The 69,843-nt window shown below is 56.0% G+C and overlaps 1 protein-coding gene across 4 annotated transcripts; it reads right to left on the reverse strand.

Moving 5' to 3' along the window:
• Positions 1-27,718: 27,718 nt before the first annotated feature.
• AXIN2 (axin 2) lies at positions 27,719-57,544 on the reverse strand. Of its 4 annotated transcripts, none has more exons than XM_079903731.1 (11): positions 57,392-57,544; positions 53,921-54,856; positions 45,202-45,333; positions 37,868-37,970; positions 35,572-35,712; positions 34,959-35,485; positions 34,583-34,780; positions 34,094-34,318; positions 33,593-33,688; positions 32,244-32,411; positions 27,719-28,939 (listed from the first exon to the last, which is right to left on the reverse strand). In XM_079903731.1, the coding sequence occupies exons 2-11, from the start codon at positions 54,733-54,735 to the stop codon at positions 28,813-28,815; spliced, it is 2,532 nt and encodes an 843-aa protein (XP_079759857.1). In that variant the 5' UTR covers positions 54,736-54,856; positions 57,392-57,544; the 3' UTR covers positions 27,719-28,812. The 4 variants fall into 4 exon arrangements, with proteins under 4 accessions (XP_079759857.1, XP_079759854.1, XP_079759855.1 ...); XM_079903728.1 differs by lacking the exon at positions 57,392-57,544 and adding an exon at positions 56,758-57,195; XM_079903729.1 differs by lacking the exon at positions 57,392-57,544 and adding an exon at positions 56,005-56,333.
• Between the last annotated feature and the right edge of the window lie 12,299 nt (positions 57,545-69,843).

Genomic DNA, 69,843 nt, shown 5'->3' on the forward strand with positions numbered 1-69,843 from the left:
TTAGGTCAGCGGGCACCCCCTGGCTGCAGGAGCCCGGAGAGGAGAGGCCGGGCGCACTCCATCCCGCCAGAGGTAATTGTGTCTCTCGGCCGAGAGCCGGGCCCCTGCTCCTTGCCAACCATTCACGGGGGAGAAATGATGGAAAAGCTGGAGACACTGACTCGTGAGGAAATAAGAAAAACGCGCAACAGTCCCCAACTGTGTTTAGCTTGGCTCGCACACAAAGCGGGGGATGCGATAAGGGCTCCAAGTCAGAGGGCGGCTACATGGGAGAATCCTGAGAGTGTGGCTGGGAGGGACCCTGCGTGGGGGGCGGGAAGCGGGACGGAGGGGACCAAGCTCGGGATCTGAGCTCCAGGGGACCAGAGCCTAAGGCTCCCACACGCCCCTCCATGCTTCCTGCATGGCGGTTCTGGCCAGGGGAGTAAGCGTCCTCCCTCCAGCAAACTCTCCAGCGCCCACCCTGGACCCGGCACCCGCACCAGGCTGGAGGGGCAGCCGGTGAGGAAGCCAGGGTCTGCTCTCAGGCAGCTTCTAGTGCACCAGCAAGAAGCGGTTCCTGAGGCCTCTGTGCTGGCCCTTCCCTCTTTCTAGAATGTTCTTCCCCAGATATCCAGATGGTCAACTCACCACCGTCGTGTTGGGATGACACCGACTTTATAACCGACCCTCTTTTTAACATGGTCAACCGCACAAAGCCCCCCCGACTGCGGCCTCCCAAACCCCACTCCTCCGTTCCGCCCACGTGCTCTGCACTCCCGAGCGCTTGGCACTTTCGGACACACGTGTAGCTACTTGTTTGTTTTGTCTATTGTGTGTTTCCTGACTCGTCCCCCTGGGAAGGACCGGGGCCCTCTCACTGTCCCCTGAGGCTGGGGGTCTGCGGAGCCCTCAAGGCGACAGGACCACGTGGACCAAGGCTCTGGCTCGGGGGTCCCTCTGGGGGTCCAAACACCCCTTCGCATCTCTTCCATCCTGAGTCACCTCCTCTGAGCCTCCTTTCCTCCAGCTGCCCGTCAGGCGGGCTGGGTTGCCCACAACTGTAAAGAAAGAATTAGAAATCATCCGGCTACTGGGGAGGAGATGACTGTGGGGGCTCCCCGCCACGTGACCAGCCGCCCACACTGAGTTATCGTGGGAATGACGCAAACACCAGTCTCTCCCCTGAGCGGGAACATGTGTCCGTCGTGTAGCAGCTGCTGCAAATGCCCCATCGGGGGTTTCACACTCTACCGAGAACAGAGGGGGCCCGAGAGGCCCAGGCTTCACCCGGAGTGAGTGGTGTTTTAAAAAGGAGCAATAAGGGCTTCCCTGGTGGCGCAGTGGTTGAGAGGCCGCCTGCCGATGCGGGGGACGCGGGTTCGTGCCCCGGTCCGGGAAGATCCCACGTGCCGCAGAGCGGCTGGGCCCGTGAGCCATGGCCGCTGAGCCTGCGCGTCCGGAGCCTGTGCTCCGCAACGGGAGAGGCCACAGCAGTGAGAGGCCCGCGTACTGCAAAATAAATAAATAAAAAATGGAGCAACAAAACCAATTAAATAAGCACGAATCACCAGCAGGGGGTCAGTGTGAGTTCTAGGGGCAAAAACTCAGGAGGTCAAATCCCAACAGCCTCTCAGGTCTCTGTGACCTCAGTTGAGTTGTTTAAAGACGCTGAGCCTCCGTTTTCTCATCTGAAAATGGATTCATGACGGGACCGTCCTCACTGGCCGGCGTGAAGCTCAGAAACGAGTGTCAAGCGCTGAGCACGACGCAGGCGTCGGGAGCGCAGCTGCACGGAGCGGCACGGAGAAGAGGAGGGTGGGAACGACAGGCACTGCTACCGGGGGCTCAGTGAGTGGTTGGGAAGACGAGGCAGGGCCCAGGGGCTTCGGGGGATGCTGCCCCCCGCGTCAGGGTATCCACCTCCTGATTTGGTCTTTGAGTCAGTCAGTGGCCTTCTCCAGCCCACTGAGCAGAGTCCCCCCAGCCCCTCCCTGCTTCACCGCATCTGGACGGCCTTTCTCTTCCTCTGGGGCAGGGACCTCATCTCATTCACGTCCCCCAGATCCTGATCCAAAACCAGCACCGTGGCCAGCAAGCACCCACTGCGTGCGTGTTAACGTAAAGTGAGACCCGTGTAGACAGCTCGTACGTACCACCAACGCCGAGTGCTTCGTCACAGACGGAGGCCAGCTGAGGCCCTGCAGGTTACGGGCCCAGCCCAGGGCCGCCCACCCGTTCATCAGCAGAGCCAGCCTTGGCATGAGCCCCCTGACGCCTGGCTGCAGCCTCACCCACCAGCTTCTGAGGTCCGCACCGGAAGGGTTCTGCTGGCCATATGCCCCGGCACCCAGAAACCCAAGCATGCTGGGTTGTCAGGAGGACGGAAGGATGGGGTTTACCGTGAAGGAGACCAGAGCTCAGTGGGAAAGGATCTACTGTCCTCTGAGCAAGAGAAACAGAAGAGAGAATTCTAGAGAACCCGGAAGTTCAGAACAAGAATGAACCGTTCGAGTCCTGGTAAATGCTGCGTGTCACCATCCGGGCCGGGACTTCTGAGGCCTCAGGGGTTTTCCAGGGGCAGGTGGGGGGTGGGAGGGGGGACAGGAGTGTGTGGGAAGGAGGGGGTCCCGGTAGGGAGGCCTCCAGGCTCCCTCCAGCCCTGCGCTAGCTTTAATCTGAGGGCTCTGCCTTTATCGGTTTTATTTGTGTATATTTCTGGGTACAATTTCCTTTGAACAAAGGGATCTGTGACTCAGAGAATGTTTGAAAACCACTTACTATTTCCAGTACAAGATCAAGGCGAAGAGCAATCGGGAATGGCTGGGAGAGACGGGGCGGGGCTTCCAGGGGGGAGAGTGGGGATTCGGACGAGGAGAGGGCCTGGGTCAGGCCGATGACGGCAGGAGGGGGGCTGGGAGAGACGGGGCAGGCTTCCAGGAGGGAGAGCTGGAATTCGGACAAGGAGAGGGGCCCTGGGTCAGGCCGATGACGATAGGATGGGGCGTGGGGACCAGCCAGGTGACCGCGGGATAGCCAGGGGCCTTCTCGGATAAGAGCAAGAGGCGTGCGGATAAACGGCCAAGTGGGGAGGGTTAGAGGGGCTGGGGTGAGGGCCGCCCCCCTCTCTCTTTTGTTAGGTACCCCGAGTAGCAGGCCCAGGTTTTAAGGTCTAGGGCAGCAATTCCCGAAACCTGGTTCTAGAACGTTCTAGGCATCTCCCACCATCTTCATGAAGTCTACAGCACACGGTGTCATTGGAGAACTTCCAGCAGAGCCCAGTGCTCAGAAATGTCTCCCTCCCCTGCTGTGTCTGACCCCCTTGCTCCTGGGTTTCACGGCCTCTGGTTTCAAAGGCATCGATCCATGTTCACATACGAACGTCCAACCCAGCAGCGGTACCCTTGGGTGTTCAACCCAGAGACGTGAGACTCACGTTCACCCAAAAACCTGCACCCGGAAGTCCCTAGCAGATGTGTTTGTAACAATGCAAAACTGGAAACCACCCAAATGTCCTTCAGTGGGTGAGCTGTGGTACCTCCATTGCCTGGAATACAACTCGGTGATAAAAAGGAATGAATGACTGATGTGCAAACATCTTGGATGCATCTCTAGGGAATTATGCTGAATAGAAAACCCCCAGTTTTAATAGGTTACATACGATGATTCCGTTTACATGACACTCTTGATAGAACAAAGTTACAGAGATGGGGAACAGATCACTGGTTGACAGGAGTTAGGTATGGGGAAGAGGGTTAGCCTGGCCATAAAGGGGTCGGGGGAACACCAGAAAGCCTTGTGCTCCAACAGGAGCCGTCCTGTGTCTTGGTGGAGCTGGTGGCTATACCAGCCTACGCATGTGATACAAGTGCACAGAACTACACATGCACGAAATGAATGCATGTGAAACTGGCAAAATCTGAATAAGCTTTAAGAATTGGACCAACGTCACTTTTCTCATTTTGATATTGCGCTATAGTTATCCAAGATGCGGTCATCGGGGAAAACGGGGTGAAGGGTACGCAGGACCTCCTGTGGATTCCTTTCTTTCTTTCTCTTTCTTTTTCTTTCTTTCTTTCTTCTTTCTTTTTCTTTCTTTCTTTCTTCTTTCTTTGTTTCTTTTCTTTTTTTTTGCAAGTTCTTCTGGATCTGTAATTATTTCAAAGTAGAAAGTTAAACAAACAGAGACCCCAAATATCACTGGGAGGGGTCTCTTGCGCTTCAGTTAAGTTGTTGGAAATCGGTCAGATCTTCGACAGCAGAGGAGGTGGCCGGGAAGGGGGGGCCGCTGAACCTCAGCCTGCATCTCACCTGTTTGCCCTGGCTCCAAAGCAAATGTCAGGTTGCAAAATTAAAGCCAAACAGAACAACACCAACAGGATGTATCCTTGAAAAAGAAAGGTCCAGTGGTGTGCTGGGGCAGTCTGGTTGCACTTCTCCTCCATTTCATGTTCCTTGAGTCATGCTGTGGCTTAAAATCAGCCACGGTGGGAGTATTTACACCACAGAAATTGGCAAACACTACAAATCAGGTTTGTTTTGTTTTTAATGCAGGAGGCCAGTTGTTAAATACTCACCAGCACCCCCCTGAGAATCCCTGGCCAGAACTGTCTTAGACACGAAAGGACACGTACCAGCATCTACAGAGAGGCCCTGAGGCAGGGTGTCCAGGACTGGCTAGTGTGGTCAGCTGAATAACGGCCCTCTGAATATACTTGCATCTGTGACTGTTGTAGTCACGTGAGCTGTGTGAACTGGCACTGGACGCTTCATCCTCTGAACCCCCGTTTCCCTTTCTGGAAATAGGTATGGTGCTAATGCTGGCTGCCCTTCCTGCTGATGGCTTACTGGAATGAGATAAGAGGTGTGGAAATGAAAGGGCTCTGTGAACGGGCGGAGGCTCTGCTCCAAAACAGACCATCAGTACCCGATGCTCTACTGGTCCCACGCAGCTGGTGTGTTTACGAGTGTGTCCCTGAAGATTAAGGGCGGGGCAGATACTCCCCGCTGACGTTAAAATCCACCCTCTAGAGATCCTAGGTATAAACTCACCGAAGAGGCCATAATGCAGGTGTAACCTATTTGGTCTACGTGACGCTGGCAAATCGTCTCCTGTCTCCAGACTCAGTTTCCCCACGTGCCAAATAAAGGCGTTAGTTGGCTGACGTACCTCTGTGAGTACTGAGAGACACAAACCATGACGTCTACACTCGCAACCCCGTCTGAGCACCACTGAATTGTCCCTGCGAGCGCTGCGCTCTGCCCTTAACCTGCTTCAACTCCAGTGTCCTCACAACAACCTATTTCACAGGTGAGGCATGAGAAGCTCAGAGAAGTTAACGTTCCCGAGGCCGCAGGTCACAGACCCCTGGGCCAGGACTCGAACTTGGGCCTACTTGCTCTGACACCTATGTGACTTCCACTTTCCAAACTTGCCATGAGATATCTTCATGTTGTTTTGTAGGGAAACCAGATATATTTTCAAAACACTTGAGAGGGTCAAGACTGTGGTCATATAACAGGGTGAAGAGTGAATCCCCCCCAAACAACACCCTGTGCATGAACTGCCTCTACCATCCAGGCCTTTCCAGGGGGAGGGGGAGGGGCCTCGGGGAGGACGGACAGACACCCAGTGGCTCCTGCCAGGCCGGTGAAAGACACAGAGGTGGAAGAAGAAAGAGTAGGAGAGAGGTTTCTTCCCCGCTCAGGTTAGAAAGTGGGGAGAGACAGAGACAGAGCTCGAAACCACTGGAAGTTCCCTCCTGTCAACCTCTCCCCGTCTTAATTAAGCAGCCAGTCCACACACCCCTCCCCAAAACTGCTTTGCACTCAGCAGGAGCCGCTGCCCGGCAGGCCCCAGCTAAGCCTTCAAAGGCCAACTGCCTCAGGAAATGCCAGCAGCCCACAGGTGTGGGCAGGGGGGCCCTTCCCGCTCTCCTGCACCAGGCAGAACAGCCGCGAGGTGGCCCGAGAAGCTGCGAGAACATTCCCCAGACCCTCCCCCACGGGCTGGGACCCCCAACAGCATCCCACCGACTGTGCCCACCCCTAGGGGGAAATGCATTGACCAGGGAAGCCCGGCCTACACCTGCGAGCACCCACACGGGTAAAACTCAAACAAAACCTCCTATACTTAGCACTGGGATGTGCAACGCACACGTGTTCTCTACGCTCTTTTTTTAATGCTGGTGGCAGCCTTCGACATTCATTTTACTGCTCATGGATGGCTTTTGAGTTTCTTTTTTTTTGGCTGCATTGGGTCTTCCTTGCAGCACACGGGCTTTCTCTAGTTGAGGCGAGCGGGGGCTACTCTTCGTTGCGGTGTGCAGGCTTCTCACTGCGGTGGCTTCTCTTGTTGCAGAGCACGGGCTCTAGGCACGTGGGCTTCAGTAGTTGTGGTGCACGGGCTTAGTTGCTCCGCGGCATGTGGGATCTTCCTGGACCAGGGCTCGAACCCGTGTCCCCTGCACTGGCAGGCGGACTCTCAACCACTGTGCCACCAGGGCAGCCCCTTGAGTCTCATTTTTGAAAACCCAGCCCACTGGATGGAGGGACCAAGTCCTTTCTTTCTTTTCTTTTCTTTTCTTTTTTTTTTTTTTGTTAAATATAATTTTTATTTTTAAAAAATTCAACAGCTATATTTATTTTAAAATTGCACCTAAGTTTGATTCTAAAAAAAGTTTCAGTTATGTGTACTTCCTTTTAACAAGCCAATCTGTAACTTGTTTTTAAAACTTATGTATACATTCTTTTCCGTTATGGTTCATCCCAGGAGATTGAATCTAGTCCCCTGTGCTCTACAGTAGGACTTGCTGTTTCTCCATCCTGTATATAATAGCTTACATCTGCTGACCCCAAACTCCCACTCCATCCCTCCCCCACCCCTCCCCCTTGGCAACCACAGTCTGTTCTCTGTGTCTGTGAGTCTGTTTCTGCTTCATAGACAGGTTCACTTGTGCCATGTTTTAGGTTCCACACATAGGAGGCGCCCAGGCCTTTCGAGGAGGCCTGGCCCGGTCCCCAGACTCACCGCTCCACTCCAGGGGCCCCGTGCTCCTGCAAACCCTGGCGGTTCCTGAATGTCTCCAGTCCTTCCACACGTCCGGACCTTTGCCCACGCTCGTTGCTGAGCCTGGATGCCCGTCCTTCTGTCTGCTGATGTGTCCTACAGTTGCGACCACCTTGATGAAGCCTTTCCTGAAGTTCTCATCTGTGCCATGGGCCGTGTGCAAGCGCCTCTGTTCTCCCCTGATCACACGAGGTGTGGTCATCCTATGGGGCCCAGGCGTGAGCCCTCTGGGACCCGTTCCTCCTGCCTGGCCAGCATCCCACAGATCAAAGTTTCTCCATTAACATTTGTGAATGAGAGAGAGTGGCAGGTTGCAGAGGGAGGGCCGGAGGGGTAGGATTCGGACCTCCTCCAACGGCAGGCCCAGCTCCTAAGGAAGGAGAGCAGGATTTATGGGTTCGTCGCTGTGTCACGGACAGCGCCCACCTCTGTCTCCAGGTGGGGGCATGAGTCATCCTGCAGGTAAAATGTTTAAGAAAACCCTTAGAGATGCTTTGACAAAGCTTCTTAGAAGAGTAAAGCACAACCCCTTGACTTAATCCAGAAAGGCAGGAATGAGGTAGAGATAGGGAGATTTGGGGGCGGGGGCAGTGGGAGGGAGGAGAGAGGGGGCCCATTTCTAGAGCAGTGATGCCTGGCCTTGACTCTAAAGCCCCTCCCCCATGCCCACCCCGCCGACAGACCCAGCCTTTAGTGTCAGTGGTCCTTCAGGGGACAGAAGGGAGATGGAAGGGAGACCTTCCCCACCGGCACGTGACGATAATAATAGGACCCATCTCACAGGGTTTTGTGAGGACCCAGGGTGTCAACAGAAATAAAGCACTTAGAAAATGGCCTAGCATGGAGAAAGTGTTCCGTTCATTGTATTTCATCATCACGTCAACACTTCAAAGTGAATATTATTATTCCCAGTTTATAGAGAAGGAAACTAAAGCAGGGAAGTTCTCCAGGAGAATCAGCTCAAGGAGAAATACATCACAGAATCAACTCAGCGAAGAGGATTTCGTGGGTTCCAGGAAATAAAAGGGAGGGTTCCAGGAAACTAAAGGTCCTCCCTGCCCTGAAGGGCAGAGAAAACCCTGAGGGGAGGAAGGGGCCCGTGGCTGTCGGGGAGAGCTTGGCAGGAGCGACCACGCCTGGAAAGTTCTAATCAGGGTGTGTGATTAGGTGGAGAGAAAAAACCATCAAGAGCTCGGAGGCGGGGAGATGCTGTAGTTAGATTCACCTCCTCCACCCTCCAGCCCTGCACGAGAAGGTGCTGGTTACAGAAGATGAAATTGCTCTGCGTGAGAGCAGGTCACAGGACCCACTTATCATGAGCCTCAAAGTAGGCTTTTGATCTCCAAGTGAGGATGCTACCCCACCTCACTCCACCAGGGTGGAGAAAAGCACCCACCCTCCATCCTCACCATTAAAGGTAAAGCCCTTCAACCTTGGGGGCACATTAGAATCCCCTGGGGGAGTCCCACCTCCCAGCTCAATTAAGCCTGAATCCCCGGGGGTGGTGCCCAGGTATCAGCAGGGCTGATACCCATGGCTGCTCCAAAGCAAGTTTGCAGCTCTGTTTCTTTGGTTTATTATTATTATTAATTATTATTTTTAATGGAAGTGGCCAGAGCCTCTTTCCAGGTGAAGAACAGAAAGCAGGGAAGAACGGCTTCTCCTTGTGACCTGCGTCCAAACTTCTTTTTCTCTTGCTGAGGGACTCTTTCCAGCAACCTCCAAGCCACTGGCCGAGAGACGCTGCCCTGCGTTTTCGGTCCTCAGCTATAGAACGAAGAACGCTTAGAGGCTTAGTGAGAAGCTGCTCAGCACTCCGGCCCCTGGGCTAGTAAGATCTAGAGTGAGAATCCGGTGGCCCCTTCTAGGACAGAGCAAGCCCAGAACAGGGCTGGAGGACTGCAGAGGCGGCAGCATCTCTGCCACTACCTGCTGCCCACCTGTCCCAACCTTCAAGGGAAGCCTCAGCAAAACACGGGGCTGCAGGATACAACAGCCTCAGGCAGCGGGCCACACCCCGAACCCCATCCCTTAAATCCACTTGAATTCGACTGGTTAGTGGGAATCTCTGTCAATGGACTATCTCCCAAGGCCCCTGCTCCCCGAGCTTTGTTCCTCGGGGACGCGACTGCAAGCTCGTCTGAAGTGGTCCTGACCCACCTCGTGTTGGGGGTGGGAGGCTAGGCAGTGAGCGCTGAAAAGGACTTGGGTCACGTGAATGAGGCGAGGGGTGGAGGGGACATTGCGCCCACATTTTCACTCTCTCCAGGAGATGCTGTGTGGCAGGTGGACCTCTCTGAGCCCTAGCGTGGGACCTGCCAGTCACACCTTCTCACCCCTGCGGTTTCCACAGTTCACTCTTGCCTGGGTCCTCTGCGTTTAGCTTTGTGAACATTTGTGTCTCTCCAGGGTCATCCTGCCGGCACCCACATCTCCTCCCGCCTCCCTTGCTCTTTCGGGGTCTTCACCTTCTGCTCCCGCCCAGTCCTTCCGCTGGACTGGTCCCATCGGATGACTTCCCAGACCTAGTCCACTCCTTTTGCCCAACGTCTCACGGCCTTGGGTATTGCTGACCACACAATGTAGCTGTGGTGGTAGGGTGAAAATGACGATCTTGATAGATGGATGGACAGACAGATAGATAGATAGATAGTTGATAGATAAATAGATGGTAGATAGATAGGTAAATAGATAATAGATGGATAGACAGATGATAAATAGGCAGATAGATAATTGATAGATGAATGGATAGAGAGAGAGATGGTAGGTAGATAGATCATAGATAATCAATAGATGGTAGACAGATGATAAATAAATGATAGATAGATAATAGATGGATGGATAGATGGATGTAGGTAGATAGAAAGATAGCTAGTTAGCTAGTTAGCTAGATAGATAATAGATAGATGGTAGGTAGATGATAAGTGATTGACAGATAACAGATGGATGGATAGATAATATAGGTAGCTAGAAAGATAGATGGTAGATAGATGATAAATAAATGCTTGCTTGATAGATAATGGATGGATAGATAGGTATAGGTAGATAGATAGATGATAAATAAATGATTGGTAGAAAGATAGATAATGGATGGATAGATAGATATAGGTAGATAGAAATATAGATGATAGATAGATATAGGTAGATAGAGAGATAATAGATGGATGGGTAAATAGGTATAGGTAGATAGAAAGATAGATGGATAAGTAGGTATAGGTAGATAGATACAGATAGATAGATGATAGATAGATAGATAGAGATATCACCTAGTGCTTAAAGCACGTTTGCTCTTTTCCGCCATTTCTGCCCCCCTCTTGAGGGTTTACGGTGCTGAGTTTACCTGGGGGGCTGCTGCTCTGTGGGTCAGCAGTGGCTGGAGGGGCTACAGGGAGGAAGGTGTTCAGAGACGACAAATCACTGGTCTGAGGCCCATGGAAGTGGCCATCCCCAGCCTTCTGGGGCCGCCATCCCTGGAGTGGAGAGAGTTAGTGAGATGGTCCCTGCCTCACCTTCCCATAGAAGCAGCACGACAGGAGGTGGGACGCGCTTGCGACGGAAGCAGCTACAGCCCCGGCTTCTCCCGCGGCTGCGCTAATAAGGAGGCAATCTTTCTTTTCCTCTGTCCTTTGAAGATTTGGGTCTAATTTGCAAGGGAGCTGCTAGCCTGATTGTTCCATTTTAAGGACGTGTAGCCCTGGAGGAAAACACCAACTAAGAAAACGGATTATCTTAAAGAGGCAGACAAAGGAAAGAGAAGAAATGGAGAAATTTATAATTTTTTAAAATTTGGTAAGATAAACAGGAAAAATATTTGTGAATAGTTATGAGGTCAGGTAGGGAAGCATTTCTAAGCATACACATATTAAGAACATATAGGACTTCCCTGGTGGCACAGTGGTTAGGAATCCGTCTGCCAATGCAGGGGCACGGGTTCGAGCCCTGGTCCAGGAAGATCCCACACGCCGCAGAGCAGCTAAGCCCGTGCGCCACAACTACTAAGCCTGCACTCTAGAGCCCATGAGCCACAACTACTGAGCCCGCGTACCTAGAGCCCACGAGCCACAACCACTGAGCCCGTAAGCCACAACTACTGAAGCCTGTGTGCCTAGAGCCCGTGCTCTGCAACAAGAGAAGCCACCACAATGAGAAGCCCACACACCACAACGAAGAGTAGCCCCCAATTGCCGCTGCTAGAGAAAGCCTGTGCACAGCAATGAAGACTCGACACAGCCAAAAAGAACATAAATAAATAAATAAATATACATATTAAAAAAAAAGAACATATAATGGAAGGAGTGAAAGATTTGAATACTTTTTTTAAATGTAAAATTTCTCTATGTGAAACAGAACAATTTCTATAGGTAAAAAGAAAAATGTGTACAATTATAAATTATATAGGTTAACAAACAAAATATTAGAACATATATGAAAAAGTAAATGCCCTTCATATATAAAGAGCTCTTAAAAGTGAATAAGGAAAAAATGGAAAATTCCAGTTAAAGAAAAGTTCAGTGAACATGTAATTTACAAATGAAGACATACAAGAATACAAAGTATATCCTGTCTAGTAATAAAAAAATACAAACTAAAATAACAGTGAAATTCTATTTTTTTCACTTAAATAAATACTCAGTGTTGCTAAGAGTATGGGAAACAGGAATTCTGATTCAAAACTACCAAAAATATAAATACATTTCTGGGGGCAGTTTGCTAATATGAATTAAACTCTTCACATCCCTTCACTTAGTCACTCTCACTTTTAGGAATGTTGCTTAAGAAAATAAATATGAAGATTCGCATATGAAGATGTTAACCACAGAGTTCTTCATGATGATTTTATTTATTTTTTAAAAATTTGTATTGGAGTATAGTTGATTTACAATGTTGTGTTGGTTTCAGGTGTACAGCAAAGTGAATCAGTTATACTTATATGTCCACCTTTTTTAGATTCTTTTCCCATATAGGCCATTACAGAGTATTGAGTAGAGTTCCCTGTGCTATACAGTAGGTCCATGAAGATCTTAAAATTAAGAACAACCTAAATGTCTGAAAATAGGAAATTGATTTAATATAGTTTAGCATAAATATATTGGATAAAATACAATACAGTTAACAAAACCCTATTTTCAAAGAATATTTAGGGATACACAAAAATGCTCACAATATAGTATTAAATTTTTTAAAAGGCTACACTGACTTCCCTGGGGGTCCAGTGGTAAAGAATCCGCCTTCCAATGCAGGGGACACGTTTCCCTGGTCAGGGAACTAAGATCCCACACGCCGCAGAGCAACTAAGCCCGTGCGCCACAGCTACAGAGAAGCCCACGCACCACAACAAAGATCTCGCGTGCTGCAACTAAGACCCGACACAACAAGAAATAAATAAAATAAATAAATAATACATCTTTTTAAAAAAATTGAAAAGTAAATTAAAAAGGCAGGCTACACACTTTGTATGCATTCGAAGGCAAATATGCCTTTTTAAGAAAACAAAAAAAAACAAGCTAAAGGAGTTTGGGAAGCTCTGTGTATCCCTGAGCCAAGCACGGGGCCAGATAAACTGAGTGAGTGAGTGTTCCGCTGGGACCCCGTACCCACGTCTTTTTCAGGGGAGGAAGAGCCCTGGATCGGCAGCTCACCAGAGTCACACGGAGTCGGGCAAGGAAGATTCCCTACGGGAGGGACTTGGGGAATACAGATATAGCCATCCTGCCTACAATGACATTGACTGTGATGATGGCAGTGGCGAGAGGGGGAGGGGCTAGAGGGGCACTGAAGGGATGCCACCTGCCGTGCTGGGGTTCCCAGGGGCAGTCTAAGCATGTACTTGGTCACTGACAAAGCCGGGCACCAAAAACTAATTTTTAAATGTTTCCCAAAAGCTTTGAACTAGAGAAAGACCAGAAATGATTGATTTCTTTATATTTATTTTGTAGCTATTATATTGAATTTGCCCTTGAGTATTGTTTTTCTTTTGAATTAAATAGGGCAGGGAGAGGAGTGGGGCTCGTCTGGCCCTCATTATCACTCTGTGTCACCACCAGACTGCTGGGAGGGGTCTGATCTCCAGCCCACCCAGAGGAGGGGGGCTACTGGCTGCAGGACTGTGGCCCCTCCTGCCTGGGAAATGGAAGGCTGGAACCAGAGTCAAGGTCAGGAGAGCCTGCTGGTGGGCACCAAGGCTCCCATACCAGAACTCAGCGCAGACCCTACTCACTGCATGAGACAATTGTGCACCTAGAAGATATTCAGGAAGCTAAGAGAAATGAGCGAGTTCTGCAAGAGCACAGGATATGAGGTCCAAATTAATACTCAATTATTGAGACTTCCCTGTGGTCCAGTGGTTAAGACTTCACCTTCCAATGCAAGGCGTGAGGGTTTGATCCTCGGTTGGGGAGCTAAGATCCCACATGCCTTGCAGCCAAAACACTAAAACATAAAACAGAAGCAGTATTCTAACAAATTCAATAAAGACTTTAAAAATGGTCCACTCCAAAAAATCTTAAAAAAAAAAAACTCAGTTATTATCTATAGACTAAAGAACAATTGGAAAGTAACATTTTAAAATGCCATTTATAATAGCATTTAAAAAAAAAACCAAGAAATACCTAGGAGTATATTTAACAGAATATATCCAAAATATGAAATATGAGTGTTTTGAAAACAACAAAACATTACTGAGAAAAATTAAAGACCTTAACAAATGGTAAATTATGCTGTGTTCATGGGTTGGAAGACTCAGAGTTGTTAAGATGTTAGTTTTACCCAAACTGATCTATGGATTCAACTCAGTCCCAATCAAAATCCCAGAGTCTCCAGTCAGAAATTGACAAGCTGATTATGAAATGTGTATAGAAATGTAAAGGACCTAAACTAGTCAAGAATATTTGAAAGAAGAATCAATTGGGAAGACAAACCATCTGATTCCAAGACAGTATAAAGCTACAGTAACCAAGACACTGTGGGACTGGCATTAAAGAAAGACACATTTATCACTAGAACAGACTAGAGAATCCAAAAATACACCCACAAATCTATGGTCAGTTGATTTTTCAGTGAGTATGCTGGAAAAACGTCAACAGGGAAAGGAGAGCTTTGGAAAAGCTGGGGATCCACATGAGGAAAAAAGAAGTGAAACGTAAATCTAAACTTACACCATAGACAAAAATTAAGCCAACGTCAATCAGAGAGCTAAACTTCATAAAAGGTAAACCATAAAAATGTTTGGAGGAAAAAGTCTTTTTGACTTTGGCGTAGGCAAAGATTTTTTTTAGAAAAAACACAAAAAGCACTATCAAAAAAGGATAAATGGGGCTTCCCTGGTGGCGCAGTGGTTGAGAGTCCGCCTGCTGATGTAGGGGACGCGGGTTCGTGCCCCGGTCCGGGAAGATCCCACGTGCCGCAGAGCGGCTGGGCCCGTGAGCCATGGCCGCTGAGCCTGAGCGTCCGGAGCCTGTGCTCCACAACGTGAGGGGCCACAACAGTGAGAGGCCCGCGTACCGCAAAAAAAAAAAAAAAAAAAAGAATAAATGGATGTTTGACTTCATCAAAGTAAATACCTGGTCTTCAAAGATATTTCTTATTTTTCATTAAAGAATTGAAAACGAAAGCCACAGACTGGTAGAAAATATTTGAAATACAAACATCTGACAAAGGACTTGTATCCAGAATATATGAAGAGCTCTTTTAACTCAATAATAAGAAAACAAATGACCTAATTTTAAAAATAGATAAAAGGTGCTATCAGATATTTCCCCAAAGAAGATGCATTGATAACCAATAAGCAGACTAAAAGCTGATCGATGTCATTAGCTGTCAGAGAAATACGACGGGACATACTATACAGGCGCTAGAAGACTGAGAATTAAAAAGCCTCATCACTCCAAATGGTAGAGAGGACAGGGAACTCTCACACATTTTCATCCATTGTTAGTAGAAATATAAAATGACAAGACCACTGTGGAAAACAGTTTGGCCTTCTCTTATATGGTTAAAAACATACTTATATAAACTAACGCAACATTTTAAATCAACTATAATCCAATATAAAATAAAAATTTTTAAAAAGGACAATTTTAAAAAACATATACAACTCAATGATTTCACTCCTTACTTAAGTGAAAACATGTGTTCACACAACTTATCAACGGATATTGAAAGGAGACTTATGCATAATGTCCTCACACCGACTACAACTCAAATGTCCATCAACAAGTGAATGGACACACAAGTTGTGGTACGTCCATACAATGACTAAGACTCAGCAATAAAAAGAACGAACTAGACACGTAACAGGGATAAATCCTCAAAATTACCATGAGCAAAACAAGCGGACACAAAAGAGTACTTCCTGGGTGACTCATTTATCTGAAATTCTGGAATTGTCAACTGTGGATGATATTGTGCTCCCAGGGGACATTTAGAAAGATCTGGAAACATTTTTGGTCTGTCTCAAGTTGGTGTATGCTACTGGCATCTGGCGAGTAGAGGCTAGGGTGTGCTAAACATCTTAAAATGCAAAGAATTATCTGACCCCAAATGCCCAAAGAAACCCGGGCAAAACCAACCTATAGTGACAGAAAGTGGATTGCTGATTGCTCCTGGCTGGGCAGTGGGAGAGTGAAGACTGACTGCAAAGAGTAAAGAGAATGTTTTCTATCTTGATTGCAGTGAACGGAAGCATTTCATTTTATGCAAATTATACCTCAATAAAACTGATTTTAAAAAATGACCCTTGGGCTTCCCTGGTGGCGCAGTGGTTGAGGGTCCACCGGCCGATGCAGGGGACATGGGTTCGCGCCCCGGTCCGGGAAGATCCCACATGCCGCAGAGCGGCTGGGCCCGTGAGCCATAGGCCCCTGTACCGCAAAAAAAAAAAAAAAAAAAAATGACCCTTAACACTACCTTGAAATCCTTTTCTGTTGTTCTCATGCACCAGGTCACTAAAAATGCCTGGTTCTAAGTGGAAAGTACCCTGAGCGACCTCTTAGTTCTGAAGATACGCCTCCCATCCTACAAAACGGAACCTATGTTTCCTAACTAGAATTTGAGGAGGGTGAAACCAGGAGGAGAAGCAAGAACAAAGACGTCTGCGGTCAATCCATCGTATTATAATATTCGATTATTACACACACACATAGATGCGGATAGGGACACATCCATTTCCACAAATGCCGTTTGCATGGTGCCTGACATCAGGAAAATATATGTGTTAATAACCTTTGCTGCAACCCCACATTCTTTATGCTTTGATCTCTCCATCCATGGATGTTTTCATAAAGCCAAAAGACGCTTTAACCTTCTGGTGAGGGGCAGGCTTTGGGAATGGAGGCAGGTGAGGAGAAAGCAGTTCTACGATCATCATCTCAGAAACGTTCATCTTGGAACCCTTTTCCGTGGTGTCCTGGGACCAGCTCACAGAGGCTTGTGAAAGCTGACCTCAGGTTTCAGTCTCGAAGCAACTGTGGTGGGAGCATTTACACCACGGAAACTGGCCGATGCTACAAATCAGGGTTGACTCCCCGGAGAGCTGGTTGGTACATGTCTGCCGGCACGCCACTGCCTCTGACTCAGAAAGAAATGAAATTCATACCCAAAAGAGGATGCCCACGGGGTGTGAACATGGACATTGCGGTTTGGAATCTTTTGCCTCTTAGGTCATAAAGACAGTTGCAACCGCGCTGAAGATGCATCTTCCTGTAAGACAGAGGGTGGGAGTGGGAGGTAGGGAGGAGCTTGGACCACATTCCATGCAGAGGTTTAAGTGAAAACTGTACTTGGTAGCATGGGGGCTTCTGGTTAAGCAGAACCCCGTGTTTATTTTACAGACCTGTTCTTTGTACTGCACTGAAGCTGGACGCGGCACAGAGTCGGGTGGGATCTCGGCCGTGACCTCAACGCGAGGGCAGAGAAGCCCTCATTTAGGGAGGGTCCCACCACAGCCTCTGCTCACTGTGTTTCCCGACGGTTCATGATCCTGCAGTGAGGCCGAGGAGACGGGATTGCTCGAGGGGCCACACGGTGAGCCCCAGGCAGAGCTGAGGCGCCCTGCGGGGCTTCTGGGGCCTGACTCACTGTCTGCTTTTCCACGCGAGCAAGGCCAGGAAGGAGAGAGCATCCCCAGGGAGCAGCTTCTGGGGAGCTGTGGCTCTGCCTCTGGCTTTCTGGGTGCCAGCCTGGCCCACGCGGAGAAGTTCGTTTCTTCCTGGTGCGGGGAGCAGCGCGATGATCAGATGAGATCCCAAGTCCGCGCGGTCAGTGGCAGCCAACGGCGGCCTTGGGGGCGGCGTCCATGCAGTCCTGTGGCTTGAGGGCCCTCTTAGCATGTACTTAAATCGCCTTGAAAACAGGACCTCTATTTGTTTTTCATCAAGGAGCAGTTTGGGGTCCCAGCAAGATACTGGCCCATGTCCCTGGGCTTGGAAATCAGACCTGGAAAGCTGAAGATCTTCCTGCCCTTCTGAGGGCAGATGCCAGGGCCAGGTCCCCTCCGTCATGCTGGGACACAAGGAGGAGCGGAGGGAGGCGGAGACGCCCACCACCAGCAGCCCCGCTGGGCCACCGGAGCTGGGCACAGAGTCTAGGCTGCCCCCCTGGCCTCCTAAAGGACCCTGGGCTACTCGGGCTCCCATGGGACCTGGGATGGGGGGTGGGGAGTCTTCAGCTCCGTCCCCACCCTCCCAGCAGAACAGGATGGCAGGGCAACCTGCTCTCCTGGGCGAAACTGTGGGAGAAGACCCCCCAACCTGTCTGCCGCTCTCTGCCTCTGATAGCGGGATCTAAAAAACTTGATAAAAAGAAAAAGAAGAAGAAAGCAAGCATAAAGGATTGCAGGGGGGCAGGGGAGGCAGTTTGAGGAGTGGGGAGACCCTAGGTAGAAATCAATGAAGCCTTGAAATCTTCTGCACTGAAAAAGCCTGCCCTTCTCTGTTGTCTTTGGGAAGCCGCGGAATGGCTGGGAAACTGTTTTTAATAAACAAGAGTTCAAACGCTGGGGCTCCATCACCAACAGTCACGTCTTAAACTCTAAACTTTACATGAAACTCTCGCGGTCCCTTTGAACTGGCCTCCCCTCTCCGGCAAGCATTCCAGTGTTTATGCATTTTTCGAGATTGCTGGCAGGATCTCGGGCGCTTTGAATACTTTCTCTCTCTTTAGCAATCGCCTGCTTTCAGAACCCATTACTGCTCCACTCAGCAGCACCAAGGTATTGCTTTGAAGTCCCTTCTGGCTACAGGCCTCTCACACTCTTTGGTTACTGTGCAATCAAATAATTAAATGGATTCTCAGGGAAAAAAAAAATCATTCTTTTCCTTGGTAATTAAACACTCCGGGTTGGACAGGAGCGCCGGCTTGCCAAGGAAGCGAGGCTCTGTAAAGACGCGGAGCCCAGCAGTCTTTTCTCGTGGTCCCTGGGGAGAAAAATAATCACAAGCACTCAGCTCGGTTCTCACTTCCCTTCTGCACGAGCGGCTTCCCTGGGCTCCGGGCTCTGGTCTCAGGACTGCCCTTCCAGGGCTGGGGGCGCGGGGATCCCCGCCGGGAGGCTCCCTTTGGGGGTGGGGGATGGCTGGGGTTGTGGGAGGGGCATCTAGAGGCCACAATGGGCCTGTGAGAGATGGTAGGTGCAGGAGGGCAGGGACCGGGGCTGCTCCAACCCCCCTGTGAGTACTGGGAGGGGGAGACAGAAAGAGGAAGGGGAGAGGGGATGGGGGAGGGGAGGGAGAGGGGAGGGGGGAGGGGGGAGGGGGGAGAAGGGGGAGGGGAAGCAGGGCACGGGGGCAGAAGAAGGCTGCTGCCACCGGTTCTGTGTCTCCATCTTCTGTCTCCATCACCTGTCTTCCAGCCTCCACCAGGGTTAGCTTCTCCCAGAACCATCAACCCCCCACCTTTGATGGGGGTAGAGCCCCAACCTGGAAGACCCCAAGGTCCCCTTCATCACCTGCTCCACCTCTAGACCCTCCATTCTCACTTCTGTCCCACCTTCTGGCCTTGGCCAAAGTGGTCCCCTCTCCCATGACCACCCTCCCACTCTTTTCCTGATCAATTCCTAAGCCCCAGTAAGTCCCAGCCCCAAAGTGACCTTCCTCTGGGGAGGCCAAGCCAAGGTGCCCTCCTCTGCGCCTCCAGACAAGCTTCGTTCAGGCGACACTCACTCCGAATCACATCAGAACCAGGCCCTCCTCTAGGGCAGGGACCATGTCTTCACTGTCTGTGTTCCCCCATCCCAGTACAGGCACACAGTGGTTCTCACTAGGTGCCGGTGATGCTGGCGATGAGGAGGTCCAGCAGAAAAGAGCCAGAGTGGGCTTAGGTCCAAGAGTCACTTTAAAAAAAGGCCATTACATACCCGAAGCCTCTGGTTGCAAGCATGTAAAAGTGGCATCCTCTAGAACTTGAACTTGAGATATCTCTTCATCACTCCATCCTGTTTCTCAAAGTGGCAAGCGTCCCCCCTCCAACCTCTCTCTCCCCACTTCGGACCATGTGGTGTGTGTTCTTGGTCTTGAGAACACATCCGCCCACTCCAGGCACAGGAGCTGTACTATTAGTCAGAAGTCTTCTGGTTGAGTAAAACAAAACCCAAGTCAAATTGAGTTAAGACAGAAAAGGGATGACAGGATTTACTGGCTCCCAAGGCCAAGTTTGGGGGCCGTTGAATCTGAGGATACAAGTGATGTCATGGAAGTTGGTCAGTCTTTCTCTCTGCCCCCCATCCCTTCCTCTGTGGCTCTGAGTTCTTCTCTGTTGGTTTCAACCCTGGGGGTGGGGTTGGGTCACTCTGCACACTGTGGTCTCCAGGAGCTCGAGGATTCTGCGCCCATTGCAGAAGCCCAGCAGAAGGAGAGCGTTCTCTGAATTCCTGGCACGAGCCCGTGTCTGACTCTCACTGCATCCACGTTAGTCACGTGTCCGTCCTCGAACCCGTCATGACAGCCAGAGGGATGGAATGTATCAATTGCCCAGATCCTGTGCCGTTTGTATAGCTGAGGGGTGTTCCCCAAAGGAAAACCAAGGGACTATTATCAGGAGACAAAAACATGGACGCAGAGCCAGCTAAAATAACAGTGGGGACAAATGCAAGAAAAACATCTCACCGGTGTCATTTATGGAGATTCTCGCAAGGAAGTGGGGCCCAAAGGGTGGAAATCAGCCGGTATCAGAAACGAGACGTCATCAGATGTGGTACAAAGTGGGAGACGCAGAGCAGTGGAACCTGGCAAGCAGCGGACGAATCAAGCAGGTGTGATCCAGAAGGAGGACCTCCCAACAGGTGAGGGGCAGGGCGAGGCAGGCAGGAACCCCAAGCCATCCCTTCCCCGTCCAAAAGTGAATTCCACAACTCCTGGGGAGTCAGGAGCCTCTGCTGGGCTTAGCCTGCCGCCTGCCTCCGAGCAGGAGAGCCTGTGCGATGGGCTCTCGTTGGAAGAGGAGGTCCAGGTGGCTGGTCTTCACAGTGACGAGGCCGGTCTGCAGAATGGCCACAAAGTTTGCTTGCAGCAATACAAGCCTTCACACATGTAGGGATTTATCCTCAAAAACTGGGAGATGCTCAGAAGACTGAGCAAGAGATCATGCCATATATTGGAAATATTATCCAAATATATGCCAAAATATTATCAGTTGGTGTCTATGGGTAGTGGGATTATAGATGGATTCGGAGGGTCTTTTCTTGTCATTCTATGTATTTTTCAAAATTTCTACCATGACTATTTATTTCTGTGGTTAGCAAAAAAAAAAGAAAAAATTTAAAGGAAAAATCTCTGAGTAACTCATATCAAATGTTCTATAAGCCAGACTTTTACTATCATAATCCACTCTCCCATTTAATTCATTTTCTCCCCATCTCTCTGTCCCTTGCCCTGGGACCGGCTATCCCTCAGTCTGGATAATTGGCCTCCGGCTGACAGGGGAGCAGGTGGCCCGAGCAGCCTTACCCCCTAAAGCAAGGCTGGGAGGCGTCTCTGCTTCTCCAGGTGGCCTGGCGCTGAGGGGACAGGGCTCAGATGCACAGCAGCTGCGCCCCTCCCCCAGCTCACGCCCCTCCCCGTTCTCTCACCCGCTGGGCGTTTTCGGGCGGGAGGAATGGACAGCTAAGGCCTGCAGCCGTCTCATGTCTGCCAAGCGGTGGGTGTCATCTGGCGGCCCTTCCGCCCAAACCTTTTATGTTGATGAACCGTGTCCATCAGAGGACTAATTGCGCCTTGCTGTCTCCAGCCCGGCCAAGGGCTCCGCAATGATTCACAAACCATCTACACAACTGATGATCGCAGAAGACTTCACCTCCGTGGAAACAGATGCCCGAGCACCCAGTGCCTGGTTGAGGACGGGAGCTGAGGCTCGTTTTCCCGATGCAGGTCCCTGCCAGATCAGAAACCTTCCCCAAAAGTCAGTAAGACTCGCCCGCCACCAGCTCTACCTACCCCCATCCCTCCCAGCTGGTCCCCAGCAACCAGGGAGCCGACCGCTTCCCTTGGGAAACATACAGTCACCCAGGCCCGTGCCAAACTCAGAATCCCAGGGAGGAGGAGACGTGGAAAGCCCATCTAGTCTCGGGCGCAGCCTTCGGGCCTAAAGATGACCACGGACGTCGTCTTCTCAACCTGGCAATTTGTGGAGACAGAAATTCCGCAGTTTCTCCCAAGGGTTTTATACCCTGGTAGCCAAGAGGGTTTTTTGGAAAGATGGTGGCATCCTGCTTTTCGTCCTGTCGTGTCTTCCAGGAGAACAGAGGGAAAACGCCCAGATCCTGGCTTCATTTTCAGATGGTCAAAGATTCGGACAACCTGGAATTTCCAGCGTGACCCAGGCTGAGTGGAGATGAAAATCACAGGTGTGTGTAGTAGTCGGGATAGGGTGTGTGGACGAAAAGCCGGCAGAGTCTGCTGGGGTCTGTGACAGCAGGCAGGCTGGGAAGATGCAGTTACCAAGTTGACGGGCGGGCGGGGGGAGTGTGGAGGTCTTTCACGCGGTCAGAGGAAGTTTCTCCTTGAGACGATGCTTCAAGTTTTTCTCTTTGAAAGATGTGTGCTTTTCTTTTTCTGTTAGGACAAAATGGTTGGTGTCCCCATTCTATCGGTCGGGAGACAGCCACCACTCTAGGTATTTGTTATGGGTTCAAGTGTGTCCCCCCTCCGGGGAAGTCCTAATACTCAGTACCTCAGAATGGTACCTCATTGGGAAATAGGGTCTTTGCAAATGCAGCCAGATTAAGATGCGGTGGCGAAGGTGGGCCCTAACCTAAAATGACTGGTGTCCTGATAAAAAGGGGACATTTGGGCTTAGTCACAGACAGGTACAGAGGAAGGGCTGTGTGAAAAGACACAGGGAGATCGCCATGTGAAGACTGGGCTCGTGCAACCACCAGTCAGGAGCACCTGGGGCCACCGGAAGCTGGGAGAGGCAACGAAGCCCACTTCCCTCCAGGTTTCCAGGGGAGTCTGGTGCCGCTGCCACCTTGACTGGGGACTTCCAGCCTCCAGAACTGTGAGAGGATACATTCTGCTGTTCTCGACTACCCAGTTTGTGGTATTTTGTTACCGCACCCCAGACTAATGTAGCGTTCTAACATAAAGTAAGCCCTGATACAGGGTAGGAGACGCTCAGAAATTTGGTGAACTCAGCAACGGGCCAGGCTGAGCCTGTGGTCACGACTTCCAAAGCTCTGCAGAGCTCACCTGCCCAGGCAGCGCTCCTGGGTCCACTGCTACGATCCTACACGTCCCACACGCACCACACACCCGCGAGCTGGTGGCCGGATGCCGCCAAGGGGAGTCGGGCATCTCTCCCAGCTCCAAGCCCCTCGGGGACCAGGGAGCCGAGAACGGGCGCCCACGAGGCTGCAACAAGCCCTGTGCCTCCACCACTTGGAAGTCAGCCGACGAGCCAGAGGGAAGACACCTCTGCCTCCTACTGAGAGAAAGGAAGTGGTGGAGCCCACTTCACATCCAGACACAGAGGGGTCGGGAGAATGCGGTGCTCAGCTTTCCAGCCTCTGCCGTACAAGAGAGCGTGTCAGCAGCAAAACGGGAGGAGGACCAGGTGAGAAATTCACAGCACCCATCACAACTGGACTTGCCAGGTTAAACGCCCGCCACCCCGCCACCTTTGAATTTCAGATACGTTTTTAGTATAAGCATATCCCGACTGTGGTGTGAGATATACTTACACCAAAAACATATTCATTGTTTATCTGAGATTTAACTGGCGTCCTCTACTTTTATTTGCTAAATCTGGCAAACCCAAACACAACGCCCTAGGGAGCCGACCCCCGGCTTCCTCTTGCTGGTAAGATCACTTGGAGAGGGTAGGAGACAAAGCCAACCCTCAACTTCCCGACCACCGGACTGTCCTCTGATGCTCTCCGTGCACCACGTCTGACACGTCCGGGGCTCCCGGTGACATAATTGGCGCCAAAGCCGAGTTTGGGAAAACGGAGCGAAGTTGGATACGGGGTTCAGGAGGGTGGTGTGGTCATGGGATGTCTGGAGGAACTTGCCCTCGCACTTTCTCTATCACTCCGGGTGACCTTCTATCCGTAAAGTTCTTGCACATTGAGGGCTGAGCCACAGGCCTTGCTCTCCAAGTGGCTTATAGCTCAGGGGAGGAAAAAGAAAAAAATAGCCGACGTGAGCACAGGCTGAGCGAGTTCTGGGGTTCTGAGACGGAAGGCTGGGGAAGGGGGGAGCAACGGCAGGGGGACGGGGCTTCATTACAGGCAAGAGGAAGAAGGAAGAGGGCTGAGCAGAGTCAGGCCTGAACCCAGTCGGCAGGGGACAATAGCGGCCGACGTGTACGAGACCCTTATCGTGGGCCAGACTCTCTTCTGAAAACCGTGCACACCTCAGCAACTGTCATCAGCACGCTGAAGGACGCTCATGACTCTCGTTTTACAAAGAGGCAAAGCCAAGTAGAGGGAAATTCACTGCTCACGACTACCCAGCTCGCAAGTGGAAATCACGGCAGAGAGACCGGCTGGGCTCAGATTAGGGCAAGCCTCGACTATTCAGGCTTGAGAGGGAAATTGAAGCCACAAACCCGGCTTGAGTGTCGCCCGTGAGCCAGTCACTGGGGAGTCACAGTCAGGGATTCACAGACAGGATGTGGCCAAAGCCCTAAAAAGGACCTTCCGGGCTTCCCTGTTGGCGCAGTGGTCGAGAGTCCACCTGCCGATGCAGGGGACGCGGGCTCGTGCCCCGGTCCGGGAAGATCCCAAGTGCCGTGGAGCGGCTGGGCCCGTGAGCCATTGCCGCTGAGCCTGCGCGTCCGGAGCCTGTGCTCTGCAACGGGAGAGGCCACAACAGTGAGAGGCCTACGTACCGCAAAAAAAAAGGTAAAAAAAGAGGAACTTTTTTTTTTTCCACAAAAGAAAGAAAACAAACCAACAACCGCAAAAAACCCAGTCTTACTTGATTATTCAGATACACTGGACTACTTTCTTTGGGGTGATTTCCAATTTCCTTCCTTTTGACAATACGATTACGGTCCCTGAGGCTGGGGGAGAAGAAGACGGGATCCTTTTCCCCAAACCCCACCTCTCCACGTGAACCGTCCCCCTAGGTGAGGGTCCGCACAGATTTCCCAGGTACCGTGTAAGGTCAGACTTGATAAAGAAAAGTTTAAAGATGTGCTGGGGTCAAAGCGAGGCTCCGGCTGAAAAGTCTCAGTTTCCGACTCCAGCCGCCTGCCAGTGCCTTGCCCCCCACTTCTAGGTTCTGTGCCAGGGCAGGAGAAGCCGGACGCCCGCGTCCAGATGTTACAGGAGGAAGAGGGGCAGGGCTGGAATTTCCACGCGAGGAGCTAACTCACCCAGGGAGCAAGGATGGAGCTGTGAAAACTCCAACAAGCGCAGCCCAGTGTGGACTCAGCCCCGTGGTCCGTGCTGCCCCTCTGACGAGCTGGTCAGCAATTAACCAGGAAAATGAGGCCGGAGCGCCTAGGAAATGAAGATGAGGTTGGTGAGCCCGATTTACAGCTGGGGTTTCGAGAGGGAAGGTGGAAGAGGACCGGAGCGGTGAGGTTCCATCGCAGCCAGGCCCCCCCGGGGCGTGCACGGGGGCTGGGGGCGGATCTGGGGGGGGTCGCAGCCAGGCCCCCCCGGGGCGTGGGCGGGGTCTGGGGGCGGATCTGGGCGGGGCAGCTGTGTCTCACAGCTCCCTGCTGAGACCGGAGGGCCCGGAGGAGGCAGGCCTGCGTTTTAGCTTTTTCTTTCGGATATTCTAGGAAAGCCATAGACCCTCTCGTCAGAGGAAGGCACAGGCGATTCTGCAAACAATGTCAAGCGTTCGGGGATCCCAGAAGCCCATCCCCGCCAGGTGAGGAGCCCCAGACGGTGAAAACAAGAAGCAGAGGTACGGGGCCCCTGTGAAGAGGTACAAGCACGAGTGGTCACCTCATCTGGTTTCTGTCCCACAGATGCTGCTGGGAAGGTGCCCACGGTCCCCCAGGAGGTGGTGGCACCGGGACTTGGGTTCAGGTTTGTCCGAACCCCAAGCCCGTGTTAGACCTCATTACTCTCATGAGATGAACCCAAAGGCCTGAAGACGAAAAGCCCTAACCCCCCACACACCCCCAGGCACAATGGCTTGAGCCTCTTCATCCTTCCGGATTGGAAAGAGCCTTACGATTCTGGGAGTGGGTCTGGGATACCCCGGTATGAGCCCCCATTCCAGCCGGAGTGAAAGGGTGCAGCCACCTGCATCCTGAGGACCAAGGTCACCGAATCCTGCAGCCCGGACTCTCTCGGACCCTCGCCAGCTCCCCTGGCAGCTGCCCCATCACACCGCCACGCGGAGGCTGCGCACTGCAAGCCGGCCCCGCCCCCATCCCCTCGCGGCCCCCATCCCCTGCCTTCCTCTGCCTCTTCGGCCCTGAACCAGCTTACAGAGGAGCAAAAAGTCAACCAGATCCGCCGCAGACCCCGCTCCTGAGAAGTCAAGTCCAGCTGCCATCACAGACACTTTTTCTTACATTTTATTGTAGTCGATTTTCAATGTTGTGTTAATTTCTGCCGTACAGCAAAGTGATTCAGTTATACACATATATACGATCTTATAATATATTCTTTCCCATTGTGTTTTATCAGAGGATGCCGAATATACTTCCCTGTGCTCTACAGTAGGAGCTTCTTGTTTCTCCGTCCTGTATATACGTTTGCATCTGCTCACCTCAAACCTCCCACCCCGTCCCTCCCCCACCCCCTCCCCCTTGGCAACCGCAAGTCTGTCCTCTGTGAGTCTGTTTCTGTTTCGTAGATGAGTTCATTGTGTCGTATTTTAGATTCCACGTATAAGTGATATATGGTATTTGCCCTTCTGAGTTACTTCACTTAGTATGACAATCTCCAGGTCCATCCATGTTGCTGCACGTGGCATGGTTTCATTCTTTTGTATGGCTGAGTAGTATTCCATTGTATAGATCTGTACCACATCTTCTTCATCCGTTCATCTGCACATCTGTACGGCGGACATTTAGGTTGTTTCCATGTCTTGGCTATCGTGAGTCACGCTGCTATGAACACTGGGGTGCAGGTATCTTTCTGAATTATAGTTTTGTCCAGGTATATGCCCAGGAGTGGGATTGCTGGATCAGACGGCAACTCTATTCTTAGTTTTCTGAGGAACCTCCATACTGTTCTCCATAGTGGCTGCACCAATTTACACTCCCACGAACAGTGTAGGAGGGTTCCCTTTTCTCCACACCATCTCCAGCATTTATTATTTGTAGACGTTTTTAAAGATTAAAAATTTTTTTATTTTGAAGTATACTTGATTTACAATGTTGCGTTTCAGATGTACAGCAAAGTGATTGTCATATATACTTCTTCAGATTTTTTTCCATTATAGGTTATTACAAGATAGTGAGCAGAGTTCCCTGTGCTGTACAGTAGGTCCTTGTTTTTTATCTATCTTATATATAGCCGTGTGTATCTGCTAACCCCAAACTCCTAATTTATCCCTCGCTCCCCCACCTTTTCCTCTTTGGACATTTATTTCAAAAAGGGCTCATCATAGGACTCCTTTACATGGACTTGCCCTCCGGGATCTGAAATGCAGCCCAGCCCTGAGTGCTCTGAGCACGGGGACAGGACGTGTGTTTGTTGGATGAACAATGGCCACACGAAACAAACTGTCGGTGAACAGCGCACGCTTCGCACTGACCCGTCTGGTCCACCCAGCCATTGGGAGGGCGGCTGAGTAGCACCGAGATCAAGGTTCACCGACCCCACTGGGCATTCACGACCTGCACACCATTTTCAGTGGCTTTTCACCCCCGAGACACCTATTAAAACACAAGTACTCCTGGGAGGACCCCATCCCAGCTCCTCACCTGTACCTACCTGGCCAGATGGCAGGCATCTGCCTGGGAGGAAGAGGCTGAATCCAGGTGGCAGACGGGGGGAGGACATCAGAGGAGATGCTGTCCACACCTGTTCCACGACGAGAACATCCTCAGCCGGTCAGCGACCAGGTGATTTTGAAGAAATCGTTTCTCGAAACACCAGGAGGGTAAGAAGAGCTCCAGGTCAGATAGAAATGGGCTCGAGCAAAGTGGGAAAAATCAAGCAAAGAATGTTCACGTACAAAAGGGTGCCTCTAACCCACGTCCACCCCGGGGGATTCAAAGACGAGGCCGATATTTTGAAAAATATAAAATTTTAATAAAGGCTACATCTCTTAATTACAATAATTATTGTACCAAGTAATTCTCCTTAAATGAACTCTTTATAATGCATAATTTACAGTATAAGTAGGACAAGATGCCATGGCAAAAGTCATTGAGTACAAGACTTGTAATAAAAAGGCATAAAATATATTTGTACATAAACCCCTTTCAAAAAACAAGGGAAAGCTGGAGCCCTCAATATAGGGCGACACACGGCGTGCACACCGTGCAGGTACAGGTACTGTACTGATTCAAGGTCAAGCACTAGAGATAGTGGATTAATATTCTTTTCCGTACAATATATACAGACGTATGGTACAAGGAACGATGGCAAACAGAATGCACAGATTAAGTTAATGTAAAAACCCGAACGTCACGATGAAGGTGTCTGGAGGAAAGGTGCTGCTAGGTCTTCCCACAACTGTTCGCTTCTTTGCCGGGCGGGGCGCAAGGGGAGGGGGTAGTTTCCAGAATGGCTGGGGTCCAAAAACTACTTTTAAAAGACTCCCAAGGAGTTGTCATCTCAAGAAAAGCACGAGTCGAACCACGTGGCTCCGGAAGGCCTCAGCCGTCGGGTGCTGGGCCCTGATGGGGAGCTCCAGGAAGTCACAGGGTGAACCTGGGGCCCCGGGGAGGCTCCCCCTCCTCCACAATGAACCATCCTGTCCGACAGGAGGGCCCCCAAATCAAACCTCAAGACCTTTATGACAAAATAGAGCAGCGCTGGGGAAAAAAGATGCACCATTTTCTGCGCGTGGCAACGGCAGGACACCACTTTTAAAAAGTCTATGTTCACTTGGAGAAACGCACGGCACACCTTAAATCCTCTTTCCGTGAAACAGAACCACGAGAACGTCCTCTCTCCCCCTTCCGTGTTTAAAGCAGCATATCCACAAACTGGGGGCGGGGGAGTCGACTGTCCAATAAATAGCAGGCAGGATTCCTGTCCAGGTGAGCTACACACAGTTTCTCCTAGCGGATGGATCCGGAGCCCTAGGAAGTCATAGGTTATGCACGGCGGTCTCTCCAAGACCATCAGCGTCTACGAGAGCCAGGAGCCGTCCTGTCCGAGGCCGGTGGCCCGAGCCAGACGCCAAGGCTCAGTCGATCCTCTCCACCTTCCCCAGGATCCGGCCCTCGTACGTGGGCAGCACCACCTCGTCGTCCCAGACCTCCTCAAACACGGCTCCACACGCGAACTCGCTGCTCGCTTTTTTGAAGTAATACCTTAAAAGGAAAACCCAACACGCGGCTTGGTAAAGCTGCATTTTCTTCTGGGTTTGAGAGGAGTCTGTCAGCGCTGGGGGCGAAGGGGTCTGAGAACGCCGCTACCGCGGGCGGCAGGGAAGTCTCCGCCCGGGTGTCTGCTTCGTGCGGCTGGTGGGAGGGCAAGGCCAGGCAGGGGCCCCGGAGGCGGCGGCGGCTAGGCACCCCCAGCCGCCCACAACGCTGAGGCCCAGCACCGTCACCCGACACGCACGCTGAGAGGGACCCTTTGCAGAGGACGGCTGCTGCTTTCTCCCCACTTTATTTTTGGGGGGGAGGGGCGGGGAGCGCAAGGCGTGCCTGGAGGGGTGGGTCCCTCAAAGAGCCCCCGACGCAGGCCCCCGACCCGGCAGGAGCCTGCGGAAGGCCGGCACATCTCAGGCCCCCTGCCCTCCAGCGTCCAAGGGCCAGCCCTCCCGGCTGGTGTCGGGCACAGCTCGGGCTGGCGGGGCCAGGACAGGCTGCTTCCCCTGTGGTCACCGCAGGAGGCGGGCAGCCCACTGCTTCCCGGGGTTGCAGCCACCGAGACCCCCGCTGCTCTCCCCTCTGCCCGGCCCCTTCCCTCCCCTCCTCCAGGGCAAACGCTAAAGGCCCCTATTCTGCCCGCTGATTAAAAAAGCTCCTTCCATCCCACCCCGGCTTCTTGCTTGAAGCCTGTTTAGCTGTAAGGACGCAAACGACCGGCCTGTCCCAGGAGAGTCATGTGTGAAAACTGCTGTCCCGCTCGGCCAGGCCCACCCGAGACCCTTCCCAGGACACGAAGCCAAGGCCTATCCCTCCCAGTCCCAGGCCAGGGAGACCCCTCAGACACTTTAAACTCGCCCCTGCAAGCTGTCATCTTCAGCCAATAAAGGCCACTCGTGGAGGGAGGGTCACGGTCCCCCGGGGGGAGGGTAATAGCTTCTCAAAAAAAAAAAGTAATTGTGTCTCAGGGTTACAGTGGTTTTCTGTTTTTGTCTTTTCTCCTTAAAGAGTTTTTTTCAATTCCCCTTGGTTAGAGCTAAATTTCTTTCCTCTTTAATGAAGGCCAGCCAAGTACTTTCATAGGAGATAAGGCTAAACCCAGTGAAACAGCTGCATTTAGTCAAGGGTCTGGGTTTCTGGCGTTCCCGGCCGGGCTAAGGCATCAGGGTGACCGCCCAGCTCGAGGGCGTCAGCGGAGAAGACGCCCTGGCACGAGGAGGGCAGAGTCCCGGGGGGCCCAATGAGAGCTGGGGGGGGGCGCCGTGCACAGGAGACCCTGGGCAGCGGGGGCAGTTCTTTCTAAATGAGAGGCTTCAATGCCTTCGCCACCCCGGGCAGGCCTCGGGCCCAGCATGGGGGCTCTCCCGGCCCCTCTGAGCAGAGACACGCAGCGAGTGACCTTGTCCCCGACTGCGACCTCCTCCCCGGCCCTCCCCTGCGCCCCCAGACTTCAAAGGCACTGCGACCTGCTTCGTGGCAAACTCTGCTTCCTCCTGCCATCTGGCACGTCTGCAGGGGCTGCTCTGAGCTCTGCCACGTCGAGACTGCTCAGCGCAGCCCAGGTCCCCGCTCCCCGCCCCCACCCTCGCTGGGCTCCGGATGGCAGGCGGCGGAGAGGGGTGTGAGGAGAGTGTCGCGGTGCCACTCCGCCGGGGGGACGAGGCGCGGCGCCCGGTGCCCTCCCGACCAGCGGGCAAAGGGTCCAGCGCCGGCCCGGGAGCCGGTGGAGCCGCCTAAGGCGGCTGGGAAGGGCCGCAGCCCGACCCAGTCAGCAGAGAATGTGCCGGTCGCCCATGTGTGCGAGTCTGTGTGCGTTAAAGGGGAGGCCGGGGCTTCAAAGCCAGGCTTGCTGAGTGCGCCTCAGAAAACACTCCGAGCCAGACGGGGCTCGAGTGGCTGCGTGTGGAGCCGTCCCTGCCGCCTCTGCTCAGCGCCCCTCGGCCCTGCTCCCCTGAAGGTCACCTGCGCTTCCAAAGTCCAGCCGAGCCAAAGCTGAGATCAAAATGAATCCCTGGGGGGCACACTTGTGTAATTAGTTTCACCTTGTGTCTGTTCAAGATAAAAAAAGAAGAAGAGGAAGAAGGAGCCAGGCCCGTTCCCCAGTCCCCTGGTTCATTTCCAGAACTGTCTCTGCCCGGGCGTAAAAGGGAAAGATCTCAGCCCGGCTCCGGGCCCCGCTGTCGGTCACCTGCAGGGTCCCGGCCCTGAGCCACGTCCCTTCCCTGCAAACAGAGTCACTCCGGGCCACTGCCCAAACCAGCGCCGCCCCTCCCCCCGCACCGGCCCCGGCGGAAGTGGCCGCTCTGGGAGGGCTGGGGTCACGGGCCCTGGGGGTCCAGAGCCGGCACGCACCCAGCAGGCGGTGAAGTGTGTCAGAGCTCTCCGTGCCATCCCTGCTCGGGGCAGCAGCAGGGGAGCACCTTCCGGGCCCGGGCTGTCTCCTCTCTGACCTCCTGCCTCTCCTGTCCCAGCCCTGCACACGGCACTCGGGACACAGCGGGATGGAACCCACGGGTTCCCTTGGGACGAAGGCTGCCGAGAAGGGGCAGGTAGGACTCTGGTCATCACCTGCCCCACGTCGAGGGGAAAGTGACCAAGAGACGCCCAGGGCCAGCCCCCGGCTCTTGGATCCCCTCCAGGGTCCGGCAGGCCAGGGTGGGCATCTGGACCGTGTAGAGGGGAGAGGACGCCGGGAGGGAGGACGGGTTCCCATCCCGAGGCCCCAGCAGGAGGAGCGGCCAGCCCTGACCCCGCCCCCCCGTGCCCACCCACAGGTCCTGCCCTCCCTCTGTTACAGGCAACCCTGTCCCACATGGCTTGGGACACGGAGGCTGAGGGAAGAGGACGCTGCCACAGCGCAGGCAGTGGTCTCTGCCTGTCCCTGAGCCTTCGGTGAGGACGGCCTCCCCCAGACGTGCCAGGAGGGCAGCCTTTCAGCCTTCTCATCAGGCAGTCTCTCCGTCTGCCTGTTCCCTCCCTAGCTTTCCCCCGCACCCCTCGCCCCTTTCAGGCAGAGCCTCCACGAGACGGCCCCAGCCCAGCTCTCCTTCTGCTCCTAACCCTAACCCTCAGGCTCGTCCACCTGGTAAAGGGAGCCCACCAGGTGCCCAGAGCCCTCCCCGCCGCCACTGCTGCCCTGTCATCTCGGGGAGGGGGGAGGGGACGGCGTCAGTGAGACAGAGCGAAGCGTCGCGCAGCCCCTCCAGCGGTCCCTCCAGGTCTGGCCCGGCCAGGAGGCGACCCTGGCTCTTGGTTCTGAGCAAACCAAGTCCGGAGCAGAAAGAAGCCATGGGACGCTTACCTGTAATTTCCCTTTTTGCTGAGCTGCTCTTTAAAGTGGCCCAGGGTCAGGCTCTGTGCCTTCAGCATCCTCCGGTACGGGATTTCCTCCCCGCAGAAGAAGTAGGTGACCACCAGCTCGCTGGCCTGGAGCGCGTGCACCCCCGCCAGCTTCTTTGGCTCTTTGTGACTGAAAATAAGATGGAAAAGCAACAAGTCCCGCATCTGAAGGCAGCAAGCACGTGTGCACGTACACAGCCGGGGGCGCTGTCTTCAGAGATAAAGTCGGGCTGCAGCTGTACACCACGAGGGTGCGGGTCCCGATTCACAGAGGCAGCCACCTCCGGTGGACACACGGTCCTCCCTCGGGTCCTCTGTGTGGGGCAACCAGGAAGGGACCGTCTCCCTCCACCCAATGGGAGGACAGAGCAGTGTCCATCAGGGGGGCACCAATGGGGTGCTTGCCAAGGAAGATGAGAAAGAAGAAACCCGCCCAGAGCCACAGGGACACAGCCAGGAGTGGCATGAGCCCGGAAAGCCAGAGTCCACTGGCGGGGGGTGGGCTCAGCCCTCAGTCATCTCAACTTCTGCATTTTTGTGGAGTGGCTTAAAAAAAAAAAAAAAGATGCAGGCCCGGACAGCTGGTCACCTTAAGGTCCACCAGCTGTTGACAGGGTGGAGGTCTTCTCAGTTCGAACACTGTTCATCGCTCACAACGAACAAGCTAACCAAAAACACTTTAATGCTCACAACGAACGAGCTAACCAAAAACACTTTAATGAGTTAGGCCACTTTACATCTCTGCAACCTAACGCTTTTTCAACGCACCACCCTGGAGTGAAACGAAGCCTGGCTTCCCCGCCCAGTTTACAAGAGTGTAGGTTTAGGACAGGAATCATGGGACCAGTGGGGAAGATGTGCTGCTCCCCCCACAAAACAGCAAAGATGGTCCCCTCTCCGTCCCTGCAACGGTGGAGAGGCACCCTCCCGCTCAGTGTGACACAAAGATGGTTTTCCAACTCGCTAACTTTCTGGGCCAATGGGGACACGTTTTCCATCTGGGTTTGGGGTCCCTCTACCAGTCAGCTAAAGGCTTCCCGTCTGAGCTTGAGTCCAGGAACCCTGACATCCACCACCTCAGGAGGGAACACTTGTGTACAAGTCATGATGTGTTTCTTGGTGCAGGTGGGCTTTTTCGAGATCCTAATTTACGGCAACATCTGGGTTTACCGTTCCTTGTCGCTAATGTGAAAACGAAGGTGATTTTATAGACTAAAAAAAAGTTTTCAAAAACCACAGCCCCTGATAGAGAATTCCCTGAAAACTAAAGCCTCTGGGCGGATCTCAGCAACACCAGGTAAAGACACTCACTCTTCCGAAGCCAGGCTTGGGCTGGAGAAGGGCGTGGCTCCTGGCTGACCAGTGGCCGAGTGGTGCCTGTCCCTCTGCTGACCGGCCACGCAGCACCTGAGGACACCAAGGACTTAGACGGAAGCCTGCCGTCCCCGGGGCCAGTGGGAAGCAGTCAGAGAAGCGCTCTCCCCGGCCTCCGATTTCCGTCCCCGCGGAGACCCAACCACGGCCTTGTGTTGACGGCAGCCCCTGGAGACCTGGCAGAGCTGTGCTAGGCCCCCCAGGAGCCCAGCACTGGACGCCGCAGCCCAGGCAGAGGGCTGAAGGCTCTAGAAGCCCCCTCGGTCACGGCTCCTCGTAAGCTCACCTCACCGTCGGGACCTTCCTAAGGGAACAGGAGCTGTGAGGGCTGCCTCCTCCCACGCCTCGCCAGGTCCCGGGGAGCCCTTCGGCTAGCTCAGGGGAGCCGTTCCTAGAGGCCGGCGAGGGGACCCGCCACCGGCCGCCCCAGCCACTCACCGCTGCTTCGGGGGCTTGGACACCTCCGCCAGCCGGCGGCAGGCCTCCTCCAGCTGCGCCAGGGTGTTGGGTGGGGTCAGGGGAGGCACCGCAGGGTCCTGGGTGAACGGGTGGGCGCGGGGGGCGGCGCGGGGGTGCCCGCTGCTGCCCACCCACAGGTGGTGCCGGCCGGCTGGGGACGCTCGGGCGCACTCCAAGGGATAGGCCCGCTTGGTGCTTTGGGCACTGGACGGGCAAGGGCGAGAGAGAGCCGAGGGGAGACACGGGATTAGGGGGCCGGAAAGCACGACTTCAAGAGAAATCACAGACAAGGGGAGAAAAGAAAACGCGACGGTAACACGGCTAGGCGCATGGCCCCAGCGCGGCACTCCTGCGGGCCGCCCAGTCGGACGCTCACGACTAGAAGGGCGGGAGCCGCCGGCGTGGCCGCGCTCGGCGCAGAGGGCCCCCCACCCCCACCCCGCCCGGGCGGCGAGCCGGCGTGTTCACCTGTGCGGCTTGGGCTTGCCCGGCCGCTCGCTCTCCAGCACCCACTGCCATACGTCCTGTGCCCGGTCTCCCTCCTCCCCGGGCGGCTGCAGCGGCCCCGCTCCGCCGGGGGCCCCTCCTTCCCGGGCTGGCCCAGCCGGGCCCGGCTCCGAGCCTCTCCCGCTCCGTCGGGGTGGGACGGCGCCTCGGCCGCGGCCGCTGCGGGGAATGAGAAGCGCATCCATCCCGGGGACCCCGGCCGCCTCTGCCTCCGCGGCCCCTCCAAGCCAGCGGGCGAGGGGCACCTGCTGCCCAGCCCCACGCCCCCGCCTGCCCCACCGCCCTCCCTGCGGCCCAGCGCCTCTGCCCCCCGACCCTCCGACCAAGGGACACCTACCCAGCCTGCGCGGCCGCCGCGGGCTCTGGCGCCCCGGGGTGGCTCTTGCACTTGGCGCAGCAGGGGTAGTCGGCGCCCCCGGGGGTGGGGACGGGGCAGGGGCAGCGTGCGCGCTGGGCGGCCTCGGCCTCCACCTCCTCCCGGGTCCGGGGGCCGGCGTGGTGGTGGATGTAGTGGTGGTGGACGTGCTTCGTCGTCTGCCTGCTCACGAAGCCCCGGGCCCCGAGGAGGGGGCAGCCGGCTGGGGCGGCGGCGGGGGGGAGCAGCGGGCCCCCGGGGGGCGGGGGCGCGCGGTGCTGCAGGAGGTGGTGGCGGCGATGCTGGTCCGGGGAGCGCGCGCGGGGGCTGTAGCGGCCCACGCCCGGGGACTGGCAGCCGGGGGTCTTGAGGACCCTGGACAGGTGGTCGTCCAGGATGGTCTGCGGGTCCTCCTCGTAGCTGCCCGATGGCAGGAGGGAGAGGGGGTGCTGGGCGGGCCCCGCCTCCCGGGCGCTCAGTGCCAGCTCCGAGCCCTCCTTCTCCTCGTCCTGGAAGGCAAGGTAGCGGTCGGGGGGCGCCGGGGTCAGCAGGAGGGCCCCCCCAAACCTCGGGCAGGGGGCGGGGCGGCGCCCACCTCTCGGATCTGCTGCAGGCGCTCCTCCAGGCTGTGCCGCGTCTCCAGCTCCAGCTTCAGCTTCTCCAGCCGGGAGATGAGCTCGGCCGCGAAGGCAGCGGGCTCCACGGGGGTCATCTCCTTGGGCAGGCGGTGGGTTCTCTGCGGGGCGCGGGGAGGACACGGGGCGAACGCAGTCAGGGGGCTGCCCGGGCCTGGGGACGGCACGTCCATGGCTGCGCGGAGAGCGGGCGGCGCGGGGCCCGGGCTGCTCGGCCGCTTTATGCGCCGCGGCCTCGGCCTCATGGAGAGCCATGGTCCCGGCAGCGCGTGCCGCAGGCAGGAGCAGTTGGTCGCACTGCGAGGGGCCCCGCTTGCCCTCCCTCTGGAGTACAACCAGCCCATCGGACGCTACTCTGAACTAGAAAATCTTCAAAGACTGTTGTCAAACATCAAAAAAAAAAAAAAAAAAAAAAGGCAGCTCTCTGAGATGGGGAGGGGAGAGAGCCCACCTCAAGGAATAAAAAGTAGAGCCTAAACAGAAAGGGAGCTGGAAATGTAAAAAATAAGATTGGAAGGGCGGTGGGCGGCGGGAGGAAAAAGGGAAAAAAGGGAGAGGGGGGAAAAAGAGGAGTCACGGGGCCCAGATCAGACGCAGCGGTAACGTCTCTCCTGGCCGCACACTGCGCACCTTTGAGGCGGCGCCATCTACCGCTGCCCCGGACCCCCTCTGTTCCCCGCCCCTCCTCCCGTCTCTTTGTACAGAAAATGAAGCAAGTTGCTGCCGGCTAACGGCAGAACACTGCTGCGCTCGGCTGCCGGAAGCGCATCTACCGAGGGAAAAGGGCGCATCTCCAAACCGGGATGGGATACAAACAGGCACAAGCACGCGGCCACCGCCGCCAACAGAGAGGACCCCCGCGGCCGGCTTTCTGTCCCCCTGCCGTCGTCTGGTGCCCGCCCCTCATGGTTCTGCCCCCTACCCCTCGTTTGCCTCCTGCTTTGGCCCTTTTCTTTGGGAGGGGGCGGGATGGGGCAGCAGAGAGCCAACATACAGAGCCTGGCATCTCCCCACCCGAGCCGCAGATGAGAAAACAATCGCACACCCCAGGACGGAATCACCGAGTTCACAATCCTGGGGGGGCCGCACAGCTTTCCTTAAACACACATACCTCTCCCCAGTGCCCCCACCAAGTCAAAAATACATATATATGTACACACACACATATATGAATACATCATCGATACTGCTGTACGGGTGGGGGGGATGTTATTGAGGGGGGATGCTGGAGGTCCCCAGGAAAGCAAACTTAGTAGGCTAATTTTACAAATTTAAGTCTTCCCTGGACTGTCTGAGGGGCTTCAGAGAGAAGTGGCAACAGTCCGCACACTAACGCAACGTGGGATTAGCAACGCGATGTGTCCGCTTCCGACGTGTGACATCACCGATGGACAAATCGGATTCTCTGAAGCTGGCAGGAAGGACTCTAAGCAGAGATGCTGCTCTAAGCTGGGCACTCTCTCCCCCTCCCTAAGGAGCAGCTGGACCTCCGGGTACCACAAGAAGCACAGCTCCTGAGACGCAGATGGGGCAGCTCTCTATGTGCGGGGGCCACGGGCTGGCTGCCCCCGGGACTTGGAAATCGTAGGGGAGGACCCGGAAAAGCCCTCCACGCCACGCTGGCCTCTCATCTCAATCGCAGGAAGGAGCTGCTCACGGGATGCTCAGACACTTATTGGGAGCAGATTCAACAAGCAGGCACTATGCCACGTGCTGGGGTTGGAAACAGACAAGAAGAGGGACAGCCGACCTCTAGGGCTTCGGAGGAGAAATGGTCGAGCACAGAGATGAACAGTGACTGAAACGACACGGCCACGCGGGCAACGCAAGGAGAACGTCCCAGGACGCGACCCTCACTCAGAAGGCAGATCCCTCCAGCCTCATCCTCTCTCTCTTTCCTTCATGCAGTCGACCAGCAAGTGTTCAGTGAGGACCCACGACGTGCCAGGCACTGTTCTCGCCTCCGTGGTGGGATGGACTTAACAGGATAGCCCAACGCGAAGCACCAGTTCCTCCCACTCTCCCACCCTTCGCTGCTTCGCTTCTTCTCATGGAGTTTTCTTTTTTGAATCGAGGAAACGGAAAAGGCCGACTAGGGCACCGTGGGCGCCCCTGCTCTGGGTTACACCGCAGTGAACCGCAGATCGCCCCTTGCGTGGCCCTCCCCTGCCCTCCCTCCCCCCAGGTCCCAGGCGCACCGGCCCCCAACCCCCCACTCTTCCCCCCAGAAAAGAGCTGCCGGCTGACCGTACTCACCGGGAAATGAGGTAGGCACACCTGGCCGTTGGCCTTCACGCTGCGATGCATTTCTCTCTGGAGCTGTTTCTTATTCCCCCCGAGGTAAGGAGGGATTCCATCTCTAAGGGAAAGGAAAGGGCAGAACCCACCGGCTCACGAGGAGGCCTTAGCGCACGGGCCGACTCACGCGCGCCCGCCTGAGACCCCGTCGACAGACGGGGCCGTGCACCTCCTGGAGCTGGGAGCGCCCCCAGTCCCCGGGCGCTGTGGCCGTCCTTGCAGGGAAAGTCAGTCCAAGGCCCAACCGCCACATGTCCTGCCCCTCAAGCCTCTCTGGAAGCGGCTCCCGCTCGGATGCAGGAGTAGCAACCTGGGAAGAGCTTGTGTCTCAGAGCTGCGCCCACCTCAGAGTGAAGGTCCCCCTATTTTACAGGTGCCCCAAGCCGGAGACTAAGACCCCTTTGGTCCCGCCGACGGTCTGTTACCACGGCAACCAGGGACCAGACCCACAGAAGACTAAGCCAGGCGCTGGTGGAGGGTGTGCGTTACCCTCCAGCAGTCAACCTCCCAGGCGTTCCCGAACGTCTCCTTTTTATCAGCCACTGGCAGGCATCCCTGGGCTCCTTCCTTCCCTCAGCTCCAAACCCTACTGCCCCCAACCAATGGATTCTCAGATCCGTGACCAACGTGGGCATAAAGGGAAAGCCCCTACTCCGCAGTGCTCTGTGCAATTCATCCAAGTATCTGAGTACCTACTACGTGCCAGACCTTGTTCTGGGCTCCGGGCAAGAGAGCAGCGAAGGACGGGGATAAAAGTGCAGACGACTGCCCTGAGGAAGCTCGTGTTCTAACGGAGCGGAACAGGTAATAGGCAAAAATTAAAGAGCAACATCTATGGTAAGTTCGAAGGTGGTACAAGCACTGTGACGAAAGACACTGCGGGAAATGGGGAGTGAAGACGCCGGGGCGTGGAGCTGCATTTTGAACAGGAGGCGGTGGCCACTGAAACCCTCTCCGTGAAGGTGATTCTGAGCAAAGACCAGAGGCCAGAAGGCCCCCTTAACGTCCTTCTTCACTGTATTTTTAAAAAGCAAATGGAAGAAGTTTAAAAACAACTCAACCACCACCACCTCCACTCCAGCTAGTCTGCACTAAAAACAGGACCCGGAGTTGCTGTGATTTTTGTTTTAACTTTTGTTCTTGAAAGCAGCCGGACGGTCACGGGGGGATCATTTTCCCATTGCTGTTCCTTCCAGAAGCCACTTATTGACAAAAGCCTCAGGTTCACACATTTCCGCACTGAATCACCCTTCGAGGCTGTAAGTGTTGAAATCAGCTGCTTGGCTATTTCCCTCTCCCTGGTGTTTTGTTCATCGACGGGTGGCTGGCTCACCAGCAGCGGGTGACCATCAGTTGTGCCTAAAAATGCCAGGAGCGGCCTGGACCAACTGGTCGACCTCCGGCTCCTCTGCATGGCCGAGGATTCCGGAAGGCTGCTGACCTGGGCAGGAGAAAAGGGCTGCCGCCCCAGGGATGCAGTACAGATACAGATGAACTGACCTACGAGCCAAACCTTGGAAAAGAAGCACTTTATAAAGTCCGATCGTACCGAGGGTACAGGCGGGGAAGACAGGTCGACATAAAGCAAGGACTGACGCACGCGTGTGAGTCCTGTCCCAGGGAAAGGCTGAGGGGGGTCAGACAGCAAGCGCTGTGGAAACGGTCAGCCCGCTGACCAGTGAGGTCAGGTCTCCTAGGCAGCCTCCTGCTCACTAAGGCCTGGGATGGAACTGGGCCCGTGAAGGTCAAGTAGGAGAAAAGGTTCTAAGTCCAAAAACTTCCCGAACCACGTGGGGCTTCATTACAACTCCTCAGCCCAGGATCACCCACGAGACGTGGGCCGGTCGCAAGCAGGCCTGGCTTGACCAGCCGCTGAGGGCCATGCCCGCCAACTCCAACCCGAGGCTGCCGGCCCCCCATGGACCGAGTGATGTATAATCCAGCTGCACCCTCACAAAAGCCCTAAATCCCCACCGTTCATGGACGAGCAGAGATGCTCCAGAGCTCTCCTGGACTCAGCCGGCAGGTCAGATCCAGGCTTCTGACCCAAGCCGCTGGCGGACTCCAGCACAGGCGTCCTTAACTCAAACACGCACAGTCCAGGCCCAGCTGGAGAAGCCAAGCTCCCCAATGGTCTGAACGCGGGGACACCATTTCCTATGCCCCACGGGGTCACCTGGCATTCTGAAGGGGTGAATGGGGGGTCTGGGGAACATCCTGAAAGTCCCGCTGACCACTCAGTGCTCGCTGGCTGTGGGGCATGCTGGCCCCCCATCTCCCGCCTAAAATCCCTTGTGGGGTGTGGGTAACGGCAGGGGACCAACAGACTGGGTCTCACGATGGTCTGAGCAACAACTTCTGCTGCCCCAGGGCTGCAAGACAAGGTCCACATCCCAACCAGCAACTCTTCTAGGGCCGTAATAAGAGGATGGCTCTGCTCCAGGCCTCTTCCAGGCAATCCTGGGGGTGGGAGTCAAGCACCCCGTGGATCCCACCGTGACACACACGGGGCTGCACGAGTCCCAGGAGGCCCCCGCCTGTCCCCTCCAAGACTCTGACCTTGAGTGTCCCCCAGAAGCCTTTGCTCCTCCCCCTTGCCTCCCAAGATGAAACGAGTGGTAAGCCTTTCACACCTCTCTCTCCTTCTCTGTATAAAGCAGGAGAAAGAAAAGTGAACTGGGGGAGGCAGAGGGAGCAGGTCCCTGGTCACTTGAAGGCAAGAGGAACAAATGCATTTTTAAACCACTCCTCCAACCAAGAACGTGCCCACCACAGCCAGGGCAGGTCAAGGGTCCAGCTGTAGGCAAGGAAACGTGAGACCAGCACAGAAAAGGGAGACCGACTCGCAAAGGCTCAGAGGCTCAACAGGCACCTTCAAGGAAGTGTGCCTTTAACCCCACCCCCACCCCGACCCCCCAGCCAAGAATCTTCTTCCAACACAGCCCCTCATTCCAGAAAGGGGCCTCTCTTCTCTGTACCCAGACTCTGAAAGCCTGTGATCAGTTTCCTGGCTTCTCAGGACCATGAGCTGACCCGTGTCTGCGTCTCGGTCCCCGGACAGCCTCCTTTAACGATAAACATTTTAGTTAGCGCGCCCGCTGCCGGGCCCAGCTGTTTCTGGGGAGCGCTGGTTCCGAACTGTGGACTCCACTCAGTTGCCATTTAAGCCAAGCCAATGAGTTTAGCCTTTTGACTCGGCCGTGCCCGGCCTAACCTGAATGTCGCTTTCCGGTGGCCTTGAAATAGCGGGCTCACGTACACACGCGTCCACTCGCATTTTCGTCTGGCCACCACCCCGAAGGCGGCCTATGATCACCGCCAACATCAAAAGGCCGGTTTGTAAGATAAGGCACTATTTGAAGTTCACTCAGGTGCTTTCCCCGGGGTCCAAAGTAAACCCATAAGTAAGATATAAGGAAATAAAAATTGTAAAATAACCTGGGCCACTCTCTGTGTGAAAGGCGACAAGAAGGTCTCGGGCTGATTTTGTGACACCCTGAGCAAAAGCACCCTCCGATCGCGCGGATGCTGATTTCAGGAGCAGCTCTGCGCAGAGAGAGGTGTCTGCCACCTCCATGCTGTCCTCCTAGCTTTCACTTCCTAACAGAGGCCACACCTGGGCGCCAGGAACCTGCTCCTTCTGATATTTCTAGCGTGCCCCCCGCTCCCGCCACTGCAATCCTCCTACAGCCCCCCGCAGTCCTTCTGCCCAAGGGCTGGGGTTGAGGACTTGGCTGGGAGTCTAACTTTCCAAACAACAAAACAAAACAAAACTAAAACTAAAAAAGCCATTTCTTCTGACAATGTAGGTTTCAGAGCAACGGGCTCGCGAGAGGGCCTGCGCAGAGGCCCTGTACGAAGACTCAACTCCCCAGACATCTGAGACAGGGCTTTCTGCATGGCGGGGAACCAGAAGTCGGCAGCGGGCCCTGGACTCGCCAAGGACAAGGCCCCCCCGGCCCAGCTTCTCCCGGGCCTCGTGCAAAGGCCCTGGGACTTAACTGCTTCCCTGGCAAGTGAGACGACTGCTTGTGTCCGATGAACTCCACCTTCTGGAGTCTACTGAAGGCGTCCCGTGACCCCCGCGCCTCCCGCCCCCCGCCCAGCTGTGCCCCTTCCCCAGCCCCCAGCAGGGCAGCCAGCCCTGCCCCCCGGCCTCTGTGCCCACGAGAAACAGCCAGGGCTCCTTTCATGCCTTACGGGGCGCTCCGATTCACTAGCGCCAGGAGGTTTCAAAGGGGCCTGCTGCCCTCTCGTCCCGCTAAGCTCCCCCGGCTCGGTTCAGCTCCGCGTCCCCCTCGCACTCCATCGCTCGCTCGGGCTCTGCTCTGTGCCGGGCCCCAAACTGGCCCAGCCGAAGAGGGCTCTAATCCCGGCCCAGGACCCCGGGGGACCTGCCCGACGGGCCAACCGGCCCGAAAGCACCTCGCCCGGCCCGGCTTTCGGTGCCTGCCAAGCCTGCGGGCCCGCCTGCGCACCGTCGGAATGGCTCTCGTGCCGAGACCCCTTTCCCACGCTGACGGGAATCGTGGGCCCGGTGGCACCACCATGCCCACGTGGGGTGTGGCTGCGCCGGCTGCATCCAGTAAGCTGCCCTAGAGGCTGGGAGGAGGACCAGAGGCCCCCAGCGCTGACGTCAGAAGACGGGCTCCAGCACACGAGCCCCAGGTCCCCAGGGACCCTCCCCCGCCCCTTGGGGTCCTGGTTTTCTCATCCCCAGCCCGAGGCAGCTGCGCCGAGGGAAGGGCTGGCCACGCCCTGAGGTTCTGCCACCTGGGACCCGGGGGCACCTGCTGTGCTCCGGAGAGAAAGTTGCCGAACGAGGGATTTGCCCTCTGTCTCGATGACCAACACGGACCCTCCTGGCCCACACGCTGACCCGTGCCGCCCAGGACAGCTGGCTTCTCTGATCCCGGAACGCGGCTTCCCCGGGTCGTGAGGGCCTTAAGCCCACGATCGCTCTAGCTAAAGGCGGGAAGGGCGGGCAAGGGCTCTAAAGTCATCGCTCGATAGAACTGGGGGTTTTTCGTCTGGGCATACAAGGGGGTTAAAAAAAGAGGGGAGAAGGCATTACTTACTCCTCCCTCCCCCTCCCCCTTAAAAAAGAAAGCTGTGTGGTCACTAATAAATAAAAACAAAAGAGACTCAAGGTAGCTCAAAGGTCTCATTATCAACTATGGGGCCTCACGTTCACGTGGGGCCGGAGGGAGCAGGCCAAGGGCAGGGGCCTGTCTGGCCCGGATCTGAGTTCTGTCTGTGACGGGAGTAGTTACGGGAGTGCTGGGCGTTCCTCCCTCCTCTGTAAAAGTCACAAGCGTCGGCCAACCTTTCCAAGTGGGTCCTGCGGGGCTCACCCGGGTATGGGGACTACACCCGAGTTATCTCCTCCTGAACCCAGAATCACACGTCCGTGACGGGGAGTCGGAGGCCGGCCAAAAATAACCTTGCAGAAAACTCAACGGAAGCCTCCTAGTCGAAAGGAAACTACGTCTGGCGAAGGAGGGTCGCTCGATGCCCTCGTTCAAGTCCAGCTCACTCTTATTTTACACATGACGCCGACTACCTCGTCATCCAGACGCTAGTTCAAAGCTAGAGGAATGGTGCTGCTGGAGACGAGCGCACGAGCGAAAAAACGACAGCAGGCAGAAGGGCAGAGAGAAGAAAGGAAAACCGTCGTAAAAAGGGGCTGAGGCACCAATATCTCCAGGGGCAGAAAGCCTTACACAATCTTGAATTCTGTGAGATGATATTACAACGGAGAATGAAAACAGACCTTGGGATTAATTATTTGAATCAAGAAACAAATTATGCCTTGCCTGATACTACTGAATAAACCCAGAGCGAAAGCACGTTGCTTTAAGGAATACGTCCGCCAAAGGATAATATTTTTCAAGTACAATAACTTAGAGTTCAGTCAATATGGAAAACTGACCTCTGTGGAAGCCCTCATTCCTTTACTTTGGATGAAAGGTGTGTTGTTCCCTCCCTCCATTTTCACTCCTGCCAGAGGGCTATTCTCCTATTAAACTGGAACTTTTCACCTTAAACATCTCCCTCCATTTACTAACAGGGGAATCTGAGGTAACACAATAAACGCCACCGGGAAAATCAACAGTTGAGCCCCAAACCAACCCGTCCACTTTCCTTTCAACTGGTTCCACACCGCAGGCCAAGCAACAGATCACTGGCCAGTGGAAACCAGATCGTTTCAAACAAACGGGAAGAAGAGCCGGTCCCGTTTTGGGAAGCAAGCCAGAAGGAACAACCTCGACACAAGCGCGCCAGAGCTTACAATGGCTCCACGGGCCTGCCTTGCAACACGGTTCCCCTAGCAGAGGATCCTCCTCCAAAATGTTTGTAGAAAAGCCTCCAAAGACCACTTTTAGAACGGTGGTTCTCAACTGGGTGCTGGGAGACGTGCCCTGGGGAGTCTCGCCCAAGCCCAGGCCCCACCTCCTCCGAGCCTCCTGAAGCAGGAGACGGCAACGCCTGGTCCACCTCCCCCCTCCACTCCCACCCACCTGAGGCTCACAGAGGATCCCTGTTCTCCATCCAGAGGTCACCACTGCGTGACCTCAAATGACCTCCAGCTCAAAGCATGACCCTGCCCCATGGCCTGCTGACCACATCAGACCACCCCGATGGCTTGGCCTGCATCCAGAAATGCCAGCCGTCCATCTGCAAAAGAGCTGAGGTCAGAAACTGCTTGGGAGAAAACCCCCAGCTAGGGGCAGAGCCCCGGCTGCAGAGGGAAGACGCCCGCCGACGCCTGATGAGCTGAGCGACGGCCGCTTGAGCACATCCGCGAGCGAGCCTGGCACGCAGTGTCCTGGAGGGAGCCCTGGCTTTCTGACCCCACCTTCACTGAGCCCCCAGACACATAACCTTCCCAGGCCACCCCACCTCCCCACCTGCTGGCTCTGCAGAGGGACACCTGGATTCAAGACCCTCTTCTGCCCACCGGGAAGGCAGGTGAAATGATAACCAGAAGAGGGTCTTTTAAACTCAGGGAATCTCTGCATATTCACCTTAACCTCCTACCTTAGTTTGGCTTTCTTCTGTGAAGGTACCATTCAAGCCCCTTCCAAGGCTCTAAGCTTCACTCCACCCAGGCGACCACGGGAGCCTCCTGAGCCAGACCAGGCCCACCCCGGGGCCTACTCCCCTCCCATCCAACAAACGTCCACGTGGACACAGGTGGGATTGGCAAAGCCGGGTGAGGACCCTGCCCCGTGGCCTGGCGGGTCACGCCGCCAGCCGCGTACGTGGTGGGGAAACCAGAATATACTTACACGCTACTGTCCGTCATGGACATGGAATCGTCGGTCAGCGCGTCACTGGATATCTCGCTGTCGTTGGCGCTGGTGGCTGGCGCGAAGACGCAGCCGGAACCCACGTGGTACGGATTCACCGGATCGCTCCTCCTGAAGGACCACAGCACTGCATCACCAACTCTCACCCAAAACCCAGGGAACCGGGGGACCCCAGGACAATCCCATAACGTGCTCCAGGCCAGCCTGCTGCCAGGGCTGGGTGCTCCTCTGGGCGGAAAGCAGGGGCCACAAAGGGGCCTGCTGAGCCACAGCTCTGCCAGGGGACAGGGGACCCCAGGGGCTCTTACAGAGTTCTCGAGAGACACCTGGAGGGAGGACCCTGCTCTTAGAGGGGAGGCTAGGGAATGACCGACGGGATGGAGTGTCCTCTCTCCCTGCGCCCACCCCCAGGCCTGTACGGGGAAGGAGACAAGAGGACAGCGAAACTTCCACACTCCCCTCCCGGGCTCTGTTAGCGGAGATGAGAGGCAAACAACTAGCGGCTGGGCCTGGCGAGTGGACAGACGGACAGATAGGCAAGTTCAGGACGCGGTCTGGGGCTTCCGTCCTGCCCCGAGCTGGGCCTCGGCCCACAGCCAGGCTGCCCCCCCAGGGCCGCTGAGGGCCTCCGGACGCAGAGGAGCAGCACAGCGGTTTCCAAGGAAGGTCCAGGCCCTGCTCCGGTGCCTCTGCCCCTGTTCTGCCCCCCCCAGCCCTGACCTCCTCCCAGAAACGCCAGTGTGCCGGCCCAGCAGGGCTGCATTCCTCTTGTGTCACCTGCTGTGTCACCGCGAGGGCCTCAGTGCGGGAGGGAAGGGAGAGGCAGAACCCGCCGTGGTCGGTGGGCTGCAGGAAGGGCCCTCGTCTGCAGAGACCCAGGCCCGCTCTGCCGGGGCCACCGAGTCCAAGTAAGGGAACTTACTCCATCAGGCCGCAGCCACCAGTCTGTAAAGATGGCCTTGGGGTTGGCGGATGAAAGGGGCCCCTGAAAGGTGACAGCACCTCCTGCCCGTGCTCACCGAGCCCCAGCCCTTTCGGGAGGTGCACAGCCCCGGTCTCTGGTCCCCTGGCACCCATGGCTTGGCAGGCGGGTCCCCGTGACGGGGGTTGGGCAGGGGTACCAGAAGGAAGGCACGAAGGTGCCCGACACATGCCACCTCCTCCGGCCCTCACTGCCCCTGGGCGAGGAGCGCGTGTGCCCGTTTGACAGATGTGCCCCACAAGCACAGCAGCCCTGGATGTCAGAGCTGGAAGCAGCGGGCGTGGGATGGATTCGTGCGGCTCCCATTCAGCCTCTCTCTCTGCCCCTGTTCAGAGACCAGCCTCGACGTTTCAAAGAGCTCTCGCATAAGAGGCAGGATGAGTGACCTGGAAGAGGAAGTCCTGGCCCTGCAGTGTCGGAGGGGGCGGGCCGGGAGGCCGGGTGGCTCCCCGGGACGGGGGGGAGCAGATGTGAGGACCAGGGATGGGAGAAGCGGTGGACAGTCCTCCCCAGCCTGGGGCAGGAGGGCGTCAAGCTGGCTGGGTGAGGGGGAGCCGGAGGCTTCCCCAGCGGCACGAGGGGTCTGGGGGGGCCGCCAGGCTGCACTGAAGGGGCCGTGGGGCAGGCAGGCAGCCGCTGCGCAGTTTGGCGGGAGGGAGGGCAGCGGGGCTGGAAAAGGTGGGAGAACAGCTCAGCTGCTGTCCTCAGGGGGCCTATCCTCTAGCTGCGGTGACAAAACAAACAAGAGTGACAATAATTGTCCAGCCCAACCCCGCCGCCCCGAGATGCTAACGAAGCCCGAGGGCCACCAGGACGCAGGGCTCGCTGTGGGCAGGGCCTGGGTTACTCCCTGCTGCACCCTCCCCCGGCCCACGGCAGGGGCTCAAGGACTGTCTGCTGCCCGATCGTCTTCATGACCCCCCAGGGAGGTAACGGGCCCCAAGCAGGGGCCGAAAGTCTTGTTGGAGGCCACCCGCTGGAGGCCCGGCCGCGTGGAACCCACCTCCAGTCACCTGGAGGAGGCGACGGCAGCAGGGACCCCGAGTCTGTTGGTCTGAGCTAGGCCGGAACGTCAAGCCAGATTCCAGGAATGTGACGTGGTGGAGAAGTGACCAGAAAGTGCGAACGAGGAACGTGGCGCTTGAACCCATTGACCGCCACGGCCCAGCGACCCTGACCTGTCACCTGGACACTCTGGTCATTGAATACCACGGGCCAGCGACCTTGACCTTGTCACCTGGATACTCTGCTCCCCCCCCCACTCCGCCCCCAGGATTTTCTACGATGATGCAATGAGGCTGGTGAGATCTTCCAGGACGTAGAACTGGTCCCCACGTCCTCAGTGTGGGATCTCCAGACACCAGGGCAAGAGAGAGAGGAGGGTGGTGAGAACCAAGGAGAGGCAGTTGGTCTTTCTGGAGAAGAGATGAGCTGAGGGATGATTTAGTGAGAACAGTCTCCTAGCCGATAAGGAGGAGGGTGGCTCTGGTGGTATTGCCACTGAAGGTGGGACAAGAGGAAATGGCGTACAAGCCAGAAAGAAAAAATCCCTTCTCCACGGCCAGGGCAGCCCCAAGGGGCGGGTGAGTGCAGGTCACGGGGTCGCCCAAGGCTTTAAAATGGCCCAAAGCCCCCAGCTGCCTCGATGGGCCGCTGCCTCAAAGCAGGATGGAGAAGCTGATGGACTTCAGGAATCAAGTAACACAGAAATCAAGAGGCCGCGGGCTGGTGCTGGCCTGGCTCCCGGCCAGCTGGGTGGCCCCAGGTGTCACAACCTCCGTGGACACAGGGCTCCACTAAAGAAAGCAGCGCGCAGTTCAAACACGGCCACCTGCACGGGGTCCGCGTGTTCTCCGAAAGGCCCAACGAGGGCACTGTTTACGGGGTTGGCATAGGAACGCTCCAAAACACCACCGCCAACAAAAACAAGACTTCTTGGGTGACATTGATCATGACAATTACACAGCGTCAGTGCGTTTCCACGGTGAAGGCCTGTCCCGTGTACGCGACTGCAAGCTCCACGAGGGCAGGGACAGGTCTGTCTTCCCCATCTGGGCCTCCCCAGCCGCAGGTAGCGTGGGGCTCGTGGCAGAAGCTCAAAGCTTTTTCCACTCTCCTTCTTTAAGGACCCAGGACCAAGCGGGCTCCTGAGGGGTGTTTTCGCCTAAGAGGCGTAGCAGGGAGATCAAAAGAGCCAAAATGGCCTTAAACCGCCTTCACACACTCTTTCCATCCCTTCAGGGTGCTACCTTCGTGGTACTAACACATTAACGGTGCCCCAAGCATGAGGGTTGTAACTCAGCCTCTGCAGGGAGAAAATGACTCAACAGAAACCCCTCCCTCCCCCACAGAAAAGGGCACCTCGCTCAGATCCCGAGCGTGGACAGAGTTCTGTGCTCCCGGTCAGACACACGGGTCCCAAAATAAACTCGTCTCCCTCCCTTCCAAAATAGAGGGCTACTGTGTGACCGGTAATTAAAAATGGAATATACTGCTCTTAGCTCAGCTGCCTGCAATAAGTATTGGGATTTTCCTACCATCATAACAGGACAAGGCAGAGGAAGGTGGCAGGCCTGTGGGGAGAGACAGACTCAATTTTTTAAGAGCTCAGAACTTTGTCAAAATCATCACGTAATTTCAAGAAACTGAATTAGAGCTGCTTTCTTGTGATCGCTTTAAAAAAAAAAAAAGAAGAAGAAGGGAAGAAACTCAACCACACTGCAGTAATTGTCCCCAGATGCTTTGAGTGTTTCTTCAGGACTGTTGTGCTCCCAGTTGCTGCAAGGGTTTTAAATTGCTCTGGAGAGTAAAGGCCTAGTACAGATTTTGCACTGGGCATCCATCCACAGACCTGGTTTGCAATTTCAATATGCAAAGGGATTTCAGCTGTCAGGTAGCAGAGGCTCCTGGGACCTTAAGGGAAGGGAAATGTGGGCTCCTCCTCTGCCCCCCACCACCATTCTTATCTCTTATCTCAGTGAGATGCTGCAGGCCCCCGCCTGCTCCCCAGACACCAGGGCAAAGCCCATACAGAGAGCACAATAGACGTGACCTTTGGGACCCCTTTCTGGGTCCCCTCTCACAACAATGCAACTTAAAAAGTATTGGCTTCTAAGGCTGTGTGCTCTTCTTTTCAAAAGCCCTCTGACAGGGGCTTCCCTGGTGGCGCAGTGGTTGGGAGTCCGCCTGCCGATGCAGGGGACGCGGGTTCGTGCCCCGGTCCAGGAAGATCCCGCATGCCGCGGAGCGGCTGGGCCCGTGAGCCATGGCCGCTGAGCCTGCGCGTCTGGAGCCTGTGCTCCGCAACGGGAGAGGCCACAACAGTGAGAGGCCCGTGTACAGCAAAAAAAAATTTAAAAAAAAAGCCCTCTGCCTGGAGCGAGAGAGGCCAGGCACGCAGACGGCATCAGGCAACGCCCTTCTGAGAGCAGGCCAACTTCGACAAGCGACAAGCGTGTCCCAGCAAAGCGCCCTCCTCAGAGCCTGCACCGCTCGCTGTGGCCCGCTGCTTCCAGCACAGCTCTCCTCTCGCCTCATTTGCTTTGAGGATGGAGGCCAAGCTCGATTCCAGTGGCTTCGCATAAACCGGCCCCATCAGCGAACGCTCTGGGGGAACAGGAAGTGCGGGGAGCCACCTGCTGGGGCCCCCTGACTTTACCAGAGCAGGAGGCCAGAGCAGAGGGTCCAGTGAGAGACAGGTGAGACCGCCCAGGGCAGGACAAGGAGAGCATCCCGACCCCGGCTCCGAACTCCACAGCCCCTCCGCACACGCCTCCATGCTCCAGGTGTTGTGTGTGTCTGTGTGTAGTCTGTGTCTGTAGTCTCTGTGTGTGTGTAGTTTGTATGTACATGTGTGTGTAGTCTGTGTGTGTCTATGACTGTGTGTGTGTCTAGTCTGTGTCTGTGTGTATGTGTGTGTAGTCTGTGTGTGTCTGTGTAGTCTGTGTGTAATGTGTCTGTGTGTCTGTGTCTGTAGTCTCTCTGTGTGTGTGTAGCCTGTATGTCTGTGTGTAGTCTGTGTGTATAGCCTCTCTGTGTGTCTGTGTGTACCCTGTGTGTGTGTTGTCTGTGTGTGTCTGTGTGTAGCCTGTCTGTGTGTGTGTGTAGTCTGTGTGTGTCCCCGTGTGTGTGCTGTGTGTGTGTCTGGGTATAGTCTGTGTGTATAGTCTGCATGTAGTCTGTGTGTGTGTCTGGGTATAGTCTGTGTGTATAGTCTGCATGTAGTCTGTGTGTGTGTGTAGCCTGTGTGTGTGTTGTCTGGGTGTAGCCTGTGTGTGTCTGGGTGTGTGTCTGGGTGTAGTCTCTCTGTGTGTGTGTGTGTGTGTGTGTGTCTGTGTGTAGTCTGTGTGTGCCCCCGTGTGTGTGTTGTCTGTGTGTCTGTGTGTGTGTGTGTCTGTGTGTAGTCTGCGTGTGTCTGGGTGTGTGTCTGGGTATAGTCTGTGTGTCTGTGTGTCTGTGTGTCTTGTGTCTGTGTGTCTGTCCGTGTGTAGCCTGTGTGTGTCTGGGTGTAGTCTGTGTGTGTGTGTCCCCGTGTGTGTGTTGTCTGTGTGTGTGTCTGGGTATAGTCTGTGTGTGTGTGTGTCTGGGTATAGTCTGTGTGTGTCTGTGTGTGTGTGTGTCCGTCCGTGTGTAGCCTGTGTGTGTCTGGGTGTGTGTCTGGGTGTAGTCTGTGTGTGTGTGTGTCTGTGTGTGCGTCCGTGTGTAGCCTGTGTGTGTCTGGGTGTGTAGCCTGTGTGTGTCTGTGTGTAGTCTGTGTGTGTGTGTGTCTGTGTGTAGTCTGTGTGCATAGTCTCTCTGTGTGTCTGTGTGTAGCCTGTGTGTGTGTGTGTGCGGCCGTGTGTGTGTGTGTGTGTGTGTCTCTGTGTCTGTGTGTAGTCTGTGTGTGTCCCCGTGTGTGTGGGTGTGTGTCTGTGTGTGTGTAGTCTGTGTGTGTCCCCGTGTGTGTATGTGTGTGTGTCTGTGTGTGTGTGTCTGTGTGTCTCGCCCTGGCTCTGGGTTACTTACAGGGACCATCAGAAGCCCAGGCCTCCTGCTGGACCCCTCTCCAACCCGAGCCCCTCCCTCTGAGGACCATGCCTGCTCCTAGGCTCCAACTCTACATGAAACCTGACACCACGTCAGTAAGGACACAAACAAGTCATTAAAACGAGGCTGCTCTGAGCGCTCAAGGAAATCAAAGGGCTTAAAGACCAGCCATGCCCTTGGCATCCAGCTGCCCAGACTGCTGCTCAACAGCTGGTGAAAGGGACCGACCCTCGGCAGGGCAGGACTCGGGGCTCCTGGTTCATTCACTGCACCTGGCCTGACAAGTGGCGGGGAGGCGGACTTGACTTGGGGCCGATCCCACATCCCAGAAGAGCTGCGAACGCGGCTCAAGTTCCGCCAGCAGAGACAGCCGCGGCGCGGGGAGGGGACATGCTGAAACTTCACAGTGAACACACGCTAGAACCCAAGGCTCACTCTCTGAAAGCGGGACCCGAACCTGCTGGCGCTTCTCACACAGCCGGTGATGAGTACTGTTCAGACGCTTCCCTTCGCAACGGGCTTTCCTGTCTGTTATCTTGGTCCTAATGTTACAGCGACCTGTGACATAAACTGAAGGGAGGGTTGTCCGCTCCCTTTACAGAGGACACACGGGCTTCAGAAAGACTTCAGCCCAGGCGGTAAGAGGCGGTCCGGGCTGCAACTCGGGCCTCTGAATAACTCGGGGCAGCTCCTAATAGCACACCTCAGGCACCCTTGAACACCTCGCATGTTAAACAAAATACCGGGGTGCGTCTTAATTTCTCTCTGATGATGCCCAGGTAAGACATGTGCAGTCCAGGTAAGATATGTCATCTCTTCCCAACAGTGGGAGAAAACACACACGCGAATCTCGCATGGAAACCCCAGAGGCCAAGGAAAGGTGTCATCTGTATGTGAACACCCACGGTTCCCATCCAAAAGGCAAGCGCTGACACGCAAAGCACCCCAGGCCCTGCATCCGGGGTCTCCGACGCTCCCAAGGGCCCGCCCCCTAAAGCTGAACCCTAGTGACAGCCCAGCCGCGGGGCTGTGGAAGGGGGAGGGGCTCGCCAAGGCTGGGTCCTCCTGCCCACCCGCGAAGGGGAGGGGCCACAGCAGGGTCCCACCTGGGGAGCCTGTCTCGCTGTTTACAAAGGTGGTGCGCTGGGCCCTGACACTGGAGGACACAGAAGCCGCACTGTCTGAAGGCTCTCGGAGAAGCTGCCTGACCACAGGCCTTAAGTAGCCTTGGCGACCGCTGCCAACCTGGAGGGCATGGAGGCCAGCGGGTTTACCCAAACGTCCACCTAACAGAACAGGGCAGGGGTGGCAGGTGGCCCGTGACTGCCAGCCACAGAAGCCAGAGCCAGTATCTTCCTCCAAAACAGCCTGAAGCCATGAGCTTAGAGATGCTGAAACAACTCCGTTCACGTGATCCTTGGCTCCCTCGCAAAAGCCAATCCGTTCCCACTTAAGGTGTAGACCAGATGTCTGCGCGCAGACGGCCGGCTCCCGAGGCTGCAGGCGCGCCCCCTGGTGGACCCAACACAATCCTTCCCTCCCTGCAGGGCCACCCCGAGATCACAGGCTTCCAGGCTCAGACCCCGCTCCTCTGCCCCTCCTCCTACCTCGGACCCTACAGAGGGAGGGTAACCTCCAGAGAGACAGCCGCCAGATTGCGTCTGCCTTTCCGAACCCACGGAGCCGGACACAATGGACAGCGAGATAAGCGGCTCCCGGCCAGCCCCTCCCCTCATGCTGTCCGCAGCAACCTGGGACTGAGAGGCTCACTCTCTTTTTGGACATTTGGAAGGGGAGAGCGAGAAAGAGACAGAAAAACTCATTCTAACAGGAGGTCTGAAGTTGCCTCCAAAGGTCAAGAATCTTGAGACTTGGCCATTCTATAAAGAACCATTGGTCTTTGAAGCCTCGAAGGAGAAGGTGCTCTTCCCTTCTCCAGTCTTCTCCGGCCAAGACCTCTTCTCCATCAGCACCAAGCAACGCAATAATCAACTGGGGTCTGCTCCTCGGGCCGCAGGCACTGAAAACCCAGAATAATGTATCAGCGGCTCCAAAGCTAAGGGTCCTGCATTCGGGAAAGTCACAGGGCCTCCCCTCCTTAGGAGGGTTTCTTGCAGGGTTAATGCCTCATTCCACAAAGAGAACCGCAAGCCCAGCTGTTACGCCAATTGCTGGCTCTCATCTGAACGGAAAGCTCAACGGATCCCACTTATCCCCACGGTCGTGGGCACACACGTTATTTCCTGGGGCTCCGCCACAAGCCAGGTGCCTCCTTGGCCACGTCCATCCTACTCCCTATGTCTTAGCTGTGAACAGCCCCTTCCCAAACCGGTGCCTGGTAGCTGGTGAGTCATCGGCATCAAAAGCTGCCGTCCTCTCTCCACCACCCCACCCCAGGACTGGCCCAGGATAGGAAGTGACCCGCATGAACGCACACTGCCTGCCCCTGTGTGAAGCCGGCACCGGAAGACTACAGGTATTCAGCTGTGTGCGCGTCGCTTTCCCGCCCCTTTCAACAGCAAAACGCAAGGTCGAAGGGCTCGTGGCCAGCGGTCCGAGCTCAGGACAGGCCTTTGTCAGCCTCAGCAGCACATGCATCCGTCCATCCACCCTACTTAACTCAAAACATCTGCAAAGGCCAGCTCATCCTCCAAGCTCCCCCCAGCCCCTCACCCTCCACCAAAGGCTCACCTGTATCCATTCTCGACAGTTTCTGTGGACCTCACACCGACTGTAGCCCTCAGGGTCTTGCTGGACAAGCCGACCACGCCGGGGGACAGTTTGCACTTGAAGTCGGCGCAAGTCCACTCTTCCTCCTCGTTCAGCGTGGGGAGGTAGCCGCACACGAGCTTCAGGCTTCCCAGCCCCCCGCCGCCCACGCAGGCCGGGTTTTCACCCCCACTCCTCACGTACTCGAGGTATATGTCAGAAGTCAGAAACATCTGGTAGGCATTGTCCTCCATCACCGCCTGGATCTCCGTCTGCGCCTGGTCAAACATGACAGAGTCGATCTGCTGCTTCTTGATGCCGTCTCTGATGTAGGTCTTGGTGGCAGGTTTCAGCTGCTTGGAGACGATGCTGTTGTTCTCGATGTACCTCTTGTAGATCGCTTTGGCTACTCGTAAAGTTTTGGCATCCTTCAGGTTCATCTGCCTGAATCCGTTGCAGGCAAACCAGAAGTCTAAGGTATCCACGCATTTCTCCCTCTCCAGGAAAGTCCGGAAGAGATAAGCACCGTCTTGGTCACCCAGCAAGGAGTGCAGGGACTTGGTCCACCTGGTCAGAGGGGAATCCGGAGACGCCCGCCCCTCCGGCTCCCCCAACCCGTCCTCATTCCGCCTGGCATTGGAGGAGACAGGCAGGGGTTTGGCGACCGGGCCCTTTCCCACCCCGGGCTGGCACGGTGGGGTCTCCCCTTCTTCGCCCGGCACTGGGGGCCGCGGGGCATCCTCGCGGAAGCTGCTGCTGGGGTCTGGGAGGCGAGGCACCAACACAGCGCTGCTCATGGCGAGTGAGTTCTTCTCGCTGAGTTGAGGAATTTTTTTTTTCTCCTTCCAGTTCCTCTCAGCAATCAGCGTGGTCTCTCTTTCTCTCTCAAGTCAGCAGGGACTCATCTGAGCCTCCTTTCTGGGAAGAAAAGGAAGGGGGGGGAGGTAGAGGGAGAGAAAAGGGTATTGATATAATCAAAACCAGATCTACCCAACATCAAAGCAAGAAAGTAAACAGGCTTTTCAACTCCTCAAATTCAAATCAAGCAACCCAGCTATCTGCGAGGTGCTCATCTAAAGTATCAGACGCTGCTTTTTCAAAGGCGAAATCTGAGCTCCCTGCACGCTTGGGGGGGAGGAGGGAGGAGGAAGGGGCGGGGAAGGGGCGCGGGGAGGGGGGAGCGGGGGCGGAGGGCTCGGGAGGTGGAAGACACCAGCTTCCAAAAACCCACCGGCCCGGGCGCACGCAGGGCGGCCCTCCCCTCCCCTGCCCTCCCCTCGCCCCGACAGCATCCACTCCAAAGACGCGCAACCCAGCGCCGCTGGGCTGTGTGCAGGTGAAACCAATTTCGGTAAATTTCCCCACTCGGCTCTCCGCACAGATAACTCGAGCTCCAAACGCGCCCGTCCCCGGCATCTGGTTCCCATTCCCCCCACCCACCCCTTCCCCCTGCGCCCCCCCTCCCACTCCTTAAAAATTCAGAAGAGCCTCGACCGAGGAGGAAAGCCCGCCCAGCACAGGGCGGAACGGGCGCCCGGACTCCCGGCTGCAGCCCCCGCCCCGCAACCCAGATGGAAGCGTTCGCTGCGCCCCCACCTCCCGCCAAGAATCCGGCTCAGTCTACACCTCGGTCTTCCGGGCTCCCCCAAACCAGAAATCCACTCACTCAGACAAGGCTTTGATCTTCCAACTTTGCCAGGGAGCAGAGAAGCCTCACGACCCGTCGCCCCCGCGCCCCCCGCCTCCTGGAGCCGCAAACCCTACAAAACCGGATCAGAGACCATCTCACGCTAACACTGCCTGTGCCAGGAATCCCAGACTCGGCTGACCTCAAGCCTCTTTTTCCCAAAAGCAAAAAGTCTTATCTAACCAGTAAACCAGCCGCTTTCCCCAGCAAGGGGAGGATCAAACTCGGGAGAGGGCAGGGGCGGGGCGGGGGGCGCGACCCTGAACCGAGGGCGGGAACCCTGGGCTCCGGGTGGGCGCGCGTGGCCCCCGTGCGGGGCCTCAGGCCGCCGGTAGCGCCGCGTTCCCCGGGCGGAGAGGAGGTGGGGCGGCCCCGTTACCTGGAAGACCAAGGCGGCCCGAGGCCCGGCTCTCATCTCCGCCGAGCCCCCCCGGCCCGACGCCCGGCCCCAATCCACCCCGACACGTCCAGAGCCCCGGTGGGCGCTCGCAGCCCCCGAGCCCGGGTCGGAGGCGCCCGCAGGAGAAGCGCGGAAAGCGGCAGCCGGTCCAGCAATGGCGACGCGCGGAGGCTCGGCCTCTCTGCACGAGGGGCCGGGGCGGCCGGGGGCGCGGGGCCGGGCGGCAGGAGAGACGCGGGGGACGCGGGCGCCCCGGGCTCGGGCCGCTCGGGCGCGCAGACTGAGCCTCGGCCGGCGCTCGGGGCCCCTCTGCGCGGACCGGGGCTGGGAGGGGAGGACGGGAGGGGAGGAGAGGAGGGGAGGAGAGAGAGGCGGGAGGGGGCGGGGGGAGGGGAGGGGGCGGGGGGCGCCGCCACCCTTTCATCCCACCTCCCAAAGGCACTCCGGCGCACACTCGCACCCAGACTCCCATCCAGCACCGCCCCGGCGCGGCGCCCCCGGGGGAGGGGGATCTGCCCCCGCTCCGCCCCCGCCGCGGCCGCCACTCGCACAAGTCTCTCCGCCGGGCCCCCGCCACCCCGGCCGAGCCCCCCGGAGCGCCGGGCGCCGCGCCCGCCGCCCCTCTCCGCGCCCGCCCGGAGCGCGCCCCGAAATAGCCGGCCTGCCCACTTCAAAGAGCCGCCCGGCACATCAAAGCGCGCGGGCCGCCCGCCGCCTCGGCCTCGCACTCACCAGGGGTCCGCGCGCGCGCTCAGCGCCCAGACCTCGCGGGCGCCCTGGGCAGGGCCTCGGCCCCGGCCCCCGGATCGGCTCGCCGCCGCGGCCCCGGGCCCCCCCGGGCCGGTCCCGGCGTCGGGGAACATGGGGGAGTCGCGCGGCCGGGGAGGGAGTGCGGGGAACCCGGCGGCGAGGGAGGGGGCAGAGGCGCGCCCCGCCGCCCCTCTTTCTGCGGAAGATCCGAGTGGGCCTCGCCCCCGCCGCGGCCGCCCTCGGCCCCTCCGGCCCCCGCCCGGCCCGGCTTTCGACACGGGCCCCGCTTCCAGCAACCACTCCGGGCACCCAACGTCCTCCGGGCGCTTCCAACAAAAACTGCGCCGTGGATTTCACTGTGCACTTCAAAGGCGCGAGCCGGCGCACGGTCCTGAAAGGGAGGTACGCGCCCGCCGCGCTCCGGGCCGTCCCCGGCGCCCCGGCCGCCCCTCTCCGGGGCCGTCCGGCTCGCGGCCGCCCTCCCGGCCGCCTCTCGGCCGGGCCGGACCCTCTCCCGCGCCCTGCGCCCGCGACGCGGCTGGGCGCGACCTCGCCCCCGGCCCGGGGGGGACCCGGCTCGGAAGCGGCTCGGCCGGGGCCGCGCCTCCGCCCCCACCTTTTACAGCACAGCTTTCGCCGGGGGAGACGGGCGCCTTGGACGCCCGGCGGCCCGGCGATCCATGACTGCGAGGGGTTATTTTTATTTCCCGGCGCTCGGGTGGTTACCGAGTTGCCAGGACCTTATCAAAGCGCAGCCGGCTCCAGCCGACTCCCCCGGGCCGGGCCCGGGCCGCCAGTGATCCCGCCGCGCCAATCACTGCCGCGCTCGGCCGGCCCGCGCCTCCCGCCTTAAAGGGACAGCGCGCCGCGCCCGCCCCTGCCCGGCCCAGCCCGCCCCCGCCCCCCGCCAGGCCCCCGAGGCCACCCGGGCGCTCCCGGCCCGAGTTCTGATTCCGCCTTTCAAGTGCTCTGGCTTCCTCCCCCGGCCTGCTCCGTCCTCCCCAGCTCGGGAAAGCAAGTTTATTGTGGCATCCCGGCCATCGCAAGAACTGCAAGCAGGCAGGTTTTTTTGTTTGTTTTTTTGTTTTGTTTTGTTTTCTATCATCGAACACTTTTCTACCTCTGTTCAAGTTTCCCTGGGACTTTGGGCTTGGAGTGGCTAGTCCCCGGATGGGATGGCCAAGTGTCACAGGAGGGACGCGGACCTGGACGCAGAAGGCAGGGACGTGCTTGTGCGCTCCTGCCTCCGAGTGTGAGTTAGTGTGAGTTAGGGTCAAGGTGCGTAGTTTGTGGATGTGTGAAGATGGGAGTGTGACTCTGCCAGCAGAGGCCTGAGTGCTGGAGAGGGGCCCTGACACCTCGCTGGGAAGCAAGCCTCAGTGTCCTGAAGATTTAACCCCAAATCCCCAAGCTGGCCATCAGGACTCTCCCAGCACACACATCGACCGTCTTTCTGTATCAACTGCATAGGCAACGCTCTCTTGGAAGCATCCCCCCCATCCTCCCATACGTTACATATTAAACAGACATGGGATGTCTTTTTTCCCCATCGACTCTCAGTTTTAATGTATTGAAAACTCTTCACCCCACTGCCACCTTTGAATCCTTCCCAACATCCATCCAATAACGTTTAGGAGGTACAACCTTCTCACTTAAAGTACTAAGAAAACATACCACAAACCCAGAACATTATTTACTTGTCTGTTGCTATAGAATGATCTCTCATATGATGAGCTAATAATTGATTTTTCCTCCTCTTAAAAACCATAAAGGTGCAGCCCAAATTTGTCCCGGAGGCAAGAGGAAGAGCTTGGCATCCTCAGAGCTGCGGCTTTCAACTCTACTCACTTTTTCTTTATTTACTTCCTTAGTGAACTGAATGGGCGACAAACCCTTTTCAATGCAGAGGTGCCTCGAACCTTCATTAGGCCTTTAGGACTTTAAAACACGCAAGAAGCGTGTTTCTCTGTCTGTTTAGGTTTCCCTAGGAAAAGGGGAAGAGGATGCACCACCCCGTGACCTGCTGGAACACGACAAGCAGCAGGGAAGATGCTCTCCTGGCTGTGACAAGGGACCAGAGCTCTGGAAAGCCACGCTGCCGGACTTGTCAGCTCCTGGGCACCGTGGGGGGGTGGCATCTCCCTCCCCAAGACCTGCCTCTCTGTGTCCATGCTCTGCTCCTTGGCTCACCTCCCCAGGTGGCCAGGCTGGCATAAAGCCAGTGGTCCAGGCTATGAAACACATGGCCACCTTGGGGCAAACCAGGCAGGCCAGTGAGCGGGTGTGGCCAGATGACTCAGCCCTGCCTTGGGACAGCTGCTGGGTGCAAGGAAACTGGAAGCCGGTCCACTTGAGGTCAGCTCCCTCCAACAGCCCAGCCTTTCAGAGTGCTGCACACCCACCCCCTTGGGTGACCCAGGAGAGCCGGGAGCAAAGCTGTCCCTGTGGTTCCCAGGAGTCTTTCAGCCACAGAGGGTGTGATCCTAGGGCCAAAAGTGTATACAGAAGGGGATGAATTGCCATAAAAGCGTCTGCAGTATAAACAACAACAGCATGTGAGTGAGTGCACACGCACACACGCACACACATACACGCACACACGCGCGCACGCAATGTGAGGGAGGGGAGGTTGCAAATTCCAAACATCCAAAATCAAAATAAACAATGATCAGAAAGAGGAGGCTTTCGAGAAGGAAGTGGAAAGCTGCTCTTCATGGGTGGTTTTCCTCCCCTCCACTGCCCTCCCCCCCAGCCCTAACCATCACAGGCTCCGCTTTAACCCAAGGGCTCGCCTTCTGCTCCCTCATGAGCCCAGGGCTGCAGTGACAAGAAGGGCGGATGGAGACAGCGCCACAGGAACAAGGCTGAGTTCAGTTTGGTCCTCTCAGTAATAACCCTTCGGAGAGCCTGGTTTCCAGAACAGGTGCTCGGTCACCTTGGGCCAGTGACTCCCCTCCCCCCAGTTTACCCCTCGCCTGTCCCCTGGTGGTACATTTGCCACCCAGCAGTGGGGCTGGACTGGGGACCCAGAAGCCGGCAGTCCTCTCAGGCCTCCAGGTCTCCGACTACTTGTTGATAACGTTTCTGGAGGAGAATCCAAAGGCCATTGCTCACACCCGGCCCCTTTCTCAAGATAGCACAGTTTTCCATTCTCCCCTTCTTCCTGGCAGCCGCAAGGTCACGTGACTTGTTGTAATCCTGCGCGGTTGCCTGGAAACTGCAAAGCAAGGTGATGGATTTCTGCACATGCTCGCTCCCCCCTCCTTTAAAGACAAACCCTACCCAGGACCAGCAACCCACTTGGCCCAGGTGCAGACAAGGTTAATAAAGCAGAGAGTGATTCTCTTCTGCAGTTATGTACCGGCTGAAATCCTAGAAAACTCAGCGCTCCCTGACAGGCATCCGGCCAGATCTCCAATCTTCAGTCAGCCCGACAAAAACCCCTCTGGAGGGGAAGTCACACCAGCTGCGACTTCAGAGGAGCTCGGACCCAGGACATCACTCTTTAAGACTCCATGACTTTGTCTTTTATTTCTTTGGAAAAGTGGCACCTTAGACAATGTAGCTTTGTTTGGGGAGGTGGGGGGGGTGGAGACACACTCAGGTAGCCTTTCTAGAGACTGCAAGTCACCTAAACGCTCTGAGGCCCTGCCCCGTGTGTTTACCTGTGAAGTGCAGGGAACACCCCTCAAAAGGCTGCTGTGAGGTAAACACCCAGCGCCATGCTTAACGCATCGCAGGAGCTCAGAACCGCCAGTGATTTCTGTGCAGTCACCCCATTTCCTCAATAGCCTGTTGGCTGTTCTGGGAAGAAACTCCCATCTCCGCAGCAAAGATGCCCTCCAGTTAGGAGCCACACTCTGGGCTGGAGGCCTGGAAGCTGAGCAGGGGGGTCCTGCTGAGGTGACGCCCCCCACCCCCTGCTGACTTCCCAGGGGAGAGGGGCAGAGCTGGGTGGCACAGGGGGCTGTGCTGTCTGCCGGCTCTCAAAGGCATCCTATCCAGTACTCCCCCAATAGATCAGCATCTTCTAGCCAGGGGAGCCCTTCAAATGTCATCGAACCCAACCCATCATTTAAGAGATGAGGAAAATTAAGCGAAGAGGAGGTGAGATTTCCCCAAGATTTCTTGGCCCGTTTCGCAGCTGAGCTAGAACCTCCGAGGGCCCGCACTCCTGCTGCACCCTCTTTTCCCCCATCCTATGGTGAGGAGACCCAAGGCAGGGCTGTCTAAGGGGGTCCTGAGCACCTTGAGTCTTTGGCTGCCATGGCAGGGCTGATAAACAGAATTTAGCTAACACAACATTGTAAATCAACTATACGCCAATAAAATTTTAAAAAATAATCGCCAAGTTAAATGATCACAAAAAAGGTGAAAAAATCATCAGCCATCTTAATTACTACAATTATGAACGTAATCAAATATTCTCAAGTGAGTTAAATAAAGGAAGGTTGCTACTTTAAAGAATAATAATAATTTGGGATGCTTTCCTAAAAACATCATCACAGGGCTTGAGCTGGAAATTCCGCAGAAGCACATGTCATTCAGCACCTACCAATGAACAGCCTCGACCCCCGGAAGTGGGCTCCCTTCAGCCGGCTCCGGGGGGAGGGGGGTTCCACCAAGTCTTTAATGGTGACAGACGTTTCCACGTGCATCTCAGTGGGGTTGGTGCACCTAAGGGAGAATTGGCTTTTACAGAGTCTGGGAGGAGGAAAAGACGGGTTCAGCTTCCTGCCACCCTCTCCCTACTTCCTCCCATTTGGAGAGGGTGGGGGAGGAGTGGGGATGTCAAGGTGGAGGCTTTGAAGCCACAATCAAAAAAGTGAGGTTTCCTTAGGAAATCCCATCCCTAGCAGCATTGGGGGTAAGCTTTTTTGTGTGTGTGTGGTACGCGGGCCTCTCACTGTTGTGGCCTCTCCCGTTGCGGAGCACAGGCTCCGGACGCGCAGGCTCAGCGGCCACGGCTCACGGGCCCAGCCGCTCCGCGGCGTGTGGGATCTTCCCGGACCGGGGCACGAACCTGCGTCCCCTGCATCGGCAGGCGGGCTCTCAGCTACTGCGCCACCAGGGAAGCCCAAGGGAAGCATATTTTTAATAAAAATGATCGTCTTGGGTCTGTTCAATTTAAAACACAGTTAACCAAAGCGATCATTTCAAACTTCCTAATCTGATTTACCTCCAAGTGCTTTTAATACTTATTATAAATGGAGCTACAAACTGCTGGCATCGTTGGTGTCCCACCAGGAATCATTGTGGAGTTTGACTTTCAGGGGTTGGTCTGCGCGCGGAACAAGAAGAGACCATCAATATTCAAACAAATCCAGAAAGAGGTTCCGATTTCCGAACTTATCTTCTCCAAAGTGTCAAGCACGTGCACACACACACACAGGTTATTTTCAGAAAAGGAAGTAAAAGACAGATAGGAAAAAAAAAATCCCTGAAGTCAGCACTCCAGCTGGCAACATGGGAAACTCTGCAGATAAATAGGTCTGTGCTCCCAAGCTCCCTCCGCAGACGTTTTTGTTTTCTGCTCCTGAGGTTTCGTCCTGCTCCTTTTCAGCCACGTCTGGAAGGTGAAGCTGTGCCACAGGCTTGACGTCGGCTCCTTTATTCTCTCACATCAGTGCTTCCTGACTGGTTCTCAGCATCTCTGCCAGCTACGGGTGCCTCCCCGGCTCAAAGGATGGGCCACGGTGGCCCGGCATGCTTGCCAGGGCCCCAGGCTGCCCCAGAACACCTGGGAGGGTCTGGACTTTGCTCCCTGTGGAATCTTCCCTCCGTCAGGTCTGCGCTGATGCTCTAGCGAGGTCCTCATCCCCTGCCCCCCGGCATGAAAGCACTGGGAGTGAAAGGTGGCTGACGGACGTCTTTCAAGAGGCGTCTACACTCGCGTCTACACTTCCTCCCCCTCACGGTCTCCTCCACCCACAAAAACCCTCGGCAGCCAGGTAGACGGCGTCCCACGTGAGTCACGTGGCCCACCTGGATCTGCGTATGTGCTTGGCCTGCCCGCAGCTCCCCTACTTCTCAAGTCCCTCGCGCTTCTCGGCAGGACTTTCTACCAAGGACCGACTCCCTCTCCTGCCTCTCTGGGTCCTGCCACCTACGGCGTTTTCTGGGCCAGTCTTCTGTCCCCATCCACGGCTCCGAGGCTCGCTCTCCCGAGACCCGGACCTCCCAGCCCTCTAGCCCCACCTCTTTCATGAGCCTCCTTCATCCTGCCCACTGTGGACTGCCGGCCACAGGTTCTCCAATCTAAGGCTCTTGAAACAAAAGGAACTTCCTTTGTGCCTCGTGGAAGCCAGGCGTCCTCCGTCAGGCAGTGCCCAGCAGCCCCGCCGCCTCGGCGAGCAGCCCGGGCTGCGTCCAGACTCCTTGTCCCTCAAGCACCCCCGTCCAGCGCCCAGCCCTGATCATTCTGCCTCCTAAAAATCGCCTGAAAGCACCGCCCTCTCCCCATACATGCAACCACCACTGGGCTCTGACCCTTCTCATCTCTTGTTGTCAGGAAGAGCAGAATGTTCTAACCGTCCTCCCCACCTGCAGTTTACAGCCCCCGGTCCCAGGGCCGCCTTCCGTGATGCTACCACGGAGAGCGCTCTGTACTCCCAAGTCGACTGCGGCCTTCCTGGCTTCAGATCCTCTCCTGGCTGCACACGACCTTCAGGATGAGGCCCAGAGCTCTGAGCATGGCGCCTGGGGGGTCGTCCGGGCTGACCTCCGCTCAGTCTCCTGCCGCCCCCGCGCCCACCAAGAGCAGCCCACACGGAGCCACTGCTTTCCTTCCTCGGCGCCTTTACGCTCAAGGGTCCCCCGGCCACCCGGCCACCCTCTCTGGCTTCCTCACTCCTCGCCCGACCCCTCCCGCCCAGACGGGGAGCATCTCTTCCTGCCTCCACGGCACTCGGGCTGCGCCTCTCAGCAGAACATTCAGGTTGCTCTGCTCTGGCTCCACCGCTCCACCATGAGCCCCAGGACGAAGGGGCCATGTTCTATACTTGCACCCCAGCCCCTGGCACAAGGTCGGGACTTAATAAATGGTTGAACTGCGCTGTGGGCAGAGGTGACCTGTGAAATAGTGAACAATGGGTGAAACACGTGCACAGGCCGAGCAGCGCGGATGCCGGCCTGGGCGCTGGAGCCGGGTCTCGGAAGCGCCCCTGTCAGAGTCAAGCCTTTAGTCGCTGCGTCAAGGACAGCGGTGGTCGGCAGGCTCTAAGGTGGCCCCCGATGACCCCGCGTCTTGGCCTTCATGCCCTGTGTAATTCCTTCCCTCCGAGTCCTTCAAGTGGGACTTACTGACTCACTTCCAACAAGTAGAATATGGCAGACGTGACAGGATGTCCCTTCTGAGATCAGGTCATGAAAAGACGAGGACTTCTGTCTCGGGTACATTTTTAGGATTATAAGGCAGCCCTGCGGAGTGAAGAGGCCCATGTGGAGAGAGACGAGGCCTGCTACCCACCAACCTAGTGATCTTAAGAGGATTCCTACCCAGCCAAGCCTGGAGATGCCTGGAGGCCCAATTGGTAGCTGGCCCGGAACTCCATGGGACACCTCGAGCCAGAGGCAGCCAGCCAAGCCATGCCCGGATTCTGGACCCCCAGACTGAGCTGCATCCTTCGCGAAGGGGAATGGCAAAAACAGACCCGCTGCTAAGACTGTTGCCCTGTCAGTCAACACTGCTGATGCTAAGAACCAAGTTGCAATATACACAGGTGACAGGAATCTTTTTTGCACCTCATTACATAACAGCACATGGATGGGGGGCGGTGACCAGCATGAATTGGCCATAATTATAACATGTTAGAAGTTCTTCAAAGGTCACTGGAAGTTTCTATAAGAAATATATCAAATTTCTCCAAGAAGTTTATGAAATGAACACCAAAATCGTTTTGAGATTTTAGTGGGTTATGGGATAGTGACATTTGATCACACTCAGAAACATTTACTTTGTTGTCACATTTTCCCAAGAATGTTCTCCCCTAAATGGAGACACAGAACTTATTGGTCTAGAAGGTAAATATGAACGTTACTGGTTAGTTACCACATTCGAATTTAGAAGAGGGAAATGAATCTTCCCTCTGGAGTGATGGGAACCTCGAAGAGAGATGCTAATGAGAATATCTTTGGGATTAAAAACGCTGCGCAAAGTAGCAGGGACTTGGGGCTGATTCTCTGAACGATGACGTTCTTTACAGAGTAATTCTCAGAATTCCTGTCGATGAACTTAGATGGGGGTGAGGGGCCACGCCTGAATGGCGTGGCCCAGAACTACCTTGCAGAAGTCTTTTTTTGTTCTTTGATGATCACCTTAATGATGTACCGTGAAGAGTAGGTCCCCTGAACGGACCAGGAGAAATCATCTGCTCGTTAGTTATGGCTTCTTAGCAAAAACGTTAGTATCCCAAACATAAATTAAAATGTGTGAACTGAACTTCACTCCTCTTACTAACGTTCTCTTGATATAACCACTTTCCCCAATAACTCGAGCACAGAACAAGATACCGTCAGGACTGAAACTGGCATTCCGTCTTCATAATCTCGAGGAACCAGCCCAGCACTGCGAAAATGTTAGGGAAAAATTAAGTGGAATATTCGATCTTCTTGAAAAAAAAAATTCAAATTCTGCAGAGAAGAAATACTCAGTCCAGGGGGAGGGGACTAGATATTATCAGCTACAGGCCTGGTGTCCGGGCCTCAGGCTTCTGCTGAAGTTGGTGGAATCTCACTCCCTATCTTCCTGTCTGAAGAGTTGGGCCAGAACTGAGTTTGTTTTTGCAAGAAGATCAGAACTTTTCACGTGAATCCATTACTTCACAAATCAGAAAATGGTCAAGACCTTACAGAAGAGTCAGTTTTAAAATGATCACTTGTGAGACCAAAATATAAATTAAGAATCTAAAACAACAAAAAAGAAAACGGTCAAGACCTGGTGGCTTGATCTGGGGGCCAGAAAATATGGTCACCAATCGGGAGTGAGTGAGGGGCTCCGTCCCCTCCCCCCATCTCTAGTCCAAGCTCAGAGAAGACCTGAGAACAGTGGGCCAGGTGTTCGGGCAGGTGTGAGACGGCTGCCTGCTGAGTGGAGAAGCGGGGGGGCAGACGGGAGGGGGTGTCAGGGTCTTCCTGGTGGATGCTCGGCCCCCGGGGGCGCCCCCAGCTTCAGGAAGGCTTCCAGAGGCCAAGACCGTGAAACTGGCGAGGGCGAGCTCTGCCACCAGGGCGGGCAGGGCGGGGGGTGGCCGCGAGGGCTGTGTCCACTTGGGCTTTTCCTAGGCAGCCAGCGGCTTCGTGTAGGTCGGGCAGCTGCTTCACCCAAGCTTGGCTTTTCTGCGACCGACCCGGCCTTCCCCAGCCCGCCACCCTGAGCTCCGACCTTTGCGGCCCGACTTGGGCCACGCCTCCCCCCGCCCCCCCCCCCCCCCCCACCGCTCCAGCCCGCCCCAGGGCGTCCGGACTCTGGATTTCCCTGTGAAAAGGTGTCAACCTTAAACTCTACAAGACAATGGAGGTCCTGCGTGCCCTTGGCCTGCCCCAGAAGCCGGGCCTGCTCTCAGGATCCAGGACGGGAAGAGGAAGGCGGGCGTCCACCCCTGGGCCACGAGGCCCCGGAGTGGAAGGGAGGCCGTGGTGCTGGCCCTGAGCGGCCTGTCTGGGGGCGTCAGGGAAGAGGGAGACTTCATAACCCCACAGCTGGGTCGGTATTTTTTGTGCAGGCGCCGGGCAGGAGAAACCAGGGGCACAAGATGGGGCTCTGATCGCCCTGGGAGGCAAAGCCGGGGTGGGGGTGGGGGTTGGAAGAGCCGGCACCCCAGAATCTTCCCCGGAGTCGGTGAACTGCAGCCCAGGGGTGGCTGGAGCGGGACCCGCACAGGCCCCAGGCAGCCCTTTTCCGGAAACCCGTAGAAAGCAAGAGCAAGGTGGGCAGACTGGCCTCGTGGGCCCCGGGGAGGGGGTTTTCTTTAATCCTGAAGTGTCACTACGAACCAGGAGAGTGTGGGTCACAGGTCAACACGGAGGCTCTGAAAGTCCTCAGCTCCCCGCCACCGGAGAGCTGTCGCTTCCCCAGGCCTCAGTTTCCCCAAGCATGGAATGAGAGGAGACAAGTCCCTGTCATGAGGATGAAGTGAGGTGACACAGTGAAGTGGTGAGAACCCCGGTCGGGGACACGGAGCCCTGGCCGAGAATGAGTCCTGTGGGCGGCTGGGGAGGGCAGCCTGGGCTGGGCCCGGCTCCCCGACGAGGACGGCCTACACGTCTTTGGGGCTGAGACTCTTCCCTTAACTCTAAAATGGGAATAAAATCCTGGCACAGCTAAGGTGGCGTTTGCGCGGACACATGCTAGCTGGTCAGTGTAGCTTCTGAACGATGTACGTGCTCCGCTTCCCGGCGCAGAGGTTTCCCAAGGTGGACACATCTCACCTCCCCGAGGATGCGGCTCAGGGCTGCAGCCAGCTGGCTTCCTCCTGCGGCGACCGCGTGCTTTCCTGCCGCTTGAAAACGGCGCCTCCTCCTCTGTACAGCCTTCACGGCGTCAGCGCCCGCGGCTCTGCCGTGTGTTGACGTGTTATATGATTCTTGCTGCTCGTCCCAAGAGCGGGGAGATGGGCCCCACGGGGTGAGGTCGGGGAGCCCGGGGACCAGCTTCAAGCCACGCCTTCCACAGAGCTTCGCATGACCGGCAGCAGATACCCACCTCAGCCTGCTGGATCTCTTCATTTTAACAGTTTTTTAATGATCGAGGTTAAAATCCTGCGGGATGCTGTGTGTCATGGAACCTTTTCGGTGGAGATTCCAGCCTCCTTCATTTTCTGCGTTGGAAAAAAGGCCTGTCTCACTAGAATCCTCGGGTGAGTGTCTCGGTGGCCATCGACGTGTCCCGTCTTCCTGCCGGGGCGCACGCCCTGCCGCTGGTGCAGCCGGTGGGATGCAGGCGGGTCTCACCCACCCAAGGCCTCGAGTGCCTCTGGGGCTCCTCTCCGGCCCTCTGTGCTCTCCTTCTGCTACAGGTGCCTGGTCTACGCGTCCTGGCCCTTGGTTTCCCAGAGGCCTCTGGGCAGAGCCTTGTCCACAGACACCAAAGTGGGTACGCAAGCCCACCTGCATCTCCCGCCGTCTTTGAAGCCAGCCCAGTGCCCTGCATGGGGGGCGTTTACTGCTGCCCCTTGGAGGGAAGGGAGGTGGGAGGGAGGCCCTGAAGGGATGTCTGGCTGCCCTGCGGTAACCACCGGCCAGCAGTTGTCAGATTTCAGTTCCCTCTCTAGGGAGAGGGGCTGGGTGACCTTACCGGGTGCAGTGGGCCCAGCGCGGGGATTCACTGTTTTTCTGACTCTGGAGGGACGTGCGGGGAGGGGGGTCAAGGGGGACAGCTTTGGGTTTTCCATGCATGGCCTTGCCCACTTCTGTGAACAGAGCTCAAAGACTTAGGGACGGAGGCACGGGGAGGTCTTCTCGCTGACCACGTCTTCCAGCCGCCCTTGTGGACACAGGCGAGCTCCGTCCTCTGCTGGTCAGCTGGGGGGCTGCGTCTTGGCCATACGCCCTGCAGGGGGCCATGCTTGCCTTGATTCTTCCTCTAGTTTCCAGGTGGGGGGCCCTGGTCCCAGAAGATGATGGGGCTCTCCAGCTCTGCCCCTTCCTCTTCGGGGTTGACCTGCAGCGTGCCCCCGTCACCCCGTTCCCCCTAGGACAGGCCCGACGGGAAGGTTCGAGGTTGTCTCTCCAGCCCAGTGTCAAGCGGCGAGTGTGCCTGCTGGGGACCTGGCCCCGGGGAGCCCTGTCGCTGGTCCCTGCTGGACACTTCACCTCCATCCGCCTGACCCTTGTGTCTGCTCTCCCTCTGCTGTGCCCTGGGGCAGAGGAAAGGGGCTATTTCTTAGCCCCCCCTAAAATTCCAACACCCAGTTTAGAAGGCGTTTCCCCTATAAATATACTCTTTGAGGTGGGCCTTACCCAAGGGCACCCAAGGCTGGGAAGAGATGGAGACAAAGGGGGACACACGGAGACAAGAAGCCACGGTGCCCCATCACCGAAGTGTTTTTTCCCACACTTCACCACGCAGCCTGTGCTGGGCTGTTGGGCACATATACAAAGTGCCGGACCTGTCCAGGGGTGCTCGTCAGGACAGCCTGACCGACACGGAGCTCCCAGAGCTGCCAGGACCCAGCGCTCCATTTCTCCCGAATGCAGCACAGTGGAATGAAGGAAGGACCAGGGGAATTAACGAACGGCACATTTTGGACTCAGGAGTCAGGAAGATAAATCAAGTTTCAAATCCTGACCCCACCACCATTGAGGTGTGACCTTGAATAAGCCCTATCTATCTATCATCTATCTATCATCTATGTATCTATCTATCTGTCATCTATCTATCATCTATCATTTATCTATCATCTATCTGTCATCTATCATCTATATCTATCATCTATCTATCATCTATCATCTATGTATCTATCATCTATATCTATCATCTATCTATCATCTATATCTATCATCTATCTATCATCTATCTATGTATCTATCTACCTACCTACCTACCTACCTACCTATTTATATATCTTTTTGAGGCCTTCATTTTCCCATCCATAAAATGGAGCTAAGTTTCTTTGGTTTCTTTGCCACTTTTCCGTGCTGGTGCCTGATAGACCCAGGACGTTATGAGGGTCAAGAGAATACGCCCAAAGCGCCTGCCACAGTCGCGGGCGCGGAGACAGCAGTGACGCTAGTGCTGGGATGTTCCTTTCTTGGAGACGTGGGCAGGGTGACCACCCTCAGTCCAGCAAGAGCTGCCACGGGGCTTCGCCAGGCTTCGCCAGGCATCGCCAGAGCCAGACCCTGCCCGGCCGCAGGGGTTCCAAGCTGTCCCTGTCCCCTGAGGGAAGGTGGGGAGGCTCCCTCCTTGGCGCCATGGGGCAGTAAAAGGGCCATAAAGAGAGCCAGCGGCCATAAACCAGAGACAGAGTCGTTAGCAGTTTCCTTTCTGATAAGGGCTTCAAGGGCTCCGAGGAGACGGCTGTGAACGCCACGTCTGGGTCCCTGTGCCCTAGATATTTGAACCCTTGG

This window comes from Stenella coeruleoalba (genome assembly GCF_951394435.1).
Source record: "Stenella coeruleoalba genome assembly, chromosome: 19".
Classification (NCBI taxonomy): Eukaryota; Metazoa; Chordata; class Mammalia; order Artiodactyla; family Delphinidae; genus Stenella; species Stenella coeruleoalba.

Coding starts and splice junctions, on each gene's coding strand:
- AXIN2 (XM_079903731.1), bottom strand. CDS start 54,735: ATGAGCAGCGCTGTGTTGGTGCCTCGCCTCCCAGACCCCAGCAGCAGC. Junction 32,412..33,592: donor CCAAGCCTGGCTTCGGAAGA/GTGAGTGTCTTT, acceptor TCTTATTTTCAG/TCACAAAGAGCCAAAGAAGC. Junction 28,940..32,243: donor AGCAAAAAGGGAAATTACAG/GTAAGCGTCCCA, acceptor TTTCCTTTTAAG/GTATTACTTCAAAAAAGCGA.